At 35.3% G+C, this 72,089-nt stretch overlaps 1 protein-coding gene and 1 non-coding gene across 2 annotated transcripts; one reads left to right on the forward strand and one right to left on the reverse strand.

Moving 5' to 3' along the window:
* The first annotated feature begins 12,724 nt into the window (after positions 1-12,724).
* On the forward strand, positions 12,725-15,270 carry LOC139868311 (uncharacterized). The gene is made up of 5 exons (XM_071856641.1): positions 12,725-12,866; positions 13,162-13,358; positions 13,638-14,034; positions 14,128-14,213; positions 15,004-15,270. The coding sequence occupies exons 1-5, from the start codon at positions 12,725-12,727 to the stop codon at positions 15,268-15,270; spliced, it is 1,089 nt and encodes a 362-aa protein (XP_071712742.1).
* A 53,275-nt stretch (positions 15,271-68,545) lies between these two features.
* On the reverse strand, positions 68,546-68,652 carry LOC139869576 (small nucleolar RNA R71). Its single transcript, XR_011766181.1, has one exon. It is a non-coding gene; the product is annotated as a small nucleolar RNA R71 (small nucleolar RNA).
* Between the last annotated feature and the right edge of the window lie 3,437 nt (positions 68,653-72,089).

The raw sequence follows: 72,089 nt of genomic DNA on the forward strand, positions 1-72,089 counted from the left end.
ACACTTCACCGCACTATCACCATTTCTTTTACACTTGTTGCAAAATTTAGTGCAGAACCCCGAGTGATACTTTTCACACCTTTGGCATAGCTGCTTCTGATTGTTGTTGTTGTTGCGGTTGTTATTGTTGTTGTGATGATTGTTGTAGTTGTTGTTGGGCCGTTTGTTGTAGTTGCGATTGATGTTGCGATTGTTGGGATAATTGTTGCGATTATTATTGAAATTGCTGTTGTTGTTGTATTGGTGATTCTTATCACCGTTTTCCTCCCACTTTCTTTTGACTTTCTTCACATTGGCCTCTTCACCCGTCTGTTCTTTAATTCTTTTCTCAATCTGGTTCACTAGTTTGTGAGCCATTCTACATGCCTGTTGTATAGAGGCGGGCTCGTGTGAACTTATATCTTCTTGGATTCTTTCCGGTAATCCTTTCACAAACGCGTCGATCTTCTCTTCCTCATCTTCGAATGCTCCTGGACACAATAGGCACAATTCTGTGAATCGTCTATCATACGTGGTAATATCAAATCCTTGGGTTCGTAACCCTCTAAGTTCTGTCTTGAGCTTATTGACCTCGGTTCTGGGACGGTATTTCTCGTTCATCAAGTGCTTGAATGCTGACCACGGTAGTGCGTACGCATCGTCTTGTCCCACTTGCTCTAGATAGGTATTCCACCATGTTAACGCAGAACCTGTGAAGGTATGTGTAGCGTACTTCACTTTGTCCTCTTCAGTACACTTACTTATGGCAAACACCGATTCGACCTTCTCGGTCCATCGTTTCAATCCGATCGGTCCTTCGGTTCCATCAAATTCTAAAGGTTTGCAGGCAGTGAATTCTTTGTAGGTGCATCCTACACGATTTCCTGTACTGCTAGATCCAAGGTTATTGTTGGTATGTAGCGCAGCCTGTACTGCGGCTATGTTTGAAGCTAGAAAAGTACGGAATTCCTCTTCATTCATATTCACGGTGTGTTGAGTAGTCGGTGCCATTTCCTTCAAAATAGTCAAATGGAACAAGTTAATCATACAGAATATTAAGAGTAGTTAATAGTATTTCGTAGCATAATATGAACTCATTTATAAAAGCTTTTTCTTCATATTAGCGTTTTATAAGTTTAAATTCGGGTAGTACCTACCCGTTAAGTTCATACTTAGTAGCTAATATACAATTCAACTACTACAATTCTATATGAAAAACTGATTATAATAATATTTCGCGTTCAAACTTTTACACAATATTTTACAAACTTACAATACCGCTTATTTTACATATAGCATGAAATATAGCACACAATAAATTTGATACAAGATGGTTATGAAGATAATTCTAGCTAGTACACAAGTCGTTCAGCAAAGGCAATAAAGACACGTAATTCATACGTCCAGAAACAAGTTATGCATTCTGGTTTTACTAGGATTACTTCCCATCCTTGGTCTTGTGGAACATAACCGTTATGGCCGTTGATAAGACAGCGTGTTGTAACGTCGTCAAAGGACGAGGGTTACGTAATGTCCAACAGTCCCGTAACAATCTAAAAACCTCATTTCTTACCCCAATTACCGACTCCGTCACTTGTGGGAACGTTTTGTTTAATAGTTGTAGCCCGATGTTGTTGTTCTCACTTTGGTGAGAAGCGAACATTACTAATCCATAAGCATAACATGCTTCTTTATGTTGCATGTTAGCCGCTTTTTCTAAATCACGAAGTCCAATATTCGGATATATTGAGTCAAAATAATTTCTTAACCCATTGCGTAAAATAGCATTTCGGTTCCCCGCAATATATGCGTCAAAGTAAACACATCGTAACCTATGGATTTTCCAATGTGATATCCCCCATCTTTCGAACGAAAGCCTTTTATAAACCAAGGCATTCTTGGAACGTTCTTCGAATGTCTTACAAACTGATCTCGCCTTAAATAGTTGTGCCGAAGAGTTCTGACCGACTGTAGACAAGATTTCATCAATCATGTCTCCGGGTAGGTCTCTTAAAATATTGGGTTGTCTATCCATTTTGTGTTTTTATACTGTAAAATAGACAAGAGTTAGATTCATAAAAAAAAAATACTTATTAATACAAGCAATTTTTACATATATCATAAAGCATAAGCACACTATATTACATATATTACACCACACGAATACAACTATCTTATTCCGACTCGCTTGTTTCTTCTTCTTCAGTTTTGGTTCGTTTTGCCACGTTTCTAGGGATATATGATGTTCCCCTAATATGAGCCGTCATTTTCCACATTGGTTTAGAAAAACCTGGTGGTTTAGAGGTTCCCGGGTCATTGTTACAACTTAAGGACTTCGGGGGTTGACGATACATATAAAGTTCATCGGGGTTGGAATTAGATTTCTCTATTTTTATGCCCTTTCCCTTATTATTTTCTTTTGCCTTTTTAAATTCAGTTGGGGTAATTTCTATAACATCATCGGAATTCTCGTCGGAATCCGATTCATCGGAGAATTGGTAATCCTCCCAATATTTTGCTTCTTTGGCGGAAACACCATTGACCATAATTAACCTTGGTCGGTTGGTTGAGGATTTTATTTTACTTAACCGTTTTATTATTTCCCCCACCGGTTCTATTTCTTCATCCGGTTCCGATTCTTCTTCCGGTTCCGATTCTTCTTCCAGTTCCGACTCTTCTTTCGGTTCCTCTTCGGGAACTTGTGAATCAGTCCACGAATCATTCCAATTTACATTTGACTCTTCATTATTATTAGGTGAGTCAATGGGACTTGTTCTAGAGGTAGAAATCTATCACATAATATCAAACGCGTTAAGAGATTAATATATCACATAATATTCACATGTTAAAAATATATAGTTTCCAACAAAATTTGTTAAGCAATCATTTTTCAAGTAAAAACGGTCGAAGTCCAGACTCACTAATGCATCCTAACAAACTCGATAAGACACACTAATGAAAAATTCTAGTTCTCTAAGACCAACGCTCGGATATCAACTGAAATGTCCCGTTCTTATTGATTAAAAACGTTCCATATTAATTGATTTCGTTGCGAGGTTTTGACCTCTATATGAGATGTTTTTCAAAGACTGCATTCATTTTAAAACAAACCATAACCTTTATTTCATAAATAAAGGTTTAAAAAGCTTTACGTAGATTATCAAATAATGATAATCTAAAATATCCTGTTTACACACGACCATTACATAATGGTTTACAATACAAATATGTTACATCGAAATTAGTTTCTTGAATGCAGTTTTTACACAATATCATAAAAACATGGACTCCAAATCTTGTCCTTATTTTAGTATGCAACAGCGGAAGCTCTTAGTATTCACCTGAGAATAAACATGCTTTAAACGTCAACAAAAATGTTGGTGAGTTATAGGTTTAACCTATATATATCAAATCGTAACAATAGACCACAAGATTTCATATTTCAATACACATCCCATACATAGAGATAAAAATCATTCATATGGTGAACACCTGGTAACCGACATTAACAAGATGCATATATAAGAATATCCCCATCATTCCGGGACACCCTTCGGATATGATATAAATTTCGAAGTACTAAAGCATCCGGTACTTTGGATGGGGTTTGTTAGGCCCAATAGATCTATCTTTAGGATTCGCGTCAATTAGGGTGTCTGTTCCCTAATTCTTAGATTACCAGACTATAAAGGGGCATATTCAATTTAATAATCCAACCATAGAATGTAGTTTCATTTACTCGTGTCTATTTTGTAAATCATTTATAAAACCTGCATGTATTCTCATCCCAAAAATATTAGATTTTAAAAGTGGGACTATAACTCACTTTCACAGATTTTTACTTCGTCGGGAAGTAAAACTTGACCACTGGTTGATTCACGAACCTATAACAATATATACATATATATCAAAGTATGTTCAAAATATATTTACAACACTTTTAATATATTTTGATGTTTTAAGTTTATTAAGTCAGCTGTCCTCGTTAGTAACCTACAACTAGTTGTCCACAGTTAGATGTACAGAAATAAATCGATAAATATTATCTTGAATCAATCCACGACCCAGTGTATACGTATCTCAGTATTGATCACAACTCAAACTATATATATTTTGGAATCAACCTCAACCCTGTATAGCTAACTCCAACATTCACATATAGAGTGTCTATGGTTGTTCCGAAATATATATAGATGTGTCGAGATGATAGGTCGAAACATTGTATACATGTCTATGGTATCTCAAGATTACATAATATACAATACAAGTTGATTAAGTTATGGTTGGAATAGATTTGTTACCAATTTTCACGTAGCTAAAATGAGAAAAATTATCCAATCTTGTTTTACCCATAACTTCTTCATTTTAAATCCGTTTTGAGTGAATCAAATTGCTATGGTTTCATATTGAACTCTATTTTATGAATCTAAACAGAAAAATTATAGGTTTATAGTCGGAAAAATAAGTTACAAGTCGTTTTTGTAAAGGTAGTCATTTCAGTCGAAAGAACGACGTCTAGATGACCATTTTAGAAAACATACTTTCACTTTGAGTTTAACCATAATTTTTGGATATAGTTTCATGTCCATAATAAAAATCATTTTCTCAGAATAACAACTTTTAAATCAAAGTTTATCATAGTTTTTAATTAACTAACCCAAAACAGCCCGCGGTGTTACTACGACGGCGTAAATCCGGTTTTACGGTGTTTTTCGTGTTTCCAGGTTTTAAATCATTAAGTTAGCATATCATATAGATATAGAACATGTGTTTAGTTGATTTTAAAAGTCAAGTTAGAAGGATTAACTTTTGTTTGCGAACAAGTTTAGAATTAACTAAACTATGTTCTAGTGATTACAAGTTTAAACCTTCGAATAAGATAGCTTTATATGTATGAATCAAATGATGTTATGAACATCATTACTACCTTAAGTTCCTTGGATTAACCTACTGGAAAATAGAAAAATGGATCTAGCTTCAACGGATCCTTGGATGGCTCGAAGTTCTTGAAGCAGAATCATGACACGAAAACAAGTTCAAGTAAGATCATCACTTGAAATAAGATTGTTATAGTTATAGAAATTGAACCAAAGTTTGAATATGATTATTACCTTATATTAGAATGATAACCTACTGTAAGAAACAAAGATTTCTTGAGGTTGGATGATCACCTTACAAGATTGAAAGTGAGCTAGCAAACTTGAAAGTATTCTTGATTTTATGTAACTAGAACTTGTAGAATATATGAAGAACACTTAGAACTTGAAGATAGAACTTGAGAGAGATCAATTAGATGAATAAAATTGAAGAATGAAAGTGTTTGTAGGTGTTTTTGGTCGTTGGTGTATGGATTAGATATAAAGGATATGTAATTTTGTTTTCATGTAAATAAGTCATGAATGATTACTCATATTTTTGTAATTTTATGAGATATTTCATGCTAGTTGCCAAATGATGGTTCCCACATGTGTTAGGTGACTCACATGGGCTGCTAAGAGCTAATCATTGGAGTGTATATACCAATAGTACATACATCTAAAAGCTGTGTATTGTACGAGTACGAATAAGGGGGCATACGAGTAGAATTATTGATGAAACTGAACGAGGATGTAATTGTAAGCATTTTTGTTAAGTAGAAGTATTTTGATAAGTGTATTGAAGTCTTTCAAAAGTGTATAAATAAATATTAAAACACTACATGTATATACATTTTAACTGAGTCGTTAAGTCATCGTTAGTCGTTACATGTAAGTGTTGTTTTGAAACCTTTAGGTTAACGATCTTGTTAAATGTTGTTAACCCAATGTTTATAATATCAAATGAGATTTTAAATTATTATATTATCATGATATTATCATGTATGAATATCTTTTAATATGATATATATACATTAAATGTCTTTACAACGATAATCGTTACATATATGTCTCGTTTAAAAATCATTAAGTTAGTAGTCTTGTTTTTACATATGTAGTTCATTGTTAATATACTTAATGATATGTTTACTTATCATAGTATCATGTTAACTATATATATATATCCATATATATGTCATCATATAGTTTTTACAAGTTTTAACATTCGTGAATCACCGGTCAACTTGGGTGGTCAATTGTCTATATGAAACATATTTCAATTAATCAAGTCTTAACAAGTTTGATTGCTTAACATGTTGGAAATATTTAATCATGTAAATATAAATCTCAATTAATATATATAAACATGGAAAAGTTCGGGTCACTACAAAACTACATTAGCATAACTTGCTCTGACACTACTTGCTCCGCCATTACTCGTTCCGACACCATTTGTTCCTTTCATTCTGTTAACCCCTGGTCCGTAGACCTCACACTTCGCCGCGCTATGACCATTTCTTTTACACTTGTTGCAAACTTTGGTGCAGAACCCCGAGTGATACTTTTCACACCTTTGGCATAGTTGCTTCTGATTGTTGTTGTTGTTGCGGTTGTTATTGTTGTTGGGATGATTGTTGTAGTTATTGTTGTTGTTGTTGTGCCATTTGTTGTAGTTTCGATTGATGTTGCGATTTTTGGGGTTGTTGTTGTTGTTTTGGTGACTCTTATCACCGTTTTCCTCCCACTTTCTTTTGACTAGCTTCACATTGGCCTCTTCGACCGTCTATCCTTTAATTCTTCCCTCAATCTGGATCACTAGTTTGTGAGCCATTCTACATGCCTTTTGTATGGAGGCAGGCTCGTGTGAACTTATATCTTCTTGGATTCTCTCCGGTAACCCTTTCACAAACGCGTCGATCTTCTCTTTCATACCAAGTAATATCAAATCCCTGTGTTCGTAACCCTCTAAGTTCTGACTTGAGCTTATTGACCTCGGTTCTGGGACGGTACTTCTCGTTCATCAAGTGCTTGAATGCTGACCACGGTAGCGCGTAAGTAGCATCTTTTCCCACTTGCTCTAGATAGGTATTCCACCATGTTAACGCAATACCTGTGAAGGTAAGTGTAGCGTACTTCACTTTGTCTCCTTCAGCACACTTACTTATGGCAAACACCGATTCAACTTTCTCAGTCCACCGTTTCAATCCGATTGGTCCTTCGGTCCCATCAAATTCTGAAGGTTTGCAGGCAGTGAATTCTTTGTAGGAGCATCCTACACGATTTCTTGCGCCGTTAGCTTTATTGCTAGATTCAGAGTTATTGTTGGTATGTAGCGTGGTCTGTACAGTGGCTATGTTTGAAGCAAGAAAGGCACGAAATTCCTCTTCGCTCATATTCAAGGTGTGTCGAGTAGTCGGTGCCATTTCCTTCAAAATAGTCAAATGAAACAAGTTAATCATACAGAATATTAAGAGTAGTCAATAGTATCTCATAGCATAATATGAACTCATTTATAAAAGCTTTTTCTTCATATTAGCATTTTATAAGTTTAAATTCGGGTACTACCTACCCATTAAGTTCATACTTAGTAGCTAATATACCATTCAACTACTACAATTCCATATGAAAAACTGATTATAATAATATATCACATACAAATATTCTTCAAACTTACAACTTCGCTATATTACATATAACATGAAATATAGTACACTATGATACAGGACAGTTTTGAAGATAAATCTAGTTAATACGCAAGTTGTTCAGCAAAGGAAATAAAGACACGTAATTGATAAGTCCAGAAACAAGTCATGCATTCTGGTTTTACTAAGATGACTTCCCATCCTTGGTCTTGTGGAAAATAACCGTTATGACCATTGGCTAGGAAGCATGTTGTAATGTCGTCAAAAGGAAGAGGGTTTCGTAATGTCCAACAGCCCCGTAATAATCTAAAAACCTTGTTTCTCACCCCAACTACTGAATCCGTCACTTGTGGGAAAGTTTTATTTAAAAGCTGCAATCCGATGTTCTTTTTCTCACTTTGGTAAGAAGCGAACATCACTAACCCGTAAGCATAACATGCTTCTTTATGTTGCATGTTAGAAGCTCTTTCTAATTCACGAAATCCTATGTTGGGATATGTTGAGTCAAAATAGGTTCTTAACCCGTAGCGTAAAATTGCATTTGGGTTCCCCGCATTTAATGCTTTAAAGAAAACACGGCTTAACTTAAAGTCTTCCCAATGTGATATACCCTACCTATCAAAGGAAAACCTTTTATAAACTAAGGCATTTCTGGAAAGTCTTTCAAATGTTTGACAAGTTAATTTCGCCATAACTAAATGTGCTGATGAATTCTGACCGACTCTAGACAAGATTTCCTCAATCATATCTTCTGGTAGGTCTTCTAAAATATTCGGCTGTCTACCCTTAACGTCCATTTTGTTTTTATACTGTAAAATAGACAAGGATTAGATTCGTAATAACAAACAATACAAGCAATTTTTACATAGAACATAAAAGTACAAGCACACTACAATACATTTATTACACAACATACTCACACCCCTCTAATCTGAATCACCGGTTTCTTCTTCTTCGGACTTGGTTCTTTTTCCTAATCTTCTAGGGATATATGATGTTCCTCTAATACGAGTCGTCATTTTCCACATTGGTTTAGAAAAACCTGGTGGTTTTGAGGTTCCCGGGTTATTGTCACGATATTGAAAATACGGGTGTTGACGGTACATATAAAGTTCATCGGGGTCGGAATTATATTTCTCTATTTTGATGCCTTTTCCCTTATTATTTTCTTTTGCCTCATTAAATTGGGTCAGGGTAATTTCTATAACATCATCGGAATCCTCATCAGGATCCGATTCATTGGAAAATTGGTAATTTTCCTAATATTTTGCTTCCTTAGCGGAAACAACATTGACCATTATTAACTTTAGTCCATTGGTTGAGGATTTTCTTTTATTTGACCGATTTTCTGTGGTTCCTACTATTCCCCCTCTAGAACCTCTTCTTCTTCCGGTTCCTCTTCTTCTGGTTCCTCTTCTTCCGGTTCCTCTTCTTCTGGTTCTGTTTCCTCTTCTTCCGGTTCTTCGGCTACTTGTGAATCTTGCCATTATATATTCGACTCTTCGTTATTATTAGGTGAGTCAATGGGATTTGTGCTAGAGGTAGACATCTATCACACAATATCAAACATGTTAAGAGATTAATATATCACATAATATTTACATGTTAATAATATATAGTTTCCAACAAAAATGTTAAGCAATCATTTTTAAAGAAAACACGGTCGAAGTCCAGACTCACTAATGCATCCTAACAAACTCGATAAGACACACTAATGCAAATTTTCTAGTTCTCTAAGACCAACGCCCGGATACCAACTGAAATGTCCCGTTCATATTGATTATAAACGTTCCATATTAATTGATTTGGTTGCGAGGTTTTGACCTCTATATGAGATGTTTTTCAAAGACTGCATTCATTTTTAAAACAACCATAACCTTTATTTAATCAATAAAGGTTTTAAAAACATTACGTAGATTATCAAATAATGATAATCTAAAATATATTGTTTACACACGACCATTACATAACGGTTTACAATAGAAATATATTACATCGACATATGTTTCTTGAATGCAGTTTTTACACAATATCATACAAACATGGACTCCAAATCTTGTCCTTATTTTAGTATGCAACAGCGGAAGCTCTTAGTATTCACCTGAGAATAAACATGCTTTAAACGTCAACAAAAATGTTGGTGAGTTATAGGTTTAACCTATATATATCAAATCGTAACAATAGACCACAAGATTTCATATTTCAATACACATACCATACATAGAGATAAAAATCATTCATATGGTGAACACCTGGTAACCGACATTAACAAGATGCATATATAAGAATATCCCCATCATTCCGGGACACCCTTCGGATATGATATAAATTTCGAAGTACTAAAGCATCCGGTACTTTGGATGGGGTTTGTTAGGCCCAATAGATCTATCTTTAGGATTCGCGTCAATTAGGGTGTCTGTTCCCTAATTCTTAGATTACCAGACTTAATAAAAAGGGGCATATTCGATTTCGATAATTCAACCATAGAATGTAGTTTCACGTACTTGAGTCTATTTTGTAAATCATTTATAAAACCTGCATGTATTCTCATCTAAAAAATATTAGATTTTAAAAGTGGGACTATAATTCACTTTCACAGATATTTCCTTCCTCAGAAATAAGACTTGGCCACGGATCGATTCACGAACCTATACAAATATGTACATATATATCAAAGTATGATCAAAATATAATTACAACCATTTTTATTATGTTTTAAAGATTTGAGTGTATTAAGTCAGCTGTCCTCGTTAGTAACCTACTACTAGTTGTCCACAGTTAGATGTACAGAAATAAATCGATATATATATTATCTTGAATCAATCCACGACTCAGTGTATACACATCTCAGGCTAAATCACAACTTAAAGTATATATATTTTTGGAATCAACCTCAACCCTGTATAGCTAACTCCAACATTACTGCATATAGAGTGTCTATGGTTGTTCCAAATAATATATATACATGGGTCGATATGATATGTCAAAACATTTGTATATGTGTCTATGGTATCCCAAGATTACATAATATATTAGAATACATGTATAATACAATATAAGTTAGATAGGATATGATTTGTATAGATTTGTTAAACATTTCCCGTAGCTAAAAAGATCAAAAATATCCAATCTTGTTTTACCCATAACTTCTTCATTTTAAATCCGTTTTGAGTGAATAAAATTGATATGGTTTCATATTGAACTCTAATTTAAGAATCCAAATAGAAAAAGTATAGGTTTATAGTCAGAAATTTAAGTTACATGTCAATTACTAAAGAGATAGTCATTTCCGTCGAAAGAACGACATCTTGATGACCATTTTGAAAAACATACTTTCACTTTGAGTTTAACCAAGATTTTTGGATATAGTTTCATGTTCATATGAAAAATCATTTTCCCAGAAGAACAAATTTTAAATCAAAGTTTATCATAGTTTTTAATTATCCAAACCAAAACAGCCCCCGGTTTCACTACGACGGCGTATATCCGATTTTATAGTGTTCATCGTGTTTTCAGGTTTTAAATCATTAAGTTAGCATATCATATAGATATAGAACATGTGTTTAGTTGATTTTAAAAGTCAAGTTAGAAGGATTAACTTTTGTTTGCGAACAAGTTTAGAATTAACTAAACTATGTTCTAGTGATTACAAGTTTAAACCTTCGAATAAGATAGCTTTATATGTATGAATCGAATGATGTTATGAACATCATTACTACCTCAAGTTTTCTGGATAAAACTACTGAAAATGAGAAAAATGGATCTAGCTTCAAAGGATCCTTGGATGGCTTGAAAGTTCTTGAAGCAGAATCATGACACGAAAACAGTTCAAGTAAGATTTTCACTCGAAATAAGATTGTTATAGTTGTAGAAATTGAATCAAAGTTTGAATACGAATATTACCTTGAATTAGAAAGATAACCTACTATAAATAACAAAGGTTCCTTGATCTTAGATGATTACTTGGAATGGATTAGAAAGCTTGGAAGTAGACTTGCAAACTTGGAAGTATTCTTGATTTTTATGAAACTATACTTATGGAATTTATGAAGAACACTTAGAACTTGAAGATGGAACTTGAGAGAGATCAATTAGATGAAGAAAATTGAAGAATGAAAGTGTTTGTAGGTATTTTTGGTCGTTGGTATATGGATTAGATATAAAGGATATGTAATTTTGTTTTCATGTAAATAAGTCATGAATGATTACTAATATTTTTGTAATTTTATGAGATATTTCATGCTAGTTTCCAAATGATGGTTCCCACATATGTTAGGTGAATCATATGGGCTGCTAAGAGCTGATCATTGGAGTATATATACCAATAGTACATACATCTAAAAGCTGTGTATTGTACGAGTACGAATACAGGTGCATACGAGTAGAATTGTTGATGAAGCTAAACGATGATGTAATTGTAAGCTTTTTTGTTAAGTAGAAGTAATTTGATATGTGTCTTGAAGTCTTTCAAAAGTGTAAGAATACATATCAAAACACAACATGTATATACATTCTAATGGAGTCGTTAAGTCTTCGTTAGTCATTACATGTAAGTGTTGTTTTGAAACCTTTAAGTTAACGATCTCAATTAATGTTGTTAACCCAATGTTTATTATATCAAATGAGATGTTAAATTATTATATTATCATGATATTATGATGTATGCATATCTCTTAATATGATATATACATTAAAATATCATTACAACGATAATCGTTACATATAAGTCTCGTTTCGTAATTCTTGAGTTAGTAGTCTTGTTTTTACATATGTAGTTCATTGTTACACACTTAATGATATATTTAAATATCATTTTATCATGTTAAATATAGTGTATCAATATCTTAATATGATACATATATATTTAGTAGACGTTATCATAACGATAATCGTTATATATATCATTTCGAGTTTCTTAACTTAGTAATCTCATTTCTTATGTATATCACACATTGTTAATATACTTAGTGAGATACTTACTCATCATAATCTCATGTCAACCATATATATATGTCTATATATACCACAACATGTAGTTTTTACAATTTTGTAACGTTCGTGAATCGCCGGTCAACTTGGGTGATCAATTGTCTATATGAAACTTATTTCATTTAATCAAGTCTTAACAAGTTTGATTGCTTAACACATTGGAAATATTTAGTCATGTAAATATCAATCTCAATTAATATATATAAACATGGAAAAGTTCGGGTTACTACATATAAAGTGGTTAAAAAGCTTAAAGATATGAAAAGAAATCTGAAAGATCTTAACTGGCAGAATGGCAACATATTTGAAAAGGCTGTGATGCTCAAAGCTAAACTTGAAACTGCTCAGCAACTTATTGATAAGAATCATCACGATACTAAGTTAAGAGTTGATGCTGCTGGTATTTTGTAGCAATTTGAAGAAGCTAGGAAAGATGAGATTTAAATCTTAAAGCAGAAAGCAAAGATTCAATGGCTTAGTGATGGGGATAAGAATACTAAATTTTTTCATAGTTTGTTGAGAACTAGGAGTCATAAAACTAGAGTAGAAAGTATTTGTTCTAATGGTGGCCAAAGGCATTACGGGGATGAGGTTTTTATTCACGTTGTGGAACATTTCAAACAATTCTTGGGTGCTAGCTATCTAGTAAAGGCTTTAGAGGATCTAGGTGATTTTGTTTACCACAAATTTAACAGATGAAGAAGTTAATAATATGATTTCTGAAGTGTCAGAAGAGGAGTTCAAATCTACTATGTTTGATATTGGCAGTGATAAAGCCTCTTGCCGTGATGGGTATACATCATGTTTCTTTAAAAATTCTTGGAATATTATGGGTAAGGACATATGTGCTGCTGTTAAGGAATTTTTTGATTCTGGGAAGTTGTTAAAAGAGGTGAATGCTACATTAATTGCATTAGTTTCTAAAATTCAGACTCCCAACAAAGTGTCTGACTTTAGACTTATACCATGTTGTAATGTGTTATACAAATGCATTAGTAAAATCCTCACAAACTGAATAAAAGGGTGTTTGGGTATTTTGGTCAATTTCAATCAAAGTGCCTTCATCACAGGAAGACACATTCAAGATAACATTCTCATTACACAAGAGTTGTTAAAGGGTTATAACAGAAGGTCAGGTACCAAAAGATGTGCTTTAAAAATTGACCTTCAGAAAGCATATGATACTATCAGCTGGGAATTCTTAGAGAATGTTTTAAAGAAATTTGGTTTTCATCAGAAAATGGTCAACTGGATTGTTACTTGCATAACTACTTCCCACTTCTCTATTTGTGTTAATGGAGAGATTCATGGATACTTCAAAGGAGGGAGAGGATTGAGACAAGGTGACCCCATCTTTCCTTATCTTTTTAGCTTAGTGATAGAGGTACTTTCTCTTATCATGACCAAACACATTGAGAACAGTAAAGGGTTTAAGTACCACTTTGGGTGTAAAAAGTTAAAGCTTTACCATGTGTGTTTTGCTGTTGATTTGTTAGTGCTTTGTCATGGTGATACTTTTTTTGTAGCAGTGATTAAGAAAGCTCTTGATGAATTCAGTCAAGTATCAGGTCTGTATCCTAACATGAGCAAGAGTACCATATTTTTTGGTAATGCCCCATGTGGAATTAAGCATGCTATTCTGAACATTTTACCTTTTACAGTTGGGAAGTTGCCAATGAGGTACCTCGGTGCGCCCTTGTTAGCAAAAAGACTCAGTGTTGCTGATTGTAAGAGTTTGATTGATAAGGTCAATAAAAAAGTTAATTGCTGGATCAATAGAAACTTGTCTTATGCCGGGTAGATTGCAGTTAATGTAACATCCCGCCTTACCACGACAAAATATTGTGCACCTTGCCCGTAGGCGCACGGCTTTTTCTTGGTGACCACACGAGGATTTCCCAGGAGGTCATCCATATTAGTACTACTCCCATTCGAGCACGCTTAACTACAGAGTTCTAAAGGGATCTGCTGTGCTTGTAGCCCCAAAACGCATTGTGTCTAGTAAAGATAAGAGTTACCTTATAAGGGACTCAAGCTTTCTTACAGAAATTGATGTGGGATAGGTTATTACAAACTATCCTGATGTCCTCGCCAGGTCGAAACAAATTGATAGCCAGGATCTATACCTCAGGAGATGCACAGGCCGAGTGCCCATCACACCTAGAAAGGCTAGTGCTCTGATACCATATGTAACATCCTGCCTTACCACGACACAATATTGTTCGCTTCGACCGTAGGCGCACGGATTTTTCTTGGTGACCACACGAGGATTTCCCAGGAGGTCACCCATCCTAGTAATACTCCCGCTTGAGTACACTTAACTGCAGAATTCTGAAGGGATCTGCTGTACTTGTAGCCCCAAAACGCGTTGTGTCTGGTAAGGATAGGAGTTACCTTATAAGGGACTCAAATTTTCTTACACAAATCAATGTGGGATGGGGTATTACAGTTAATTACCTATGTTCTTTCATCTCTACAAGTTTATTGGGCCTCTGTTTATATGATTCAAAATGACTGTTATCTATAAAATTGAAAAGTTATTGAAGGACTTTTTATGGAATCAAGGTGAAATTGTTAGAGGTAAGTCTAAAGTTGCTTGGAAAAATGTTTGTAAACTTAAAAAGTGTGGTGGGCTGGGTATTAAGTCTCTCAAGCTGTGGAATGAATTAATCTTAAAGCAGCTTTGGAAGATTATTGATAAAAAGAAGTCCTTATGGGTTAACTGGGTTAATGTTGTAAAGTTAAAAGGAAGAAGTATATGCGATATAAAAACTAAAGTGGCTGATAGCTGGGGCTGGAAATAGTTGTTAGGATTGAGAGATTTACTAAAACCTCATATGTTATATGTTCTGGGAAATGGAAAAGGTACTTCTATTCTGTATGACAAATGGAGTACTAATGGCCCAATTTCTCAAAAATCTAAGAGGGACATATATGTATATGGTGCTAATTTAAATGAGGATGCTAAAGTGGCTGAGTTATGGTTGATGGCCACTTATGTTGGCCAGATAACTAGAGTGTTAAATACCCAAGCCTAAACCAAATAAGATAAATTAGATTATATTATGTGGTATGGGTCACTAAAGATAGTAAACACATGCCTTTCTCAAATCAACAGGTGTGAAAAGATTTTTATGGTGATGATGAGGTTGTGAAATAGCATCACTTGGTTTGATTTCCCCAGTACACTCCTTGCCATTCTTTCATTCTTTGGCTGGCTATTTTGGGTAGGTTATGCACCAAGATAAGTTGCATAAATGGCATCCTAGCAAAAGCTTTATATGTCAATTGTGTAACAAGTGCAATGATTCACACCAACATTTCTTTTTTAAATGTGACTATGCAGCTCAAGTCTGGAAGGAAGTGAAAGTGCAACTGGTTTATGGTGGTTTGAATTGGAAGTTGCAAAACATTGTTGATAGACTGGCTATTTTTCCATATTCTAAAAATAAATGGAATATCATTAATAGAGTGGTCCTTGCTGCCATGGTATACTCAATTTGGTAAGAAAGAAATAATCGATTGTTCAAAGGGAAAGTTAGATCTAGAGTAAAGTTGTGAAGAATTGTGTTAGAAGCAAATTTTTGACTATGAAAGTCAAAAGGTCTGATGCAGTGATTAAAGTTGATGCTATGTGGGATCGTAGATGGGATAACATGAAATTTTTTGTTGGTTTAGTAGCTTTTGTTTCGTTTAGCCCTAGAGTGTCATGAAAGATGGGATAGTTTTGGCTTTTCGATTGTGTTGGTTATTTGATAAGTTCTAGATTTGCATGTGGGTGAATGATGTCTCACTTTCGACAGTTGCAAAACTTTATAGTTCCTTTGTTAACCTTTTTGTTAAAATACGTTGACAGATGAACAACTTTATAGTCTTTAACTATAGATGTTAAAGAAATTTATAACCAGGTGATAGAAAATACCTTTAATGATACGCATACCCGATTAGCTCGTGTAGCGCATCAAACATCATCACCATATGAGTCACATAGTGCGCACTAAAAAGAATAGGTGCTCGATTGCGGACCTAGCACGGATTCTGTTATAGCGTCAAGGGTATGTATGCATGTCAGGCGACGCTGTAGCTGGCAGAAGATACATGGCAGCCAAGAATCATGTCCGAAAAAAAACTTTTTACTTTTGTCGGATCAGCTCACACAAGGAGGTACTATTGGCAGGCCATGATCATTTTAGATCTATTATGTGGTAATAGAAGACAAAAAGGTTTACCCTATAAATAAAGGACTCAATCCACAACAGAAGAGGCTGGACACCCATTCGACATTCACACATATACTATTTTTAGTATATAAAACAATAGCGCCTATTAGATAGCGCAATTTTACCCACGCTACCAGACTCACAACATTTCACTAGAGTTCCTCTTGATCTACAGGTAACGTTCTATGAACATAAACCATATAACCCAGCCCGAGCCATCCTAAACCGGGTAACCCGTCGATGTGGGTCTATGTTTAACCACCCCTGCTGAGATCCTCATCTTATAAGGGGTTATTCATGGTACTCCGGGCCAGAGAGTTAAACTCAATCGACCCTTAAATCCCCCTTCATTGATGTCGAGCGTGGACCGAACCCGAACCGTTTATTCTATGCTCGATCATTTGGAGCCATCTGTGGGACACACAAGTTAAAAGATTTTGATTTGTTCTTTTTTCTATATGTTCGCTAACAGCTTGCTTGTTTCTTTTTAATACAGTGAAAGGTATCAAAATGGCAAGCAATCCAGAAGTACTAAAGCCCATACCAGCATGATCTACCTCGCCTACAGGACCAAATCCCGCTGTCAAAGGATGCGCGGGAGCCTCTGATAACGCGCCTCCAAGGAGCGCTCCAACATCTCCTCTCAGCACACCTGCATCTCCCTTCAAAACCCTAGAAGCAATCGGACCGATACCGTGGGTTTCGAACACTACAACCGTGGGATTCAGCGCCGCTTACCCATCGCCTGAAACTGTACGTAATAGCCCCAGCCACGCTGGTAATCCTGTCGGTCCCCCGAGCGAGAGGCATTCTCCCTCACCGTGATGGGACGCTTCTTCAATAACCCCAAGGTCTAGCGCCACTACTTTAGTGCAAGGAACATCGTCTACAGGAAAAGAAGCTCTCTTCGAGTCATCTGCTCGGACGCGCGAGCAGCGCGCTCTCAACCAGGCCAATATGATCTACGTGTTAATGAACACGGTGCCAGACAACATGGTGCATGAATTCGAATAGCCTGGAAAGGCTGAGCTCATGATCAAGAACTTGTACGCATGAATGAAGGGGTACCTGTCAAACCCTCCTTTGAGACTACTCCTACCCGGGGAGAAATTCGCGACCCACATACTGAATCATGTTTCAATGCCACTACCTATTATACCAATCACTTTGGGATATTACGATGGGTTCTCAGACCAATACGATTTTTACAGAAGTACGAGGGGATAGCGCAGAATCAGCACTGAACTGATGAGACAAAATGTATGGAGTTTCCTCCGCTGCTTGAGGGTGTGGCCCGTCAGTGGTTTAATAACCTCCCCACACCTAACCTCAATTGCTTTGATGACCTTCGAACGCGCTTCTTGCTAAATTTTCACAACATGCGCGCAGCTCAGAGGACACACGTGGAATGCAATGACATCAAGCACGAGCACGAAGAATCGTTGGGACAGTTCATAGACAGGTACTGCCATGAGGTCGCCAAGATCCCTGATTTAGCGGAATCACAAAAAGTATCAGGTTTCATACACAGAATTTGCCGAGACCGTCACCTAACGCTGTGGCAAAGGCTTAGGAAGTGTCTTCCTGAAACGCTAGCGGAAGCAATTCGAGAGGCGCATGTAGTAACGTAGCTATTTCCGTTAAGCTTTGTTAACTGTCCGTTAAGTATTTAATGGTGTTTACTTTCGATTCATGTATTTAATTGAATTAAATGCATACTTGAGTTCATGATGAACTAACATATGATAGGTCAGATCATGGTGAGAATAGAAGAAATGATAAGATTGAGTGAGACTCGATATGTAAGAACAGATTCGGTATTAGAGAGATTCGGTAAAATTACATTCCATAGCTTCTTAAACTAGCTTACAATGCAATGCCTATCTAATTAGGACTACTTAGGTTCCTTATATAGTCCTCTTCTAAGGAACCTTCATTTAGGCTTATTTCACATTAACACTACACTACTTTCGGGGTCCTAACAATCTCCCCCTTAGTGTTAAATGTGAAAATTACAATGTAATCCTACTTTGTAATCTTGAGAGGTCCAAACATGAGTTTCCATCGTGTACCATCTGCATTTGAAACTTCAACTTGATTTTCTGAAATTTGCTTAGACGATTTCCAGACACCCCACGCTTTTCTTGGATCTCCCTCATGTAATGGATATTCATCCATTTCTTTGAAATATCTTCTTTTTCTTTGACCACAAAGTATCTCAAATTGTCTAGTTCGAATCCGGAGCTTTAGACGATCTCTGATGTGCTTTATGAACTCTCCAAGACCCATTTTCATGTCGATGTCATCAAACTTGCTTTGACTAATTTTAAGATACTTCAGTGTAGCCTTGAGTGTACCATCTGAATACTTGTTTAAATCTTCAGTGCGGATGAACACTTTTTCTTTCTGAGAATTCACAAACACAAACCCTTCGGGTTCGAATTGCATTTGAAACATTCCTATATCCTCCAGTCCCTCTGTAAATTGATTCGGACAAGTTATTCGAATCTTTTTCCTATTAGCTTCGAGACTAATTTAAAAATCTTCACGTCTCATCAGTTTGATTGTCTCCATCATGTATCATTTCACAGCTTCCAAAGCTTGAGATTTAGTAAAAGGTTGATTGGTGATGATACTGAGGTAGGTGTAGGTGTGAATGATGTCAAGCATGTCTAGATTTTGAAAATCTGCTTCTGTGAACTTGTACTCCTTCTCATCTTCTCTAATAACATGAAACTGACTGATGACATCTCTTTTCTCACTAATTTCTACTCCGACTCGAGTAATATTCAGCACTTCTGATATTCGATATTTCCTTTGTAACCAAAAGTCATCTTCATTCTTGTTGATATGTTTCCTCCACAAAAACTCATACCAGTTTCTTTCATTAGCTGGAAGCAATCGTGAACCTATATAGGTAAACATTTTACTTCTTGACGTTTCATTAATGCGGAAGATCTTATATGCATTTTCTTCGATGAATGTGTTTCGTAGTGTCATGAAATCATGTTCAACTCCTAATAGCAGTCTTTGATCCCGATTCTTAAAGAATATACCGTTGTTGTACTTGAACATGGAATTCACTGTATCACTTGAAGTAGATGTACTAGAAGTTGAACTTTCATTTGCATTAGTTGGATTTGAACTCGATGATGGTGTAGAATTTGATGATTGATCAGTAGGATTTGTCGTACTATCTATTGGAACATTATCATCTTCAATGTGATTAAAGATGTCATCTAAGTTTGGATTAACGTACAGATTATCTCCATCTTCATCAGTAGAATCCATATCGTCATCACTTTCCGTTACTTGATCAGGATTCCTTTCATCAACAATTTCTACATCCTCAGGAATATTAGATACTTCATATAATTTTCTTAGTACGACAAACCCATCATCATCTGTTTCTTCAAGATAAAAATCACTTAAGTTCAATCCTCATCTACTGGTTTACTATCAGCTTCAGAATGATAAATTGGAATGATAACTTGCTCAGGTTCCATATTGTCAATATCATCATAAGTAGAAACCATTTCTAATTCCGTATGAACCTGTTGAGCTTGTGTAGCTGAAGCAGACCTCACACCACCACCCCTAGTGGAATGTTCACCGTTAGAAATTCTCCATCTTCTCCTATCTCCCCCTCATGGCTATTCTGAGGATCAGAATCGTCATGTTCATCATCACGGTGAGGACTTAGAGGAGAAGAGCAGGAAGTAAGTGGATGTCCTAATCGAGCATGAAATATAGCTTGAAGCAAAGTGCGTCGAAGAACATCAAGATTCACTCTAGAAAACATGCGACTAAAATATTCTTTCTCCAAAGCATCATAATAATTTGGTGAATGTGGGGGTGATGGTGGTAAAGTAACAATAGGAACAACAGCAGCATCTGTTGAAGTTGATGTCGGTGGAAGTGTTTGATTTGTCATGAGGGCAGGTAAGGATATACGTACGGTATTATTCTTATATGTAGGGCTATACATACTACTAGTCAGATTCGTGATATCCCCTTCTGATGGAGGTTGGGTAACAATCAGAGTTGTCACTGGCGAAGATTCGATTGAATCACCTGCCTCCATGACTTTAGTCTCATGGGACTCTGACAGAGAACTACCCGTCAATTTAGCTCTCGCCGAGATTATATCCCCGACTCCTGAAATCATTGACATACCATGAGGTGGCACATCTCTTTCAGTTAAAGACTCATCCTCCAGACCCCGAGTTTCAAGATCCGGAAGAGAAGTGGTTTGAACTAATGATTCAATTTCTTGAACCAAAGGAACACTCTGCTAGAAGTCTGATAAAGATCCCGAAGGATTTTCAGGTTGATTCATTTCCATAGGACGCGTCAGATCACCCTCATTAAGATAAGCTGTACCTCCAGGCCCTGTTGTACGTTGAGGCAATACATCATCACGGAGATGAAGTATATCAAGAGGATTTCCAGCCGATACATAGGCTGCCTTTTCAAGGTTTTTCGGCTCCCCTTCGACCGTTCCGGACTTCAATGATTGAGATTCCTCAATCATTGAGTCATTGCAGACTTTACTGTAGAGGAAGACATTACTTACTTTTGAGATGCCGAAGCACCTATCATGGTAGGATTTATTGTTAAGTCCTGATTAGGTTGGATGGGCTGATTGGTCCTTTTACCATCCATGCTTTCAGCTCTCTTGCCTATCGAAGATTGCGCTCCATTTAGTGTAGGGCTTACTGTTATTATTGGATGTGATACGGAGATGGGTGAGGGTGACCTAGTTGGCTCTAAGTCTTGGTCCGTATCACCAGTGGTTGGAGTAACAGTTTGGCGGACGATAGGAGTCGAAGTCCTAGATCTATTTACTCATTGGGTTGGTGGAGTCTGAATCATCTCATCAGGAATATATCGTGTTCTCTTTAGAGAATGTTCTGGAGATGATTCAGTTGCTGATGAATCCGTTTCACTGCTTTCAGGCGTGGTGGATAGGGCAGGTTCAAACCTAAGCAGACTAGGCTCTCTGATCCTCACAAGTTGAGCTTATTGAGTTGCCCTGGGACATTTCAGGTTAATCCTAAGTAGAGGATTGGCTAGTCCAGGTGGTTAAACTACTGGTTCCTCTGCAACCTCTGGGGCTGGAACCTCGGCTGGATCAACTTGTTGTTGTTGTACCGGGTTCGGAAGAGGTATCCCTATTGCCTCAAAATAAGTATGCATTCATGCATCTAAGGGATTAGCTAAATTCACAAACTAGTTTGGAATTGGTGAAGTGTGTCATACCCCCAAATAGGCCCAGGGGTAAATATGACTTCACAATATCACAACACAAGTATTTATAAGCGAGAAAGACTCTAAATGAGACGTTTTATAAAAACAATAATTTTATTGCAGCGAAAACGAAATAATGTTTTACATGATAAAACCCAAATTTAATTAATAATTGTCTAACAAATGCTAAGACATAAGTATGTGGACTTCAATGCATCAGCTAGCAAGGCAACATAGGGCAGCACATAAGCTAATCTTCAACTGAGATAACCATGCTTAAGAATGTCAACACAATGGTTGAGTGAACGTCATAGGTTTATATAATAAATAAGTTTAGACCACAAAATTTAGTTTAAAACATCAAAATATCAATATCTCATGAGTTATAATATCGAGCTAAACATAAACCCTTGACACTGCACGTGTGTCGGTAATCATTATTATGTACCCCCTTGACGATTGGTCAATGTGTAGAGATGTCACTCTCAATAGGCCTACTCACAATAATTAAGCTTGCAACATTTTAATTCCAGCAACTTATGATATTATGGTGGGGATTTGCATGTAAGAATACAAGTTAAAAAAAGTCTAACGAAGTTGCATATCAAAAAGTTTAGGCACTTGTGTCTAAATTGTAAATCATTTAAAAGTAAGCATGTGTCTCACCCCAAGATTTATAAAATACATTAAAATATGTAAAAACGGGGCTATGAAGTTCACCTTAGAATAGCACGGTGAAAGATGAAGATAATTCCACGAACGAAATGAACGAGAGTATATGACCAGGTCTTCAACCTAGAGATATACTGACTTAAATCAAAAATTTGTCCATATGACAAATTAATATCCTATGTGAACTTAAGAGTTGTTTTACAAGTGTTTGTGTGTGTCATACCGCCAAATAGGGCCGGGGGTAAATATGACATTTCAATACCATTGCACAATTATAATAACGAGAACGACTCTAAATGAGACGTTTAATAAAATCCATAATTTAATTTGTAGCGGAAACAAAATTGTTTTACAAGGTAAACCCAAATGTAATAAATGTTTAACAAATGCTAAGATATAAATAATGTGGACTCCAATGTATCAGCAAGCAAAGCAACATAGGGCAGCACATAAGCTATTCTTCACCTGAGACAAACATTCTTAAAAATGTCAACACAATGGTTGAGTGAACATCATAGGTTTATTAATTATTAAGTTTTAGACCACAAGATTTATTTATAAAAACATCAAAATATTCAATATGCCATGAGTTACAATATCGAGCAAAACATTAACCCCTGACACTGTACGGGTGTCGGTAATCATTATTATGTACCCCCTTGACGATCGGTCAATGGGTAGAGACGTCGTTCTCAATGGGCCTACTCACAATAATTAAGCTTGCAACATTTTAATTCCAGCAATTAACGATATTATAGTGGGGATTTGCATGTATAGATACTGTTGAATCCCCAAAATAATTAAGGATTTAATTATGACAAAACTGTAATTTATTTGCACTAAAATGTTATGTGCAGTCAGCACAAGTTTTTTTATGTATAGAACAGTAGATATTACTATGTCGAGTGTTTAGTTTGCTGCTTAGTCTACCAGCACAATGTAGTCAGTGTTCTTCAATCAGCACAGGATGTATACTCAGCAATTCAATAATATCAAGTGACTCAGCAATGAAGAACCAGCATAACTGAAATGCAGCTTACTACACAAGACAGTTATGCTCCATTACAAGCATAGTAGTTTCCTGAGTGTTTTACATCAATTGCACTATTCAACAGAAGTCAAAGAAAAACTTGAACAGGAAAGGACACGCGTCGGCGGCTGACAAGTGACCTTACAAGACCACGTGGGAATGCAGAAGTTTAACGCATGTGCATACATGTGCTATGCTTTGTCAATGCCTAGGGAACACAACATTCTATTTGTTTAAACAAATAGTGATGCCAAACCGAATTAGGGTGTTGTTGCAAATAGCTACCAAAGAGGAAAGAGGAGAGCACGCTCTCTGATACAGTTGTCCCCACAAGTACAGACATCATATGTATCAGTGGACAATGGAACAATTACACGGATAAAAGGACTACTATAAATTGTTGTATCCACTATTGTAACAACTAATGGTGTGGGTTTTAAAAATTAGAGTCCAAAACGTGCAATAGCTTTAAGTTTATCCTCATAGCTATACTTAGGTAAATCTGTATCAACTAACTATCATTCCGCCAAGGATAGTTGTAATTCTTTGTGATTTAATCAATAAAGAATAATAGTTGAAAAATTACCTTTGACTCTATTTAAATTACATGCTTGAATACTAAACTGTGATTAATTGGTAAGTTAATTCAAAGAAATTGTATTCACTCCCCCCCCCCCCCTCTCTACAATACTCCTGTTGTTAATCAAGGGACTAACAACTAGTATCAGAGCTTCAGTCTTGATAATTTAATATCTTAGATCTGAATTCTCTCATGGATGCATACTCAAATACAGCTTATCTTGAAAATGGCTCATCCAATAGACCACCCAAATTTGATGAAGATGAGTATGAAACTTGAAAGGCAAGGTTCATGCTTCACCTGGAGTTTATTAACCCACTTATGCCTGGTATTGCCACTGATGGTCCATTTGTCCCAACTGAAACTATTGATAGCATTCCAGCCACTACTGACACTCCTGCCATTCCTGACAGAGAGGTTGTTCTCAATTCAGAGAAATAGGATGCTGAGGACAAACGTCGTGTTGGACTTGACCCTAAGATCAGAACCCTGTTAGCTATAACTTTACCTAATCACCTGTTCAAACTGATTAAGGGAAAACAGAATGCAAAGCTTATGTTAGACTATCTAGATGTTACTTATGAAGGCATGGATGAGGTTAGGCAGAACAAGATTATTACTTTGAAAAGATAGTATGAAATGTTCTTTGCCTATAAGAATGAGACCCTTAAGCAAACCTTCATTAGGTTTAACTCCTTAGTTGCTGACCTGCTTACTTTGAAAATCACATATACTGATTTTGAACAAGTAAACAAATTCATTGACTCATTGTCTGCCAAATGGAAATCAGTGACTGACCCTCTAAGAACCATCCAGACTTTAAAGAACTTTAACATGTCTTCTCTCTATGGTACACTTTGAAACCATGAGAAGGCAGAAGCTAAACTTGAACTAAACTTGAAAGAAAACTTTAAGTCTGCCGCCACCACTTCAAAATCTTCTAAAACAGATGATACTGCTCTTATGGCTGCTGCTAAAAAGAAAGCTCAAAAGGCTTTACTGGTTCAAAAGTTGACAACAGAAGAAGAGTCAGCTGAAGATGATGTGGATAGTGGTACTGGGTCTGAAGAAAGCAGTGATGACGAAGATGATGTGGAAGGTTTTCTTGAAGGTATGGCTTTACTGGCTAGGTAGTTCAAAAGGTTTAATCGTAACAAAACCAGCAAGTCATACAAAGGGAGTAAGAAACCAAGTGCTAGGTATAGTAGCAAATCAGTCAAGGGTCCTAAATCCGAGTGTTACAATTGTAGGAAGGTTGGACATTTTGCTGCTTAATGCATGTCCAGGAAACCTTCTGTCTCACATGCTAACTCTTTCTCAAAAGCTGACAAGTACAAGAACAAGTACAAAGCTATGAAAGCTCAAATGAAGAAAAGTACAAAGGCTGATAAGAAGGGAAAGAAGCCAGAAAAGGTTCTAGTTGCTGAGCATCATTATTGGGATGAAACCAGCTCTTCTTCATCGTCTGTCAGTGATAATGATGATGATGATGCTGGTTATGCTTCTGATAGAAAGCTGTGTTTGATGGCCAAGGAGGTAGAGGAGTCTGATGAGGATGATAATGGTAGTACGTTTATGGCTGATATGAGGGAAGCTGATCTGAAAAAGGATTCACCTCAATGGAAATCTGAAATGCTGTATAAGGTTGATAATTTTTGAACTTATACTGATGATGAAAAAGCTGAAATGTTTGACTACCTTAGAGTTGATTTATGTAGACGCAGTAAACGTGAAGAAGTTTTAAAATCTGATAACAAATCTCTAAATGTAAAACTTAAAGGCAAAAACGATGAAATTAAAATCTTGAAAGATGAAATTTCAAAACTTGAAAAACAAAATTTTGCTTTAAAGTCTCTTCACGTTGAGGTAGCAGAGGTTAAGAACTAGCTAAACGATCTCAAAAAGATTGTTGCTTCCTGGTGTACATCTGCTTAACGCACAGCAAAATGTGTGAATGAGCAGGTGCCTGCCCAAGTTGAAGCATTCTTTGCTGGTGACTATGCTGCTGCTGCTGCTCTTGCAGAAGTTACTTACATGGACTCCATTCTCGAAACTGATCCTGAAGCTGTCTTGCCAAATGCTTTTGCCAAGATAGTTAAGGGTAAAAAGGTCTTAACAAATAAGTTTGTCAGACCTACAGAGACCCCATCTGAAATCACCCGTTCATATTGATTATAAACGATTCACAATAGTTGATTACATCGCGAGGTTCTGACTTCTATATGATACGTTTTACAAACATTGCATTCATGGCATATTAGTGATAACCCGTCCTAATCCATCTGGACAAAGTCATCAACATTTGGTCCCATTGCGAGGTACAGTCCTAAGTATGCCATGAGCGACTCCATGTAATATCTTTAAAATGAGCAAATGCACTGCGGAAGATTTCTTTCGTACCTGAGGATAAATATGCTTTAAAGTGTCAACCAAAAGGTTGGTGAGTTCATAAGTTTATCATGAACAATAAAATTCATCATTTTGATAGACCACAAGATTTAAATACAGTACACCTATCTCGTGTACAAAACCAATTTTCATAATGCTTAGCAGAGTAGGTTCGTATCCTTTTCTCCCCCGTAGGTTGCCTCGCGATTTTTAAATAACCGAACACATATCTCGTGCACAAAAATAATACACATAACCTGTGTATAAAAATCATTCTCTCGATACATAACATTCAATTCGATTTCATTGCTCAACATGGTGACCGACCTTAACATATAATGCGCATTAATAATATCCCCAAAAACAGAACATCTCTTCTCTATAATATATAAACTTCGAAGTACTAAACACCATGCCTACTAGCTCTTCCGTCTAGTGAACATTCTGGGTGGGGGTGTTAAACCCGGTAGCTACTTTTAGGATTCGCGTGAATTAGGGCCATACCCGTTTCTAATTCTTAGGTTACCAAGCAATAATAATCAGGGGAAAATATTCACAACAATTAGTGTAGTGACCCGAACTTTTCCATGTATATATATATTAATTAAGATTGATATTTACATGATTAAATGTTTTCAACATGTTAAGCAATCAAACTTGTTAAGACTTGATTAATTGAAATATGTTTCATATAGACAATTGACCACCCAAGTTGACCGGTGATTCACGAACGTTAAAACTTGTAAAAACTATATGATGACATATATATGGATATATATATATATATATATATATATATATATATATATATATATATATATATCCATATATATGTCATCAAGAACCGCTACCCACTACCGAGAATAGACGACTTATTTGATCAACTACAAGGCTCGTATGTTTATTCAAAGATTGACTTACGTTCCGGGTATCATCAAATGCGGGTGAAAGAAGATGATACTCCAAAGACTGCTTTTAGAACACGTTACGGTCATTACGAGTTTATGGTCATGCCGTTTGGTTTAACTAATGCACCAGCTGTGTTCATGGATCTTATGAACCGAGTGTGTGGGCCATATCTTGACAAGTTTGTCATTGTTTTCATCGATGACATACTTATTTACTCAAAGAATGATCAAGAGCACGAAGAACATTTGAGAAAAGTGCTAGAAGTATTGAGGAAAGAAAAAATGTACGCTAAGTTTTCAAAGTGTGCATTTTGGTTGGAAGAAGTTCAATTCCTCGGTCACATAGTGAACAAAGAAGGTATCCAGGTGGACCCGGCAAAGATCGAAACCGTTGAAAAGTGGGAAACCCCAAAAACTCCGAAGCATATACGTCAATTTTTAGGACTAGCTGGTTACTACAGAAGGTTCATCCAAGACTTTTCCAGAATAGCAAAACCCTTGACTGCATTAACGCATAAAGGGAAGAAATTTGAATGGAAGGATGAACAAGAGAAAGCATTTCAGTTATTGAAGAAAAAGCTAACTACGGCACCTATATTGTCATTGCCTGAAGGGAATGATGATTTTGTGATTTATTGTGACGCATCAAAGCAAGGTCTCGGTTGTGTATTAATGCAACGAACGAAGGTGATTGCTTATGCCTCTAGACAATTGAAGATTCACGAGCAAAATTATACGACACATGATTTGGAATTAGGCGCGGTTGTTTTTGCATTAAAGACTTGGAGGCACTACTTATATGGGGTCAAAAGTATTATATATACCGACCACAAAAGTCTTAACACATATTTAATCAGAAACAACTGAATATGAGGCAGCGTAGGTGGATTGAATTGTTGAATGATTACGACTTTGAGATTCGTTACCACCCGGGAAAGGCAAATGTGGTAGCCGACGCCTTAAGCAGAAAGGACAGAGAACCCATTCGAGTAAAATCTATGAATATAATGATTCACACTAACCTTACTACTCAAATAAAGGAGGCGCAACAAGGAGTTTTAAAAGAGGGAAATTTAAAGGATGAAATACCCAAAGGATCGGAGAAGCATCTTAATATTCGAGAAGACGGAACCCGGTATAGGGCTGAAAGAATTTGGGTACCAAAATTTGGAGATATGAGAGAAATGGTACTTAGAGAAGCTCATAAAACTAGATACTCAATACATCCTGGAACGGGGAAGATGTACAAGGATCTTAAGAAACATTTTTGGTGGCCAGGTATGAAAGCCGATATTGCTAATTATGTAGGAGAATGTTTGACGTGTTCTAAGGTCAAAGCTGAACATCAGAAACCATCAGGTCTACTACAACAACCTGAAATCCCGGAATGGAAATGGGAAAACATTACAATGGATTTCATCACTAAATTGCCAAGGACTGCAAGTGGTTTTGATACTATTTGGGTAATAGTTGATCGTCTCACCAAATCAGCACACTTCCTGCCAATAAGAGAAGATGATAAGATGGAGAAGTTAGCACGACTGTATTTGAAGGAAGTCGTCTCCAGACATGGAATACCAATCTCTATTATCTCTGATAGGGATGGCAGATTTATTTCAAGATTCTGGCAGACATTACAGCAAGCATTAGGAACTCGTCTAGACATAAGTACTGCCTATCATCCACAAACTGATGGGCAGAGCGAAAGGACGATACAAACGCTTGAAGACATGCTACGAGCATATGTTATTGATTTTGGAAACAGTTGGGATCGACATCTACCGTTAGCAGAATTTTCCTACAACAACAGCTACCATTTAAGCATTGAGATGGCGCCGTTTGAAGCACTTTATGGTAGAAAGTGCAGGTCTCCGATTTGTTGGAGTGAAGTGGGGGATAGATAGATTACGGGTCCGGAGATTATACAAGAAACTACCGAGAAGATCATCCAAATTCAACAACGGTTGAAAACCGCCCAAAGTCGACAAAAGAGCTACGCTGACATTAAAAGAAAAGATATAGAATTTGAAATTGGAGAGATGGTCATGCTTAAAGTTGCACCTTGGAAAGGCGTTGTTCGATTTGGTAAACGAGGGAAATTAAATCCAAGGTATATTGGACCATTCAAGATTATTGATCGTGTCGGACCAGTAGCTTACCGACTTGAGTTACCTCAACAACTCGCAGCTGTACATAACACTTTTCACGTCTCAAATTTGAAGAAATGTTTTGCTAAAGAAGATCTCACTATTCCGTTAGATGAAATCCAAATCAACGAAAAACTTCAATTCATCGAAGAACCCGTCGAAATAATGGATCGTGAGGTTAAAAGACTTAAGCAAAACAAGATACCAATTGTTAAGGTTCGATGGAATGCTTGTAGAGGACCCGAGTTCACCTGGGAGCGTGAAGATCAGATGAAGAAGAAATACCCGCATCTATTTCCAGAAGATTCGTCAACACCTTCAACAGCTTAAAATTTCGGGACGAAATTTATTTAACGGGTAGGTACTGTAGTGACCCGAACTTTTCCATATATATATATATTAATTAAGATTGATATTTACATGATTAAATGTTTTCAACATGTTAAGCAATCAAACTTGTTAAGACTTGATTAATTGAAATATGTTTCATATAGACAATTGACCACCTAAGTTGACCGGTGATTCACGAACGTTAAAACTTGTAAAAACTATATGATGACATATATATATATATATATATATATATATATATATATATATATATATATATATATATATATATATATATATATATATATATATATATATATATATATATATATATATAGTTAACATGATACTATGATAAGTAAACATATCATTAAGTATATTAACAATGAACTAATATGTAAAAACAAGACTACTAACTTAATGATTTTTAAACGAGACATATATGTAACGATTATCGTTGTAAATACATTTAATGTATATATATCATATTAAGAGATATTCATACATGATAATATCATGATAATATAATAATTTAAAATCTCATTTGATATTATAAACATTGGGTTAACAACATTTAACAAGATCGTTAACCTAAAGGTTTCAAAACAACACTTACATGTAACGACTAACGATGACTTAACGACTCAGTTAAAATGTATATACATGTAGTGTTTTAATATGTATTTATACACTTTTGAAAGACTTTAATACACTTATCAAAATACTTCTACTTAACAAAAATGCTTACAATTACATCCTCGTTCAGTTTCATCAACAATTCTACTCGTATGCACCCGTATTCGTACTCATACAATACACAGCTTTTAGATGTATGTACTATTAGTATATACACTTCAATGATCAGCTCTTAGCAGCCCATGTGAGTCACCTAACACATGTGGGAACCATCATTTGGCAACTAGCATGAAATATCTCATAAAATTACAAAAATATGAGTAATCATTCATGACTTATTTACATGAAAACAAAATTACATATCCTTTATATCTAATCCATACACCAACGACCAAAAACACCTACAAACACTTTCATTCTTCAATTTTCTTCATCTAATTGATCTCTCTCAAGTTCTATCTTCAAGTTCTAAGTGTTCTTCATAAATTCTAAAAGTTCTAGTTTCATAAAATCAAGAATATACTTTCAAGTTAGCTAGCTCACTTCCAATCTTGTAAGGTGATCATCCAACCTCAAGAAATCTTTGTTTCTTACAGTAGGTTATCATTCTAATACAAGGTAATAATCATATTCAAACTTTGGTTCAATTTCTATAACTATAACAATCTAATTTCAAGTGATGATCTTACTTGAACTTGTTTTCGTGTCATGATTCTGTTTCAAGAACTTCGAGCCATCCAAGGATCCGTTGAAGCTAAATCCATTTTTCTCTTTTCCAGTAGGTTTATCCAAGGAACTTAAGGTAGTAATGATGTTCATAACATCATTCGATTCATACATATAAAGCTATCTTATTCGAAGGTTTAAACTTGTAATCACTAGAACATAGTTTAGTTAATTCTAAACTTGTTCGCAAACAAAAGTTAATCCTTCTAACATGACTTTTAAAATCAAATAAACACATGTTCTATATCTATATGATATTCTAACTTAATGATTTAAAACCTGGAAACACGAAAAACACCGTAAAACCGGATTTACGCCGTCGTAGTAACACCGCGGGCTGTTTTGGGTTAGTTAATTAAAAACTATGATAAACTTTGATTTAAAAGTTGTTATTCTGAGAAAATGATTTTTATTATGAACATGAAACTATATCCAAAAATTATGGTTAAACTCAAAGTGGAAGTATGTTTTCTAAAATGGTAATCTAGACGTCGTTCTTTCGACTGAAATGACTACCTTTACAAAAATGACTTGTAACTTATTTTTCCGTCTATAAACCTATACTTTTTCTATTTAGATTCATAAAATAGAGTTCAATATTAAACCATAGCAATTTGATTCACTCAAAACGGATTTAAAATGAAGAAGTTATGGGTAAAACAAGATTGGATAATTTTTCTCATTTTAGCTACGTGAAAATTGGTAACAAATCTATTCCAACCATAACTTAATCAACTTGTATTGTATATTATGTAATCTTGAGATACCATAGACACGTATACAATGTTTCGACCTATCATGTCGACACATCTATATATATTTCGGAACAACCATAGACACTCTATATGTGAATGTTGGAGTTAGCTATACAGGGTTGAGGTTGATTCCAAAATATATATAGTTTGAGTTGTGATCAATACTGAGATACGTATACACTGGGTCGTGGATTGATTCAAGATAATATTTATCGATTTATTTCTGTACATCTAACTGTGGACAACTAGTTGTAGGTTACTAACGAGGACAGCTGACTTAATAAACTTAAAACATCAAAATATATTAAAAGTGTTGTAAATATATTTTGAACATACTTTGATATATATGTATATATTGTTATAGGTTCGTAAATCAACCAGTGGCCAAGTCTTACTTCCCGACGAAGTAAAAATCTGTGAAAGTGAGTTATAGTCCCACTTTTAAAATCTAATATTTTTGGGATGAGAATACATGCAGGTTTTATAAATGATTTACAAAATAGACACAAGTACGTGAAACTACATTCTATGGTTGAATTATCGAAATCGAATATGCCCCTTTTTATTAAGTCTGGTAATCTAAGAATTAGGGAACAGACACCCTAATTGACGCGAATCCTAAAGATAGATCTATTGGGCTTAACAAACCCCATCCAAAATACCGGATGCTTTAGTACTTCGAAATTTATATCATATCCGAAGGGTGTCCCGGAATGATGGGGATATTCTTATATATGCATCTTGTTAATGTCGGTTACCAGGTGTTCACCATATGAATGATTTTTATCTCTATGTATGGGATGTGTATTGAAATATGAAATCTTGTGGTCTATTGTTACGATTTGATATATATAGGTTAAACCTATAACTCACCAACATTTTTGTTGACGTTTTAAGCATGTTTATTCTCAGGTGATTATTAAGAGCTTCCGCTGTCTCATACTTAAATAAGGACGAGATTTGGAGTCCATGCTTGTATGATATTGTGTAAAAACTGCATTCAAGAAACTTATTTTGTTGTAACATATTTGTATTGTAAACCATTATGTAATGGTCGTGTGTAAACAGGATATTTTAGATTATCATTATTTGATAATCTACGTAAAAGCTTTTTAAACCTTTATTGATGAAATAAAGGTTATGGTTTGTTTTAAAATGAATGCAGTCTTTGAAAAACGTCTCATATAGAGGTCAAAACCTCGCAACGAAATCAATTAATATGGAACGTTTTTAATCAATAAGAACGGGACATTTCAGTTGGTATCCGAGCGTTGGTCTTAGAGAACCAGAATTTTGCATTAGTGTGTCTTATCGAGTTTGTTAGGATGCATTAGTGAGTCTGGACTTCGACCATGTTTACTTGAAAAATGATTGCTTAACAAATTTTGTTGGAAACTTTATATTTTTAACATGTGAATATTATGTGATATATTAATCTCTTAACGCGTTTGATATTATGTGATAGATGTCTACCTCTAGAACAAGTCCCATTGACTCACCTAATAATAATGAAGAGTCAAATGTAAATTGGAATGATTCGTGGACTGATTCTCAAATTCCCGAAGAGGAACCGGAAGAAGAGTCGGAACCGGAAGAAGAATCAGAACCGGAAGAGGAGGAACCGGATGAAGAAATAGAACCGGTGGGGGAAATAATAAAACGGTTAAGTAAAAGAAAATCCTCAACCAACCGACCAAGGTTAATTATGGTCAATGGTGTTTCCGCCAAGGAAGCAAAATATTAGGAGGATTACCAATTCTCCGATGAATCGGATTCCGACGAGAATTCCGATGATGTTATAGAAATTACCCCAACTGAATTTAAAAAGGCAAAAGAAAATAATAAGGGAAAGGGCATAAAAATAGAGAAATCTAATTCCAACCCCGATTAACTTTATATGTATCGTCAACCCCCGAAGTCCTTAAGTTGTAACAATGACCCGGGAACCTCTAAACCACCAGGTTTTTCTAAACCAATGTGGATAATGACGGCTCGTATTAGGGGAACATCATATATCCCTAGAAACTTGGCAAAACGAACCAAAACTGAAGAAGAAGAAACGAGCGAGTCGGAATAAGATAGTTGTATTCGTGTGGTGTAATATATGTAATATAGTGTGCTTATGCTTTATGATATATGTAAAAATTGCTTGTATTAATAAGTATTTTTTTATGAATCTAACTATTGTCTATTTTACAGTTTAAAAACACAAAATGGATAGACAACCCAATATTTTAAGAGACCTACCCGGAGACATGATTGATGAAATCTTGTCTAGAGTCGGTCAGAATTCCTCGGCACAACTATTTAAGGCGAGATCAGTTTGTAAGACATTCGAAGAACGTTCCAAGAATGTCTTGGTTTATAAGAGACTTTCGTTTGAAAGATGGGGGATATCACATTGGCAAACCCATAAGTTACGATGTGTTTACTTTGACGCATATATTGCGGGGAACCCAAATGCTATTTTACGCAACGGGTTAAGAAATTATTTTGACTCAATATATCCGAATATTGGACTTCGTGATTTAGAAAAAGCGGCTAACATGCAACATAAAGAAGCATGTTATGCTTACGGATTAGTAATGTTCGCTTCTCACCAAAGTGAGAACAAGAACATCGGGCTACAACTATTAAACAAAACGTTTCCACAAGTGACAGAGTCGGTAATTGGGGTAAGAAATGAGGTTTTTAGATTATTACGGGACTGTTGGACATTACGTAACCCTCGTCCCTTTGACGACGTTACAACACGCTGTCTTATCAACGGCCATAACGGTTATGTTCCACAAGACCAAGGATGGGAAGTAGTCCTAGTAAAACCAGAATGCATGACTTGTTTCTGGACGTATGAATTACGTGTCTTTATTGCCTTTGCTGAACGACTTGTGTACTAGCTAGAATTATCTTCACAACTATCTTGTATCAAAGTTATTGTGTGTTATATTTCATGCTTTATGTAAAATAAGCGGTATTGTAAGTTTGTAAAATATTGTATAAAAGTTTGAATGCGAAATATTATTATAATCAGTTTTTCATATAGAATTGTAGTAGTTGAATTGTATATTAGCTACTAAGTATGAACTTAACGGGTAGGTACTACCCGAATTTAAAATTATAAAACGCTAATATGAAGAAAAAGCTTTTATAAATGAGTTCATATTATGCTACGAAATACTATTAACTACTCTTAATATTCTGTATGATTAACTTGTTCCATTTGACTATTTTGAAGGAAATGGCACCGACTACTCGACACACCGTGAATATGAATGAAGAGGAATTCCGTACTTTTCTAGCTTCAAACATAGCCGCAGTACAGGCTGCGCTACATACCAACAATAACCTTGGATCTAGCAGTACAGGAAATCGTGTAGGATGCACCTACAAAGAATTCACTGCCTGCAAACCTTTGGAATTTGATGGAACCGAAGGACCGATCGGATTGAAACGGTGGACCGAGAAGGTCGAATCGGTGTTTGCCATAAGTAAGTGTACTGAAGAGGACAAAGTGAAGTACGCTATGCATACCTTCACAGGTTCTGCGTTAACATGATGGAATACCTATGTAGAGCAAGTGGGACAAGATGATGCGTACGCACTACCGTGGTCAGCATTCAAGCACTTGATGAACGAGAAGTACCGTCCCAGAACCGAGGTCAATAAGCTCAAGACAGAACTTAGAGGGTTACGAACCCAAGGATTTGATATTACCACATACGAAAGACGATTCACAGAATTGTGCCTATTGTGTCCGGGAGCATTCGAAGATGAGGAAGAGAAGATCGGCGCGTTTGTGAAAGGATTACCGGAAAGAATCCAAGAAGATATAAGTTCACACGAGCCCGCCTCCATACAACAGGCATGTAGAATGGCTTACAAACTAGTGAACCAGATTGAAGAAAGAATTAAAGAACAGACTGCTGAAGAGGCCAATGTGAAGCAAGTCAAAAGAAAGTGGGAGGAAAACGGTGATAAGAATCACCAATACAACAACAACAGCAATTACAACAATAATCGCAACAATTATCCCAACAATCGCAACATCAATCGCAACTACAACAAACGGCCCAACAACAACAACAACAACAACAACAACAACAACAACAACAACAACAACAGCAACTACAACAATCATCCCAACAACAGTAATAACCGCAACAACAACAACAATCAGAAGCAGCTATGCCAAAGGTGTGAAAAGTATCACTCGGGGTTCTGCACTAAATTTTTCAACAAGTGTAAAAGAAATGGTCATAGCGCGGCGAAGTGTGAGGTCTATGGACCAGGGGTTAATAGAACGAAAGGAACAAATGGTGTCGGAACGAGTAATGGCGGAGCAAGTAGTGTCGGAGCAAGTTATGCCAATGTAGTTTGTTATAAACCGGGCCACATTATTAGAAATTGCCCGAACCAGGAGAACACGAATGGACAAGGCCGCGGAAGAGTTTTCAATATTAATGCAGCAGAGGCACAGGAAGACCCGGAGCTTGTTACGGGTACGTTTCTTATTGACAATAAATCTGCTTACGTTTTATTTGATTCGGGTGCGGATAGAAGCTATATGAGTAGAGATTTTTGTGCTAAATTAAGTTGTCCATTGACGCCTTTGGATAGTAAATTTTTACTCGAATTAGCAAATGGTAAATTAATTTCAGCAGATAATATATGTCGGAATCGAGAAATTAAACTGGTTAGCGAAACATTTAAGATTGATTTGATACCAGTAGAGTTAGGGAGTTTTGATGTGATAATCGGTATGGACTGGTTGAAAGAAGTGAAAGCAGAGATCGTTTGTTACAAAAATGCAATTCGCATTATACGAGAAAAAGGAAAACCCTTAATGGTGTACGGGGAAAAGGGCAACACGAAGCTACATCTTATTAGTAATTTGAAGGCACAAAAACTAATAAGAAAAGGTTGCTATGCTGTTCTAGCACACGTCGAGAAAGTACAAACTGAAGAAAAGAGCATCAATGATGTTCCCGTCGCAAAAGAATTTCCCGATGTATTTCCGAAAGAATTACCGGGACTACCTCCACATCGATCTGTTGAATTTCAAATAGATCTTGTACCAGGAGCTGCACCAATAGCTCGTGCTCCTTATAGACTCGCACCCAGCGAGATGAAAGAACTGCAAAGCCAACTGCAAGAACTATTAGAACGTGGTTTCATTCGACCAAGCACATCACCGTGGGGAGCTCCTGTTTTGTTTGTCAAGAAGAAATATGGTACATTCAGGTTGTGTATCGACTACCGAGAGTTGAACAAAATTACCATCAAGAACCGCTACCCACTACCGAGAATCGACGACTTATTTGATCAACTACAAGGCTCGTCTGTTTATTCAAAGATTGACTTACGTTCCGGGTATCATCAAATGCGGGTGAAAGAAGATGATATTCCAAAGACTACTTTTAGAACACGTTACGGTCATTACGAGTTTATGGTCATGCCGTTTGGTTTAACTAATGCACCAGCTGTGTTCATGGACCTTATGAACCGAGTGTGTGGGCCATATCTTGACAAGTTTGTCATTGTTTTCATCGATGACATACTTATTTACTCAAAGAATGATCAAGAGCACGAAGAACATTTGAGAAAAGTGCTAGAAGTATTGAGGAAAGAAAAACTGTACGCTAAGTTTTCAAAGTGTGCATTTTGGTTGGAAGAAGTTCAATTTCTCGGTCACATAGTGAACAAAGAAGGTATCCAGGTGGACCCGGCAAAGATCGAAACCGTTGAAAAGTGGGAAACCCCAAAAACTACGAAGCATATACGTCAATTTTTAGGACTAGCTGGTTACTACAGAAGGTTTATCCAAGACTTTTCCAGAATAGCAAAACCCTTGACTGCATTAACGCATAAAGGGAAGAAATTTGAATGGAAGGATGAACAAGAGAAAGCATTTCAGTTATTGAAGAAAAAGCTAACTACGGCACCTATATTGTCATTGCCTGAAGGGAATGATGATTTTGTGATTTATTGTGACGCATCAAAGCAAGGTCTCGGTTGTGTATTAATGCAACGAACGAAGGTGATTGCTTATGCCTCTAGACAATTGAAGATTCACGAGCAAAATTATACGACACATGATTTGGAATTAGGCGCGGTTGTTTTTGCATTAAAGACTTGGAGGCACTACTTATATGGGGTCAAAAGTATTATATATACCGACCACAAAAGTCTTCAACACATATTTAATCAGAAACAACTGAATATGAGGCAGCGTAGGTGGATTGAATTGTTGAATGATTACGACTTTGAGATTCGTTACCACCCGGGAAAGGCAAATGTGGTAGCCGACGCCTTAAGCAGAAAGGACAGAGAACCCATTCGAGTAAAATCTATGAATATAATGATTTACACTAACCTTACTACTCAAATAAAGGAGGCGCAACAAGGAGTTTTAAAAGAGGGAAATTTAAAGGATGAAATACCCAAAGGATCAGAGAAGCATCTTAATATTCGAGAAGACGGAACCCGGTATAGGGCTAAAAGAATTTGGGTACCAAAATTTGGAGATATGAGAGAAATGGTACTTAGAGAAGCTCATAAAACTAGATACTCAATACATCCTGGAACGGGGAAGATGTACAAGGATCTTAAGAAACATTTTTGGTGGCCAGGTATGAAAGCCGATATTGCTAAATATGTAGGAGAATGTTTGACGTGTTCTAAGGTCAAAGCTGAACATCAGAAACCATCAGGTCTACTACAACAACCTGAAATCCCGGAATGGAAATGGGAAAACATTACAATGGATTTCATCACTAAATTGCCAAGGACTGCAAGTGGTTTTGATACTATTTGGGTAATAGTTGATCGTCTCACCAAATCAGCACACTTCCTGCCAATAAGAGAAGATGATAAGATGGAGAAGTTAGCACGACTGTATTTGAAGGAAGTCGTCTCCAGACATGGAATACCAATCTCTATTATCTCTGATAGGGATGGCAGATTTATTTCAAGATTCTGGCAGACATTACAGCAAGCATTAGGAACTCGTCTAGACATAAGTACTGCCTATCATCCACAAACTGATGGGCAGAGCGAAAGGACGATACAAACGCTTGAAGACATGCTACGAGCATGTGTTATTGATTTTGGAAACAGTTGGGATCGACATCTACCATTAGCAGAATTTTCCTACAACAACAGCTACCATTCAAGCATTGAGATGGCGCCGTTTGAAGCACTTTATGGTAGAAAGTGCAGGTCTCCGATTTTTTGGAGTGAAGTGGGGGATAGACAGATTACGGGTCCAGAGATTATACAAGAAACTACCGAGAAGATCATCCAAATTCAACAACGGTTGAAAACTGCCCAAAGTCGACAAAAGAGTTACGCTGACATTAAAAGAAAAGATATAGAATTTGAAATTTGAGAGATGGTCATGCTTAAAGTTGCACCTTGGAAAGGCGTTGTTCGATTTGGTAAACGAGGGAAATTAAATCCAAGGTATATTGGACCATTCAAGATTATTGATCGTGTCGGACCAGTAGCTTACCGACTTGAGTTACCTCAACAACTCGCAGCTGTACATAACACTTTTCACGTCTCAAATTTGAAGAAATGTTTTGCTAAAGAAGATCTCACTATTCCGTTAGATGAAATCCAAATCAACGAAAAACTTCAATTCATCGAAGAACCCGTCGAAATAATGGATCGTGAGGTTAAAAGACTTAAGCAAAACAAGATACCAATTGTTAAGGTTCGATGGAATGCTTGTAGAGGACCCGAGTTCACCTGGGAGCGTGAAGATCAGATGAAGAAGAAATACCCGCATCTATTTCCAGAAGATTCATCAACACCTTCAACAGCTTAAAATTTCGGGACGAAATTTATTTAACGGGTAGGTACTGTAGTGACCCGAACTTTTCCATGTATATATATATTAATTAAGATTGATATTTACATGATTAAATGTTTTCAACATGTTAAGCAATCATACTTGTTAAGAATTGATTAATTAAAATATGTTTCATATAGACAATTGACCACCCAAGTTGACCGGTGATTCATGAACGTTAAAACTTGTAAAAACTATATGATGACATATATATGGATATATATATATATATATATATATATATATATATATATATATATATATATATATATATATATATATATATATATATATATATATATATATATATAGTTAACATGATACTATGATAAGTAAACATATCATTAAGTATATTAACAATGAACTACATATGTAAAAACAAGACTACTAACTTAATGATTTTTAAACGAGACATATATGTAACGATTATCGTTGTAAATACATTTAATGTATATATATCATATTAAGAGATATTCATACATGATAATATCATGATAATATAATAATTTAAAATCTCATTTGATATTATAAACATCGGGTTAACAACATTTAACAAGATCGTTAACCTAAAGGTTTCAAAACAACACTTACATGTAACGACTAACGATGACTTAACGACTCAGTTAAAATGTATATACATGTAGTGTTTTAATATGTATTTATACACTTTTGAAAGACTTTAATACACTTATCAAAATACTTCTACTTAACAAAAATGCTTACAATTACATCCTCGTTCAGTTTCATCAACAATTCTACTCGTATGCACCCGTATTCGTACTCGTACAATACACAGCTTTTAGATGTATGTACTATTAGTATATACACTTCAATGATCAGCTCTTAGCAGCCCATGTGAGTCACCTAACACATGTGGGAACCATCATTTGGCAACTAGCATGAAATATCTCATAAAATTACAAAAATATGAGTAATCATTCATGACTTATTTACATGAAAACAAAATTACATATCCTTTATATCTAATCCATACACCAACGACCAAAAACACCTACAAACACTTTCATTCTTCAATTTTCTTCATCTAATTGATCTCTCTCAAGTTCTATCTTCAAGTTCTAAGTGTTCTTCATATATTCTACAAGTTCTAGTTACATAAAATCAAGAATACTTTCAAGTTTGCTAGCTCACTTCCAATCTTGTAAGGTGATCATCCAACCTAAAGAAATCTTTGTTTCTTACAGTAGGTTATCATTCTAATACAAGGTAATAATCATATTCAAACTTTGGTTCAACTTCTATAACTATAACAATCTTATTTCAAGTGATGATCTTACTTGAACTTGTTTTCGTGTCATGATTCTGCTTCAAGAACTTCGAGCCATACAAGGATCCGTTAAAGCTAGATCCATTTTTCTCTTTTCCAGTAGGTTTATCCAAGGAACTTAAGGTAGTAATGATTTTAATAACATTATTCGATTCGTACATATAAAGCTATCTTATTCGAAGGTTTAAACTTGTAATCACTAGAACATAGTTTAGTTAATTCTAAACTTGTTCGCAAACAAAAGTTAATCCTTCTAACTTGACTTTTAAAATCAACTAAACATATGTTCTATATCTATATGATATGCTAACTTAATGATTTAAAACCTGGAAACACAAAAAACACCGTAAAACCGGATTTACGCCGTCGTAGTAACACCGCGGGCTGTTTTGGGTTAGTTAATTAAAAACTATGATAAACTTTGATTTAAAAGTTGTTATTCTGAGAAAATGATTTTTATTATTAACATAAAACTATATCCAAAAATTATGGTTAAACTCAAAGTGGAAGTATGTTTTCTAAAATGGTCATCTAGACGTCGTTCTTTCGACTGAAATGACTACCTTTACAAAAACGACTTGTAACTTATTTTTCCGACTATAAACCTATACTTTTTCTGTTTAGATTCATAAAATAGAGTTCAATATGAAACCATAGCAATTTGATTCACTCAAAACGGATTTAAATTGAAGAAGTTATGGGTAAAACAAGATTGGATAATTTTTCTCATTTTAGCTACGTGAAAATTGGTAACAAATCTATTCCAACCATAACTTAATCAACTTGTATTGTATATTATGTAATCTTGAGATATCATAGACACGTATACAATGTTTCGACCTATCATGTCGACACATCTATATATATTTCGGAACAACCATAGACACTCTATATGTGAATGTTGGAGTTAGCTATACAGGGTTGAGGTTGATTCCAAAATATATATAGTTTGAGTTGTGATCAATACTGAGATACGTATACACTGGGTCGTGGATTGATTCAAGATAATATTTATCGATTTATTTCTGTACATCTAACTGTGGACAACTAGTTGTAGGTTACTAACGAGGACAGCTGACTTAATAAACTTAAAACATCAAAATATATTAAAAGTGTTGTAAATATATTTTGAACATACTTTGATATATATGTATATATTGTTATAGGTTCGTGAATCAACCAGTGGCCAAGTCTTACTTCCCGACGAAGTAAAAATCTGTGAAAGTGAGTTATAGTCCCACTTTTAAAATCTAATATTTTTGGGATGAGAATACATGCAGGTTTTATAAATGATTTACAAAATAGACACAAGTACGTGAAACTACATTCTATGGTTGAATTATCGAAATCGAATATGCCCCTTTTTATTAAGTCTGGTAATCTAAGAATTAGGGAATAGACACCCTAATTGACCCGAATCCTAAAGATAGATCTATTGGGCTTAACAAACCCCATCCAAAGTACCGGATGCTTTAGTACTTCGAAATTTATATCATATCCGAAGGGTGTCCCGGAATGATGGGGATATTCTTATATATGCATCTTGTTAATGTCGGTTACCAGGTGTTCACCATATGAATGATTTTTATCTCTATGTATGGGATGTGTATTGAAATATGAAATCTTGTTGTCTATTGTTACGATTTGATATATATAGGTTAAACCTATAACTCACCAACATTTTTGTTGACGTTTTAAGCATGTTTATTCTCAGGTGATTATTAAGAGCTTCCGCTGTCTCATACTTAAATAAGGACGAGATTTGGAGTCCATGCTTGTATGATATTGTGTAAAAACTGCATTCAAGAAACTTATTTTGTTGTAACATATTTGTATTGTAAACCATTATGTAATGGTCGTGTGTAAACAGGATATTTTAGATTATCATTATTTGATAATCTACGTAAAAGCTTTTTAAACCTTTATTGATGAAATAAAGGTTATGGTTTGTTTTAAAATGAATGCAGTCTTTGAAAAACGTCTCATATAGAGGTCAAAACCTCGCAACGAAATCAATTAATATGGAACGTTTTTAATCAATAAGAACGGGACATTTCAGTTGGTATCCGAGCGTTGGTCTTAGAGAACCAGAATTTTGCATTAGTGTGTCTTATCGAGTTTGTTAGGATGCATTAGTGAGTCTGGACTTCGACCGTGTTTACTTGAAAAATGATTGCTTAACAAATTTTGTTGGAAACTATATATTTTTAACATGTGAATATTATGTGATATATTAATCTCTTAACGCGTTTGATATTATGTGATAGATGTCTACCTCTAGAACAAGTCCCATTGACTCACCTAATAATAATGAAGAGTCAAATGTAAATTGGAATGATTCGTGGACTGATTCTCAAATTCCCGAAGAGGAACCGGAAGAAGAGTCGGAACCGGAAGAAGAATCAGAACCGGAAGAGGAGGAACCGGATGAAGAAATAGAACCGGTGGGGGAAATAATAAAACGGTTAAGTAAAAGAAAATCCTCAACCAACCGACCAAGGTTAATTATGGTCAATGGTGTTTCCGCCAAGGAAGCAAAATATTGGGAGGATTACCAATTCTCCGATGAATCGGATTCCGACGAGAATTCCGATGATGTTATAGAAATTACCCCAACTGAATTTAAAAAGGCAAAAGAAAATAATAAGGGAAAGGGCATAAAAATAGAGAAATCTAATTCCAACCCCGATTAACTTTATATGTATCGTCAACCCCCGAAGTCCTTAAGTTGTAACAATGACCCGGGAACCTCTAAACCACCAGGTTTTTCTAAACCAATGTGGATAACGACGGCTCGTATTAGGGGAACATCATATATCCCTAGAAACTTGGCAAAACGAACCAAAACTGAAGAAGAAGAAACGAGCGAGTCGGAATAAGATAGTTGTATTCGTGTGGTGTAATATATGTAATATAGTGTGCTTATGCTTTATGATATATGTAAAAATTGCTTGTATTAATAAGTATTTTTTTATGAATCTAACTATTGTCTATTTTACAGTTTAAAAACACAAAATGGATAGACAACCCAATATTTTAAGAGACCTACCCGGAGACATGATTGATGAAATCTTGTCTAGAGTCGGTCAGAATTCCTCGGCACAACTATTTAAGGCGAGATCAGTTTGTAAGACATTCGAAGAATGTTCCAAGAATGTCTTGGTTTATAAGAGACTTTCGTTTGAAAGATGGGGGATATCACATTGGCAAACCCATAAGTTACGATGTGTTTACTTTGACGCATATATTGCGGGGAACCCAAATGCTATTTTACGCAACGGGTTAAGAAATTATTTTGACTCAATATATCCGAATATTGGACTTCGTGATTTAGAAAAAGCGGCTAACATGCAACATAAAGAAGCATGTTATGCTTACGGATTAGTAATGTTCGCTTCTCACCAAAGTGAGAACAAGAACATCGGGCTACAACTATTAAACAAAACGTTTCCACAAGTGACGGAGTCGGTAATTGGGGTAAGAAATGAGGTTTTTAGATTATTACGGGACTGTTGGACATTACGTAACCCTCGTCCCTTTGACGACGTTACAACACGCTGTCTTATCAACGGCCATAACGGTTATGTTCCACAAGACCAAGGATGGGAAGTAGTCCTAGTAAAACCAGAATGCATGACTTGTTTCTGGACGTATGAATTACGTGTCTTTATTGCCTTTGCTGAACGACTTGTGTACTAGCTAGAATTATCTTCACAACTATCTTGTATCAAAGTTATTGTGTGTTATATTTCATGCTTTATGTAAAATAAGCGGTATTGTAAGTTTGTAAAATATTGTATAAAAGTTTGAATGCGAAATATTATTATAATCAGTTTTTCATATAGAATTGTAGTAGTTGAATTGTATATTAGCTACTAAGTATGAACTTAACGGGTAGGTACTACCCGAATTTAAAATTATAAAACGCTAATATGAAGAAAAAGCTTTTATAAATGAGTTCATATTATGCTACGAAATACTATTAACTACTCTTAATATTCTGTATGATTAACTTGTTCCATTTGACTATTTTGAAGGAAATGGCACCGACTACTCGACACACCGTGAATATGAATGAAGAGGAATTCCGTACTTTTCTAGCTTCAAACATAGCCGCAGTACAGGCTGCGCTACATACCAACAATAACCTTGGATCTAGCAGTACAGGAAATCGTGTAGGATGCACCTACAAAGAATTCACTGCCTGCAAACCTTTGGAATTTGATGGAACCGAAGGACCGATCGGATTGAAACGGTGGACTGAGAAGGTCGAATCGGTGTTTGCCATAAGTAAGTGTACTGAAGAGGACAAAGTGAAGTAAGCTATGCATACCTTCACAGGTTCTGCGTTAACATGGTGGAATACCTATCTAGAGCAAGTGGGACAAGATGATGCGTACGCACTACCGTGGTCAGCATTCAAGCACTTGATGAACGAGAAGTACCGTCCCAGAACCGAGGTCAATAAGCTCAAGACAGAACTTAGAGGGTTACGAACCCAAGGATTTGATATTACCACATACGAAAGACGATTCACAGAATTGTGCCTATTGTGTCCGGGAGCATTCGAAGATGAGGAAGAGAAGATCGACGCGTTTGTGAAAGGATTACCGGAAAGAATCCAAGAAGATATAAGTTCACACGAGCCCGCCTCCATACAACAGGCATGTAGAATGGCTTACAAACTAGTGAACCAGATTGAAGAAAGAATTAAAGAACAGACTGCTGAAGAGGCCAATGTGAAGCAAGTCAAAAGAAAGTGGGAGGAAAACGGTGATAAGAATCACCAATACAACAACAACAGCAATTACAACAATAATCGCAACAATTATCCCAACAATCGCAACATCAATCGCAACTACAACAAACGGCCCAACAACAACAACAACAATAACAACAACAACAACAACAAAAACAACAGCAACTACAACAATCATCCCAACAACAGTAATAACCGCAACAACAACAACAATCAGAAGCAGCTATGCCAAAGGTGTGAAAAGTATCACTCGGGGTTCTGCACCAAATTTTGCAACAAGTGTAAAAGAAATGGTCATAGCGCGGCGAAGTGTGAGGTCTATGGACCAGGGGTTAATAGAACGAAAGGAACAAATGGTGTCGGAACGAGTAATGGCGGAGCAAGTAGTGTCGGAGCAAGTTATGCCAATGTAGTTTGTTATAAATGTGGAAAACCGGGCCAAATTATTAGAAATTGCCCGAACCAGGAGAACACGAATGGACAAGGCCGCGGAAGAGTTTTCAATATTAATGCAGCAGAGGCACAGGAAGACCCGGAGCTTGTTACGGGTACGTTTCTTATTGACAATAAATCTGCTTACGTTTTATTTGATTCGGGTGCGGATAGAAGCTATATGAGTAGAGATTTTTGTGCTAAATTAAGTTGTCCATTGACGCCTTTGGATAGTAAATTTTTACTCGAATTAGCAAATGGTAAATTAATTTCAGCAGATAATATATGTCGGAATCGAGAAATTAAACTGGTTAGCGAAACATTTAAGATTGATTTGATACCAGTAGAGTTAGGGAGTTTTGATGTGATAATCGGTATGGACTGGTTGAAAGAAGTGAAAGCAGAGATCGTTTGTTACAAAAATGCAATTCGCATTATACGAGAAAAAGGAAAACCCTTAATGGTGTACGGGGAAAAGGGCAACACGAAGCTACATCTTATTAGTAATTTGAAGGCACAAAAACTAATAAGAAAAGGTTGCTATGCTGTTCTAGCACACGTCGAGAAAGTACAAACTGAAGAAAAGAGCATCAATGATGTTCCCGTCGCAAAAGAATTTCCCGATGTATTTCCGAAAGAATTACCGGGACTACCTCCACATCGACCTGTTGAATTTCAAATAGATCTTGTACCAGGAGCTGCACCAATAGCTCGTGCTCCTTATAGACTCGCACCCAGCGAGATGAAAGAACTGCAAAGCCAACTGCAAGAACTATTAGAACGTGGTTTCATTCGACCAAGCACATCACCGTGGGGAGCTCCTGTTTTGTTTTTCAAGAAGAAATATGGTACATTCAGGTTGTGTATCGACTACCGAGAGTTTAACAAAATTACCATCAAGAACCGCTACCCACTACCGAGAATCGACGACTTATTTGATCAACTACAAGGCTCGTATGTTTATTCAAAGATTGACTTACGTTCCGGGTATCATCAAATGCGGATGAAATAAGATGATATTCCAAAGACTGCTTTTAGAACACGTTACGGTCATTACGAGTTTATGGTCATGCCGTTTGGTTTAACTAATGCACCAGCTGTGTTCATGGACCTTATGAACCGAGTGTGTGGGCCATATCTTGACAAGTTTGTCATTGTTTTCATCGATGACATACTTATTTACTCAAAGAATGATCAAGAGCACGAAGAACATTTGAGAAAAGTGCTAGAAGTATTGAGGAAAGAAAAACTGTACGCTAAGTTTTCAAAGTGTGCATTTTGGTTGGAAGAAGTTCAATTCCTCGGTCACATAGTGAACAAATAAGGTATCCAGGTGGACCCGGCAAAGATCAAAACCGTTGAAAAGTGGGAAACCCCAAAAACTACGAAGCATATACGTCAATTTTTAGGACTAGCTGGTTACTACAGAAGGTTTATCCAAGACTTTTCCAGAATAGCAAAACCCTTGACTGCATTAACGCATAAAGGGAAGAAATTTGAATGGAAGGATGAACAAGAGAAAGCATTTCAGTTATTGAAGAAAAAGCTAACTACGGCACCTATATTGTCATTGCCTGAAGGGAATGATGATTTTGTGATTTATTGTGACGCATCAAAGCAAGGTCTCGGTTGTGTATTAATGCAACGAACGAAGGTGATTGCTTATGCCTCTAGACAATTGAAGATTCACGAGCAAAATTATACGACACATGATTTGGAATTAGGCGCGGTTGTTTTTGCATTAAAGACTTGGAGGCACTACTTATATGGGGTCAAAAGTATTATATATACCGACCACAAAAGTCTTCAACACATATTTAATCAGAAACAACTGAATATGAGGCAGCGTAGGTGGATTGAATTGTTGAATGATTACGACTTTGAGATTCGTTACCACCCGGGAAGGGCAAATGTGGTAGCCGACGCCTTAAGCAGAAAGGACAGAGAACCCATTCGAGTTAAATCTATGAATATAATGATTCACACTAACCTTACTACTCAAATAAAGGAGGCGCAACAAGGAGTTTTAAAAGAGGGAAATTTAAAGGATGAAATACCCAAAGGATCGGAGAAGCATCTTAATATTCGAGAAGACGGAACCCGGTATAGGGCTGAAAGAATTTGGGTACCAAAATTTGGAGATATGAGAGAAATGGTACTTAGAGAAGCTCATAAAACTAGATACTCAATACATCCTGGAACGGGGAAGATGTACAAGGATCTTAAGAAACATTTTTGGTGGCCAGGTATGAAAGCCGATATTGCTAAATATGTAGGAGAATGTTTGACGTGTTCTAAGGTCAAAGCTGAACATCAGAAACCATCAGGTCTACTACAACAACCTGAAATCCCGGAATGGAAATGGGAAAACATTACAATGGATTTCATCACTAAATTGCCAAGGACTGCAAGTGGTTTTGATACTATTTGGGTAATAGTTGATCGTCTCACCAAATCAGCATACTTCCTGCCAATAAGAGAAGATGATAAGATGGAGAAGTTAGCACGACTATATTTGAAGGAAGTCGTCTCCAGACATGGAATACCAATCTTTATTATCTCTGATAGGGATGGCAGATTTATTTCAAGATTCTGGCAGACATTACAGCAAGCATTAGGAACTCGTCTAGACATAAGTACTGCCTATCATCCACAAACTGATGGGCAGAGCGAAAGGACGATACAAACGCTTGAAGACATGCTACGAGCATGTGTTATTGATTTTGGAAACAGTTGGGATCGACATCTACCATTAGCAGAATTTTCCTACAACAACAGCTACCATTCAAGCAGTGAGATGGCGCCGTTTGAAGCACTTTATGGTAGAAAGTGCAGGTCTCCGATTTGTTGGAGTGAAGTGGGGGATAGACAGATTACGGGTCCGGAGATTATACAAGAAACTACCGAGAAGATCATCCAAATTCAACAACGGTTGAAAACCGCCCAAAGTCAACAAAAGAGCTACGCTGACATTAAAAGAAAAGATATAGAATTTGAAATTGGAGAGATGGTCATGCTTAAAGTTGCACCTTGGAAAGGCGTTGTTCGATTTGGTAAACGAGGGAAATTAAATCCAAGGTATATTGGACCATTCAAGATTATTGATCGTGTCAGACCAGTAGCTTACCGACTTGAGTTACCTCAACAACTCGCAGCTATACATAACACTTTTCACGTCTCAAATTTGAAGAAATGTTTTGCTAAAGAAGATCTCACTATTCCGTTAGATGAAATCTAAATCAACGAAAAACTTCAATTCATCGAAGAACCCGTCGAAATAATGGATCGTGAGGTTAAAAGACTTAAGCAAAACAAGATACCAATTGTTAAGGTTCGATGGAATGCTTGTAGAGGACCTGAGTTCACCTGGGAGCGTGAAGATCAGATGAAGAAGAAATACCCGCATCTATTTCCAGAAGATTCATCAACACCTTCAAGAGCTTAAAATTTCGGGACGAAATTTATTTAACGGGTAGGTACTGTAGTGACCCGAACTTTTCCATGTATATATATATTAATTAAGATTGATATTTACATGATTAAATGTTTTCAACATGTTAAGCAATCAAACTTGTTAAGACTTGATTAATTGAAATATGTTTCATATAGACAATTGACCACCCAAGTTGACCGGTGATTCACGAACGTTAAAACTTGTAAAAACTATATGATGACATATATATGGATATATATATATATATATATATATATATATATATATATAGTTAACATGATACTATGATAAGTAAACATATCATTAAGTATATTAACAATGAACTACATATGTAAAAACAAGACTACTAACTTAATGATTTTTAAACGAGACATATATGTAACGATTATCGTTGTAAATACATTTAATGTATATATATCATATTAAGAGATATTCATACATGATAATATCATGATAATATAATAATTTAAAATCTCATTTGATATTATAAACATCGGGTTAACAACATTTAACAAGATCGTTAACCTAAAGGTTTCAAAACAACACTTACATGTAACGACTAACGATGACTTAACGACTCAGTTAAAATGTATATACATGTAGTGTTTTAATATGTATTTATACACTTTTGAAAGACTTTAATACACTTATCAAAATACTTCTACTTAACAAAAATGCTTACAATTACATCCTCGTTCAGTTTCATCAACAATTCTACTCGTATGCACCCGTATTAGTACTCGTACAATACACAGCTTTTAGATGTATGTACTATTAGTATATACACTTCAATGATCAGCTCTTAGCAGCCCATGTGAGTCACCTAACATATGTGGGAACCATCATTTGGCAACTAGCATGAAATATCTCATAAAATTACAAAAATATGAGTAATCATTCATGACTTATTTACATGAAAACAAAATTACATATCCTTTATATCTAATCCATACACCAACGACCAAAAACACCTACAAACACTTTCATTCTTCAATTTTCTTCATCTAATTGATCTCTCTCAAGTTCTATCTTCAAGTTCTAAGTGTTCTTCATATATTCTACAAGTTCTAGTTACATAAAATCAAGAATACTTTCAAGTTTGCTAGCTCACTTCCAATCTTGTAAGGTGATCATCCAACCTCAAGAAATCTTTGTTTCTTACAGTAGGTTATCATTCTAATACAAGGTAATACTCTTATTCAAACTTTGGTTCAACTTCTATAACTATAACAATCTTATTTCAAGTGATGATCTTACTTGAACTTGTTTTCGTGTCATGATTCTGCTTCAAGAACTTCGAGCCATACAAGGATCCGTTAAAGCTAGATCCATTTTTCTCTTTTCCAGTAGGTTTATCCAAGGAACTTAAGGTAGTAATGATGTTAATAACATTATTTGATTCGTACATATAAAGCTATCTTATTCGAAGGTTTAAACTTGTAATCACTAGAACATAGTTTAGTTAATTCTAAACTTGTTCGCAAACAAAAGTTAATCCTTCTAACTTGACTTTTAAAATCAACTAAACACATGTTCTATATCTATATGATATGCTAACTTAATGATTTAAAACCTGGAAACACAAAAAACACCGTAAAACCGGATTTACGCCGTCGTAGTAACACCGCGGGCTGTTTTGGGTTAGTTAATTAAAAACTATGATAAACTTTGATTTAAAAGTTGTTATTCTGAGAAAATGATTTTTATTATGAACATAAAGCTATATCCAAAAATTATGGTTAAACTCAAAGTGGAAGTATGTTTTCTAAAATGGTCATCTAGACGTCGTTCTTTCGACTGAAATGACTACCTTTACAAAAACGACTTGTAACTTATTTTTCCGACTATAAACCTATATTTTTTCTGTTTAGATTCATAAAATAGAGTTCAATATGAAACCATAGCAATTTGATTCACTCAAAACGGATTTAAAATGAAGAAGTTATGGGTAAAACAAGATTGGATAATTTTTCTCATTTTAGCTACGTGAAAATTGGTAACAAATCTATTCCAACCATAACTTAATCAACTTGTATTGTATATTATGTAATCTTGAGATACCATAGACACGTATACAATGTTTCGACCTATCATGTCGACACATCTATATATATTTCGGAACAACCATAGACACTCTATATGTGAATGTTGGAGTTAGCTATACAGGGTTGAGGTTGATTCCAAAATATATATAGTTTGAGTTGTGATCAATACTGAGATACGTATACACTGGGTCGTGGATTGATTCAAGATAATATTTATCGATTTATTTCTGTACATCTAACTGTGGACAACTAGTTGTAGGTTACTAACGAGGACAGCTGACTTAATAAACTTAAAACATCAAAATATATTAAAAGTGTTGTAAATATATTTTGAACATACTTTGATATATATGTATATATTGTTATAGGTTCGTGAATCAACCAGTGGCCAAGTCTTACTTCCCGACGAAGTAAAAATCTGTGAAAGTGAGTTATAGTCCCACTTTTAAAATCTAATATTTTTGGGATGAGAATGCATGCAGGTTTTATAAATGATTTACAAAATAGACACAAGTACGTGAAACTACATTCTATTGTTGAATTATCGAAATCGAATATGCCCCTTTTTATTAAGTCTGGTAATCTAAGAATTAGGGAACAGACACCCTAATTGACGCGAATCCTAAAGTTAGATCTATTAGGCTTAACAAACCCCATCCAAAGTACCGGATGCTTTAGTACTTCGAAATTTATATCATATCCGAAGGGTGTCCCGGAATGATGGGGATATTCTTATATATGCATCTTGTTAATGTCGGTTACCAGGTGTTCACCATATGAATGATTTTTATCTCTATGTATGGGATGTGTATTGAAATATGAAATCTTGTGGTCTATTGTTACGATTTGATATATATAGGTTAAACCTATAACTCACCAACATTTTAGTTGACGTTTTAAGCATGTTTATTCTCAGGTGATTATTAAGAGCTTCCGCTGTCTCATACTTAAATAAGGACGAGATTTGGAGTCCATGCTTGTATGATATTGTGTAAAAACTGCATTCAAGAAACTTATTTTGTTGTAACATATTTGTATTGTAAACCATTATGTAATGGTCGTGTGTAAACAGGATATTTTAGATTATCATTATTTGATAATCTACGTAAAAGCTTTTTAAACCTTTATTGATGAAATAAAGGTTATGGTTTGTTTTAAAATGAATGCAGTCTTTGAAAAACGTCTCATATAGAGGTCAAAACCTCGCAACGAAATCAATTAATATGGAACGTTTTTAATCAATAAGAACGGGACATTTCAATTAGTGGCAATTATAATGTCCAACTAATTCAATAATAATCCACAGGACTTCTGCCTGCATAATAATTCATTCGAGGAATGTTTTGCTTGTGTCTATCTTGTCAAACATTTATAAAAGCATCTCAGTCCAAAAATAAAGATTTCAAAGGCATTTAATAAAACAGTTGTAAAAATAACGCATGTATTCTCAGTCCCAAAAATGTAAAGAGTAAAAGGGATCAAATGAACTCACGATATTATATTTTGTAGTAAAAATACATATGACGACATTGAACAAGTGTAGGGTTGGCCTCGGATTCACGAACCTATATCATTGGTATATTTATTAATATACATAATTGTAATCGAACAAATATATATATAAATTTATTAGTTATATCCTTTTTATATTAATAATATATATATGTTTCATATATTAATTTTGTATATCAAAATATTAATTTTTGTTTTGTTATATGTATTAAATATATCATTTGTATATTAATAACAGTAGTTATAACAATACCAAAATAATATTAATAGAGGTAAAAATGTTTATAACACATAATATTATTAATTAGATAATAATATTAATAGTTCTATTAATAATAATAATAATGATATTAATGATAGTAGATGTTAAAATATTAATTTTATTGTTATTGCTAATCATGATAATGATTTTAGTAACTACATAATAATTCTCATGATAACATAAATAATAATACTTATAACGATAATAATAATAATAATAACTATGGTACTTATAATGATAATTATAATACTAATAATAATTATAATACTATTAGTGATAATAATAATAATAATACTATTAATTATAACATGATACAAGTACTAATTTTAATGAAACTAATATTAATACTTATATTAATATTAGTGGTAATAATAATAACAACCTTAATAGTAATATTTATGGTGATAATAATAATTATAGTTATGATAATAATACTTATTTAAATGATAGTAATATGTAATTGCTTTATTAACTTAACCATAATATTAATAATTATAATTGTGGTTATACTTATGAATATAACAATATTTGCTAGTTAATACCATTATTAGTAATAATTATTAGTAGTTATAATACTAATAATAACAACACTAATAATAACAATAATAATAATCATAATAATAATGTTAATAATAATAATAATAATACTTATCATAACAATAACAATCATAATAGTAATAATTAGTATTAACAACAATAATAATAATAATAATAATAATAATAATAATAATAATAATAATAATAATAATAATAATAATAATAATAATAATAATAATAATAATAATAATAATAATAATAATAATAATAATTATAATAATAATGGAAATGGGAAAAAAATGTATACCCTCCTAAAAAGAAATGCTCCATACGGGGTTCAAACCCGAGAGGTCTCGCTCACCCGCAAACATTCTAAACCAACACGCTGTTTTCGTTTTTCTGATATTCTACTAGCTTATAATAAATATATATCCCGTTTCTATTTTTTATCTCCTTCCTCATCATAATTATATCGACCAGTGAACCAATCAAATTTATAACAGCTAAATACTTCGTTTGGTTTATGACTCGAATTAAAACAGAAACAAAAATCAATTATCGTTGAACTGGTAAAAAATTTTTTTTATAAAGATGCAGTAGCAGCGTTTTGAAGAACACAAGAACTGTAATCGTGATATTGAAATCTAGACACTTTTAGGTAGAAATTACAATATGAAATAGATAGTAAATCGTTACTGGAAACTTTTTGAAGCATCAATTGAACTTGAAACATATACATGAACTCGAATTCGATCGTGGAACAAAAGTTGACCTTTTAATTTAAAACTTTGACTCTCAAATTCAACATCAATTCAAGAAATTGGATCCTGAAACCTTCCAGATAGTTTGAGTAAAAGATTCTTAACAACTCTACATTTTTAGATTTTGAAATTAAATTCGAATTCAAGTTTTTCAAAAAAATAAAACGTAAACAGAGTTCAACCTGTGTTCTTCATTTTTTTCTATTTATATTCAATTAAAAATTTGCTGTAATTTTGTAATTGATAAGGATAATGAAAGAACTATATGAGGTGACTAACATTACTAACAATGCAATTGATTTTATAGCCCACATGGTCGATTGTCATATTCAATCAGGAATTAAATTGAATAAAAAATTAAAAGCAGATTCTTAAATCCAATTGATTTGTACTGAGTTTTGTTTGCTCTTGACTAATTGGATTCGTTTTGTACTGATTACAGACAAATTGAAATATAGTTGATAGTTATGTGAAACTGAATTGATTCCAAAAATCGTACTAGTGATTTTATATAATTTTTTTTATTAATAATTATAATTATATTAATAATAATCTAAATACAAATAATAATAATAATAATAATAATAATAATAATAATAATAATAATAATAAAAGTAATAATAATAATAAAATGTTAATGAAATTGATAATAAAAATATTATTAATGATAATTTTAATAATAATACTAATTATATTAGTATTGATAATAATATTAGTAATAATATTATATATATATATATATATATATATATATATATATATATATATATATATATATATATATATATATATATATATATATATATATATATATATCAAATTTCATATCTATATATCTATATATTATATTTAAAAAAAACAAGAATATTAATAACACTAGTATTGATATTAATATTAATAGTAATAATAATATTATTATAACAACTATATCTAATATATTAGTATTACATGTTATAGATTATATTATATAACTACATAATACATATTATATAATAATGAGTATTAAATTTTTATATATTTTAATAATAAAAATATCTAATAATAATGAAGATATAGCAAGTTACATGTTATACAACTATTGTGAATCGTTTATAATCGATATGAACGGGTCATTTCACCATCACCGTCCATGAAAGAAATCTTGGAGGATGAAGCAAAAGCCAAGGAAACCAGTACTTCAATTGATGAAACTACTGATCCCTCAAGCATTAATACATGAGTCCTAAGGAAAGACGCATTAAAAGAGAAATCACTAAAAACAACCAAAGAAAGTCAAAAATAATTGATTCCCCTTCATGTTCAAATTCCACCAATGCTGAGCCAGCTGATGAAAATTGTACTGGTCAACCAGTAGCTGCTGACAAGCCAGCTAAACGCAATACTGGAAAGTCGAAGGCAACAATCAAGATTCATACGAATCGTCCGATATCAGCTGACGGGTCAGTAACTTCCCACACTGGCTCGTCGAACAACAAAGGCAAGGCAGTATACCATGATTATGGTACTGGTTCAAAAAGGAAAGCTGCCCTTAAGGGAAAAGCAAAAGTGAACCAAATTGTGGAATATCTATCACTAAGATAATGACTGTCAAGCTTGACCAGCTCATAGCTGCGATATATGAAAGTAGACCCGATCTTACTGCACCCATTTACTAAGTGTATGACCAGTCACCGATACTAAATGTGAGAAAATGCTACAAGTGTGGCAGTAAGTTTCACTTAGCCAACCGGTGTACTCTAGGCCTAACCCCATCTGCTGCTGCCTCTTTAAGCAAGCCAGCAGACAGGAAGAGATCATCAAAGATGACCCTTCCAGAACCCATCCTTGGATGGGTTCCAAAAAAGAACTAATCTCTTAGCTATTGTGCATGGCATTCAAAACAAGCAAATCTGGTATCTCGATAGTCATTGTTTGAGACATATGACTGGATGTAAGTCCCTGCTGATGGACTATCAAGAAATGGATGGTCCAGTTGTATCATATGGAGATAATTCTTTGGGTTACACAAAGGGTTTTGGTACTTTAACAAATGGGAATGTTATATTTTCAAATGTAGCATATGTCGTTGGGCTTAAACATAATCTACTCAGCATAAGCCAACTGACAAGCAAAAGTAAGATAGTCCAGTTCAGAAGGAAGATTGGCACTATTTTTGATAAGACAGGGAAGCCACTGCTGACAGCAAAAAGACATGAGAACATGTATCAAATTGACATGAACACAGCAGTCACAACAACTGATACTTGTTTTTATTCAAAGGCAGTAGACAGCCTTAAGTGGTTATGGCACAAGAGACTCTCACATCTCAACTTCAAAGATATTCATAAGTTATCTAGTAAAAGTTTGTGTCTGGGCTACCCACAATGTCTTATGTGAAGGACAGATTGTGTCCTGGATGTGAAAAAGGGAAGCATCACCATGCATCATTCAAGTCAAAGCAGATTTCATCTGTTGAGAAACCATTTCACCTACTTCATATGGATCTTTTTGGTCCTGTTAATATAGCCAGCTGTAGTGGGAAGAAGTATACACTGGTGATTGTTGATGAATATTCCAGATACACTTGGGTATTCTTTTTGAAGCAAAAGAGTGAAGCTGCTGATCAAATTATCAATTTTATCAAACAAATGGAACTACTAAATGGGCAACTGGTGAAGCAGCTTAGAAGTGATCATGGTACAGAATTCAGAAATGCTACTTTGGAAGAATTTTGTGCTGACAAAGGTATTTCACAGAATTTTTCTGCTGTGAGAACACCTAAACATAATGGTTTTACAGAAAGAAGAAACAGAACTCTCATTGAAGCAGCAAGATCAATGTTGGCTGAGTCTGGGCTGAACAATTCATATTGGGCAGAAGCTGTGAACACTGCATGTTTTACCCAGAATAGATCTTTAATAGTGAAAAGACATCAGAAAACTGCTTATGAAGTTCTAAAAGGCAGAAGACCCTCAATTTCATTTCTTCATGTATTTGGCACTCCCTGTTTCATTCTAAATAATAGGGATCAGCTAGGCAAGTTTGATGCTAAGGCTGATGAAGGTATATTTCTTGGATATTCCAACATGTTAAAGGTATATAGGGTTTTCAATAAAAGAAGGGGTTGTTTTGAAGAATCTATTAATGTTAAATTTGATGAAACTGCCCTGACTTCATCCTCTGGTCAAGAAGATGAGGAGTTACTGTTTGAAGAGCCAACTCAGCAAGCTCTAGATGATGATGAAGAACCAGCAGCAAATCCCTCACTAATCCATGTTGCTGGGTTCTCTGATGATGAGATGGAATACTCTGTTCCATCTGTGTCTAAACTAGGTGGACCTACTGGCTCTACAGAAGTTTTACAACTTGAGCATAGGTCTACTGGTTCTGAAGGATCTCCAGCTGGTACTGGTTACACTCATAATGAACAGCTGTCTCCCACTGATGCTCATTCCTCTGAGCCAGCTGATGATCAAGATGCTGTGTGTTCCACAACAAGCTCACCTGTTCATAACACTAGATGGACAAAGGAGCATCCAATTGAACAAGTTATTGGTAATCTGGCAAGTGGTGTTAAAATAAGAAGACATGCAACCATCAACTTTTGTATGCATGTGAACTTTGTATCTACCATTGAACCTACATGTCCTGAAGAAGCAATCAAAGATCCTAGCCGGGCAGGAGCTATGCAAGAAGAGATCTCCCAGTTTGATAGGAATAAGATTTGGACTTGGTACCTCAACCTGATGATGAAACTAAAAAGATCATTGGTACTAAGTGGGTTTTCAAGAATAAGATGGATGAAGATGGGATTGTGATCAGAAACAAAGCTAGATTGGTAGCTCATGGCTTCAAACAGGAAGAAGGATTGGATTATGAAGAGACATATGCACCAATGGCTAGGATAGAAGCTATTAGATTGTTCTTAGCATATGCTGCTAAGATGAACTTTAGGATATTCCAGATGGATGTTAAGTCTGCATTTCTAAATAGGAAGCTGCAAGATAGAAGTCTATGTCAAACAGCCTCCTGGTTTTGTAAGCAGTAATTATCCAAACCATGTTTACAAGTTAGACAAAGCTCTATATGGCCTAAAACAGACACTAAGAGCATGGTATGAGACACTTCATGTGTATCTCACTGGTATAGGTTTTAAAGTTAGAACAATTGATACCACTCTATTCTCAAAGGAGATAGATGGTGATCTCTTGCTGGTACATATATATATATGGATGATATTATTTATGGTTCTAAAAATGAGAAACATTGTCAAGATTTTTCAAAACTTATGTCAAAGGCATATGAAATGAGGTTACAAAGAGATTTGCAATACTTTTTAGGATTGCAAATTAAACAACTTGATGATGGAATTTTTATAAGTCAAGATAAATATATCAAAGATATGTTAAAGAAATTTGGTCTGACATGTTTAAAAGATATAGGGACTCTAATGGCAGCATCTATCAAAATTGATGCTGATCCCAATGGTGAACCAGTCAATATCACTGAATACAGAGGTATGATTGAGTCCCTACTTTATCTCACAGCCACCCGACCAGATATTATGTTTGCCACTTATCTCTGTGTCAGATATCAAGCTGATCCTAAAGAGTCACATTTGCTAGTAGTAAAAAGGATATTTAGGTATCTGAAAGGTACTGCTAAATGTGGTCTTTGGTATCCCAAAGACCAGGATTTTGAGCTAATTGGGTATTCAGATGCTGACTTTGTAGGGTGTAAGATAGACATGAAAAGTACTAATGGTGGTTTCCAGTTACTGGGTGGTAGTCTAGTCAGCTAGAGGAGCAAAAAGCAAAATACTGTGTCCACATCCACTGCTGAGGCAGAATATGTTTCTGCTGGTAGCTGTACTGCTCAAGTACTATGGATGCAAAGCCAGCTGAAGGACTATGGTGTTCATGTTACAAAAACTCCAATCTACTGTGACAACACAAGTGCTATTGCTATTACCAACAATCCTGTAATGCATTCTAGAACGAAGCACATTGACGTTCGATATCATTTCATAAGGGAACATGTTCAAAAAGGAGATGTGGAGCTACATTTTATTTCAACAGACCAGCAGTTAGCAGATCTTTTCACAAAGCCCTTAGATGAGAAACGTTTTAACTATCTCATATCTGAGCTGGGTATGCTTGAACTCTAAAATCAAAGACAACTTTGTTGGTGTGCTGGTTCTACAACATGTAGGACAAACCAGTAAGTTACAAGTTTCACCTACTGCCTACATGTCAAACAGTCAGCACAACAAGGTCTTTATATCATGGTTATTCAATGTTCAAAACGAAATAATAAATAGCTCGCAATACTTAAATGATACCTTAAATCTGAAACTCATTTACTCCAAATGATTTAAAATTAAATTCATAACATATTAAATGTCACAAAGAATTTTTGTATTTAATACAAAATTTATCTTATGGTTTTTAACTTCATTTTTGAATTGAAAACTGCTGCATTTAATGCTTAATGGGAGGTATGAGTGCTCAGGCCGATTAAACGTCATGTCAACAGTCTGTGTCCCCTCGAAAACGTGCCAGTCTGTCACATCTGCCCACACGCCTGCAGATGACAGTTGCCATTTTCTCTCTCCTGCACTTTTTCCACCAATCCGAAAGGTTAAATAAGGTGATCCATTCCACATAATAACCTTCGGTTATTAACTCTTTGATTTACCTTTCAAACACACACACTTTTCTCTCTAAATTCCCAAATCTTCAAATCTTTCAAACTCTCATATTCAACAAGTTCATCAATGGCAGACCAACAACAACAACAATCACCACCCATAGAAAACCAACCAGAGGAACAACAATCACAGCAACAACAACCAGAACAGCAACCTCCACCAGTCAATGAGGAACAAGTTGTACAGGATCCACTGTTCAATATTCATCTTAATCTGGTCAGGGATGCTAATGCACCAGATCACACTCTTATTCACCTATCGAGAGGCAATGATGCTCATGCCCTGTCCATTTCCAAATCCAAAGCCAACATGGGCTATGAAATGTTAATCGATTATATACGGCAATCACCTCTGGCTCGAGCAATTACAGGTGTACCTTCACGTCTTTATCCAGCCTGCTTGGCTAGATTCTGGTATACTGCTACCATGGCCACCACTTCACAGAACGTTCCATGTATTCGTGGCATGGTTACTGAAACCCTACCCTGCTCAATCTCCGTTGATGCCATCTGACAAGCTCTTCATCTACCAAGTGGACCTTTTGTTACTTCACCTACCAGTGATGAGTTTAGAAGGGAGGTACTGGAAATTATAGGGTTCAATCGACCAGTGGCTCATACGCCCTTAAGGAAGCCTATGCCACCTCTATGGTATTATTTCTTTAAATTGCTGACTCAATGCATCAGCCAGAAGTCAGGGAGTTTTGACCAGTGCTCAGATTTTGAGCTGAAGATTGGTCACGGGTTGCTGTTTAACCGCAATATTGATTATGCCGGTGAAATTTTCTTGCGGCTAAGGGAAATGGTGCTTGCACCCAAACGAACACACTTAATCCCCTTTCCAAGGTTCTTGAGCCTTGTTTTTGAAAATGAGTTGGGTGAAGCTTACCAGCAGATTGCTGATGAATCATTCGACCTACCTCCAAAGTAAGGGGGGATGTCAAAAGATGCTCCTACTGCTCCATATACAGGTTTAACACCAGGAATGCTCGAGTATCTTGCTGCTCGGGGTGGAGTTCACCAAACGACTGCCTCTGGTGTTGCACCAGCTGAGGGGGAGGGACCTCAGCGCAAGCCAGCTGTAAAAAGGAAGAAGCCAACTACCTCAACTAGTACAACCACCGTCTCACATACTGGTAAAGCAGTAGTTGTATTAGAATCTAGTGCTCTCTGATAATAAAGATCAGCCCTAGTCTTATATACTGACTACCCACTTTCTAGTATTAGAATCCGTTGCTTAACTATTTCTTGGTAACATGCAAATTCAAATGAGCTAAAGCTGGCTCCAAGAAAACCACGGGAGGGATTGCCCAGTCTCAACAGCTGCTTCTGAAAAGAAAGCTGCTATAGAACCTGGTGCGTCTCTAGACCAAACAGCAGAAATCTCTAACTTAATTAAAAATATTTTAACTGCTGACTTGAAAAATGCAAGTGGAATTAAAGGCACAACCTTAGCTCTCAAGCTGACTGGTTTTAAAACTAGTGTTAAGAAGAGTAGCAACCCATACTCTTCTAACCAAGCACTTCCACATTTTTCAAAATTATACTTCATGAAATATCCTCTGCTGACAGTACAACCAGCAGAGAACATAACTGACCCCCAAAGCAGACTTGAGCTGGCTCCTCATCATGATATGTTAGCTCAGGATACTGCACATCCCATTTGTTACTTAGATCATGATAAGAGTCACACTCCTACATCATTACCAGCCAGAATTCTTACATTATCTGGGTCAACATGTGTTACCAATGAGTCAGCAGAGTCACAGCTGCACTTACAGACACCTAACTCTATCTCAATCGAAGGGCTGACTAAATCACCAGTCTGTCCCCAGAGACCAACAATAGATGCAATTATTGAGTCAAATTTATTTGGTTCTACAGTTGTTAACATAAAATGTTCTCTTATTTCAGTTCTTAGCAGGGTAAATGAACAGGCAGAGGGGGAGCAAGAAAAGGCTGTTATTGTTTCTACTGATGAGCTCTCTGTTTTTGCTACTGGTGTGGGTGCTACTGATTTGTCTACTGGTGGTACTGATACTAGTGATGTTGCTTCTACTGCTGCTGGCTCTACTGGAGACATTGTGGATGCTGGTTTCACAGATCTTACTGTTCATGAGGAGCTAGTGATAATGCTAAAAATGAACATATATTTCATAGCATTATTCCTCAAGAAAGACAAGCTTTTAGTTGCAATTGTTCTATTTACAAGTGATATTCGTTTAAATAATAAAAGGTGAAGACAAAAGGCAGATTCGACGAAATGAAGACGCAAATGACCTAAAAGCTCAAAAGTACAAAATACAATCAAAGAGGTTCCAATTATTGATAAGAAACGTCTCGAAATTACAAGAGTACAAGATTCAAAACACAAAGTACAAGATATTAAATTATTCGCAAGGACGTTCGAAAATCCGGAGCCGGGACCAGAGTCAACCCTCAACGCTCGACGCAACGGACTAAAAATTACAAGTTAACTATGTATATAAATATAATATAATATATAATTAATTATATAAATTATATATATATTATATTTATATAATAAAACTGTCGGTAAACAAAGAGCCAAAGCTGGGTGAGCTGTAATTGCAAACTCCGCGACTCGCGGAGTTTGAAGAGCAAAAAGGGCGCGAGTCGCGGAGCTCACCTGGACTCAAATCCCTATAAAAGCAAACGCAGTTTGATCACAAAAATATTAAAAAAAAAATCAATCTCTCTCTATATATGTATACGTAAATATTTATATTTTAATTTTAATTTTAATTTTAATTTTAAATCCTAATAATAAGGGTATGTTAGCGAATGTTGTAAGGGTGTAAGTCGAAATTCTGTCCGTGTAACGCTACGCTATTTTTAATCATTGTAAGTTATGTTTATATTATTTTCATTAATATCTCGTAGCTAAGTTATTATTATGCTTATTTAATACCAAAGTAATCATGATGTTGGGCTAATTACTAAAATTGGGTAATTGGGCTTTGTACCATAATTGGGGTTTGGATAAAAGAACGACACTTGTGGAAATTAGACTATGGGCTATTAATGGGTTTTATATTAACTAAACAATACCTTGTTAATTTAATATACAAACTTATAATTCGACGTGTTTATATATAACCACATACTCTTGACTGGGTACGGTGGGCGGGATATCTATAAATACCAATAATTATTCATTTTACCGGACACGGAACTGGATTAATAGTTAATAGACTTGTTGAAACAGAGGTGAATTACATTTAAGGGTAATTGGTGTAATTGTTAACAAAGTAGTAAAACCTTGGTTTACACGCAGTCGATAACCTGGTGTATTCATTAAACAAAGTATTAAAACCTTGTTACAATTCGAATCCCCAATTAGTTGGAATATTTGACTTCGGGAATAAGAATAATTTGATGAAGGCTTTCGCTCTCTATATTTATGACTGATGGACTATTATGGACAAATCCAGACGAACATATTAAATAATCCAGGACAAAGGACAATTAACCCATGGGCATAAAACTAAAATCAACACGTCAAACATCATGATTACGGAAGTTTAAATAAGCATAATTCTTTTATTTCATATTTAATTTCCTTTATTTTATATTTAATTGCACTTCTAATTATAGCACTTTTATTTATTGTTATTATATTTAATTGCACTTTTAATTATCGCAAGTTTATTTTATAGCACTTTTATTATTCGCAATTTCATTATCGTTATTTACTTTACGCTTTAAATTAAGTCTTTTATTTATTTAATATTTTACATTTGGTTTTAACTGCGACTAAAGTTTTAAAATCGACAAACCGGTCATTAAATGGTAAAAATCCCCCTTTATAATAATAATATTACTTATATATATATTTGTATTTTTATAAATTAAACTAATATAGCGTTAAGCTTTGATTAAAAGATTTTCCCTGTGGAACGAACCGGACTTACTAAAAACTACACTACTGTACGATTAGGTACACTGCCTATAAGTGTTGTAGCAAGGTTTAAGTATATCCATTCAATAAATAAATAAATATCTTGTATAAAATTGTATCGTATTTAATAGTATTTCCTGCTAAAATTTAAGCTATTTTATATACACCTCGCATAACATCAGCTAGCTACTGCTGATGTTTCTGCTGCTCCTCCTACAGTCACCTGTATTGCTACTTCAACCACTGATTCTGAAGTGGTTGATGAGATAATAATGGAATCTCCTCCTGCACTTGAAAAGGTTATTGATAATATTGATAAGGAGGTTCTTGATTTTGATGTTGCTGGCACTACCATTGTTACTCTTCCCACTGCTTCAACTAAGGAAATTACCACAGGTGGTGACCAGGGTGACGTGGTGCTAACTGATGAGCTTATCGCAGCAAATGCTACCTATTCTGCACATGTCACTGGTTCTACGGAACTTACTTTGGATGCTGGTACCTCCACTGCTATCACTACTGATTCTTCTCAGGCTACTGCTTCTGCTGAGAAGAAACCATATGTGTGCCAGGTACCAGATCCTGATGAAGTTGTACCTAACTTCATTTATAGGGGAGCATCTATCACTTCTAGAATTGCCTTGCTGGTTGCTCAGATGACTATTGATCCTCAAAGTGCCTTATTGTCAGCCAGCAGATTACCTAGAGAAGAGCTGGTTGAACTACTGTCTCAGCTTGATCGACCATCAAGAGAAGAAGTATATGAGAGGTTGGCTACTCTACAACAAGTTAATGACCAGCCATACTACCACTACTTTGGTATGGCTCCAGCTTCTTCTCCATGGCCTGGTACTTGGAGGCCTCTCAAGTTCATCATCGATCCTGTCACTAAGAAGTGTGTGATGCAGAATGTCCCTGATTCGCCAGTACAATCTGATTCTTCAGCTTCTTCCTCACCATCTTCTTCATCTGATGGTGATGCTAATAAAGGTGCTGGTAAGGGCGAGCCAGTCACTCATGCTAATGTGACTGGTTCCAAAGACACACTAGTGGATCTCACTAATGATACTGATAATGATGCTGACAAGGATACCAGTGGTTCTAAACCTTCAGGTGAAGGTAAAAATGATGGTGATCATGGTGATGAGTTAGATTCTGACCTTCCACCCCCACCACCCCACAGAGGTAATCCTATTGTCACTGCTAGTAATTGCCCCTCAACCAGTAGTTTTGATCCTACTGAGGTGGCTGCTATTTCTACACTGGCTGTTTATCGTACAGTAGCTAGAATCACACCAGATCTACAAAGAACCATCCACACTACTCTTGTTGATCGAATGACTGAAGCCATACGCAGAGCTGGGGATGTTACAACTTCCACTATTGAAGCCCAGCTAAAACAAGTATGTGCTTTTGCTGATCTTGCAGTGGATGCCATTGTCCAATACCATGAAGAAGAGGAGGACCTAAAAAGGCAAATCATCTCTCACAATGAATACACTGATCATATTGCCCGTCTTCAAGCTGAACTTGATGCTGCTAATAGAAGGATTCTCTTTCTAAATGAGGAGAATAGGGTTTTAGAAGAGAGATTGGATTCGCAGGAACAACAAATGGCCACAATGGTCCTGCCTCTGCTTATGTTCAAATGGTGGAGACTATGCAACGAATGGCTGCCCTATAAGCTGATGTTAGGGCCACTGTTGATCAAATGGCCATGGGTGTTGCAAGGAATGAAGTCAGAACTTCAAACCTATGTCTCAGGCAATATGGTGTAGATCATGGTGCCCATCTATCTCCTGCTGATGCTGACTGGAACAACTTTGCCTATTCAGTTCCTGAATCAGATAGTGACCTTGATGCACAGGTCTCCCCTGCTCATCCTTCTGCCCCTGCTGATGACAAAAATGGGGAGAAGAAGTCTAAAAAGAGAAAACAATCTGAAGGGGAGCATGAGCATGAAAAGGCTCCAAAACATCAAAGGAGGGATGGTGATGATGGTGGTGATGGTACTGGTCAAGGTTCTGGCACTAAGCCCAGCAACGCTCATACTGAAGTAGGTATCCAGGCAGCTGGTGAATCTCAACCCAGTGTTTCTGCCACATCTATTGATGATATTGGTTCTGGCAGTAAGCCCAGTGATGTGTCTGAACTGGCTTTAGCTGAATCTTTTGCTGTCTCTCAAACTATTAAACGAAAAATGAAAAGAAAACTAGAGAGGCGTCAGAAGAGACAGCAGGAACTAGATGCATCATTACGGTGTAATTATTATTATTATTATTTTAATTAAAACCCTAATTAGTTTTTTAGTTTTTAATTACTTAATTTAAGTTATTATTATTTTGTATATTTAGTTTAATTAATTTAAATAAATTATAAAATTAACACTTTTATAAAATAAATAATATAAAAATAATATTTTTTATAAAAATTGTACTTTTTACAACTTTTAGTATATTTTTATATTTTGTCCCTTTTTAATTGTTTTAGCTTAATTTTTGTATTTTTCGCTCATTTTTAGTTTTAAGTTATAGTTTTTGCCATAGTTATTTTTACTTCTAGATTTTTAGGCTTTGCCGTAAAATTCCTTAAGTGCTTTTTCTTTAGACTAAGATTTAGGTGCTTTAGAATTTTGCGACGCCTTTTTAAGTTTTAATACCTTTTTAAGATATTGCCATTTGGGATATAGTTTTACTTGTAAGCTTTAATATTTTTCGACGCCTTTTACCTATGTATCAATTATCATTCCAATTAGTAATCTCAATTTGCGATTATAATTTTAAGTTAGTGGTAGTAATAAGGTTGGGTTAGGCGAGTGTTTTAAAGTTTTATAAGTCACTCTTTTTCTTTCTTATTTTTCGACGCCTTTTATTTTTCAATTCTTTTCTTTTTCGACCTTTTTCGACGCAATCTTTTTCTTTCTTATTTCTCGCTATTCTAGTTTTAGGACATAGATTTTTTTTTTCTACTTCTTATCTAAATTTCTTAAAATTACGAAAATTTATTTTAAGTGGTTAAATTGATAGACATCAAAATTTTCTGGTTCGTAGTAATAGTTGGATTTGTACGTGGACCGGGTTATTGGAGCCAACAGTCCTCAATTATATTGAGACCAAACGAATCCTGCCCCTCTGCTGCATCTTTTGGCTATTCGAAACGTGGGCAAAATCAGAAAAGTCTATTAATTGGATAACTTATATAATTTTTCTTTCCTTTTAAAAACTAATAGGATATTCAGTGAATGCACCGAGCAAGACGTTCACCACCTGTAACTAGATCAAGACATCTAGCAAATATTACCGCTGTTGATTTTCCTTTAGAATCGTCATCCAGTCGACCAAGTACTCCAATTCAAATTTTTGATAATCCATTTTTTGAACCCGACCTCACAATTGAGAATCCGGAGAATATTCAGGGACGATTCATAGATCCTGAACCACTAAACTTTCCTCCGGAACCACCAATCATTCAAACAGAGATTGTTGAGGAACGAACCATTAAATCAGAATCTTCTAGTGATTCAGATTCAACAAATTCAATTATGGAGAATCTGGAACCTTTAAGTATGGAAGACCGAATGAGAGCTAAACGCACTGGCCAAGGTCACGCAATTACTTATCCAGACATTAATGCGCCAGATTATGAAATCAAAGGACAAATTCTACACATGGTGACTAATCAATGCCAATTTAGTGGTGCGCCGAAGGAAGATCCAAATGAACATCTTCGTACCTTTAATAGGATCTGCACTCTATTTAAAATAAGAGAAGTTGAGGATGAACATATATATCTCATGTTATTTCCCTGGACTTTAAAGGGAGAAGCCAAAGATTGGTTGGAATCGTTACCTGAAGGGGTGATTGATACATGGGACGTTTTAGTTGAAAAATTTCTTAAACAATTCTTTCCGGCATCTAAAGCCGTAAGACTTCAAGGAGAAATTGTTACGTTCACACAGAAACCAAATGAAACTCTATATGAGGCATGGACAAGATTTGGAAAATTATTGAGAGGATGTCCGCAACATGGTTTAGACACCTATCAAATAGTACAAATATTCTACCAAGGATGCGACATCACTACAAGAAAAGACATCGATATAGCAGCTGGTGGTTCTATTATGAAGAAAACCGAAACTGATGCTTATAAAATTATTGATAACACTGCTTCCCACTCACATGAGTGGCACCAAGAAAAAGATATCGTTAGATCATCTAAAGCAGCTAGAGCCGATTCTAGCCATGACTTAGATTCCATTTCTGCAAAGATAGATGCTGTCGAGAGACGAATGGAAAAGATGACTAAAGATATCCACTCAATACGAATTAGTTGTGAGCAGTGTGGAGGACCACATTTGACAAAAGATTGTCTTAGTATTGAACTAACAATGGAACAAAGAGAGAATATTTCATACATAAACCAAAGGCCTGGTAATTATCAGAATAATTATCAACCGCCAAGACCGATTTACAATCAAAATCAGAATTATAACCGAAATATTCCATACAACAACCAACAAGGTCCTAGCAATCAACAAGTATCTAACAATACTTACAACCAGCAAAGACCTAATTTTCAAAACAAACCACCACAAACCGATGATAAAAAGCTGAATTTATAAGATATGATGACGAAGCTAGTTGAAACTCAAACGCAGTTTTTCACATCTCAAAAACAAACTAATGAACAAAATGCTCAAGCATTTAGAAATCAACAAGCTTCTATTCAAAACTTGGAACAAGAAGTAAGTAATCTAGCAAGGTTAATAGGTGAAAGAAAACCGGAAAGTTTACCTAGTGATACAAATACTAACCCCCAGAATGAAACAGCTAAAGCCATTACCACAAGAAGTGGTACAAAACTTAAACCACCTGAAATACCTGTAACTTCTGATGAAGCTATTCCTACTCTACAAGAACCACAACCTGATCAAGATAAGGAAAAAGAACCGGTAGTAGAAAAAGTTAATGAAGATAACACAGTTAAGGCTAAACCTTATGTTAAACCATACCAACCACCACTTCCTTACCCGAGTAAAATGAAGAAAGAGAAACTTGAAGCCGAGCAATCCAAATTCTTGGATATGTTTAAACAGATAAATGTAAATCTTCCTTTCATTGATGTGATTTCAGGAATGCCTAGATATGCTAAATTCTTGAAAGATCTGATCACGAATAGAAAGAAAATGGAAGAACTCTCGGCTGTTACTATGAACGCTAATTGTTCAGCAGTGCTGTTGAATAAGATACCAGAAAAATTATCTGATCCAGGAAGTTTCACAATTCCATGTTTTTTGGGTAGTCTTAGTTCAATAGAAGCATTGGCAGACTTAGGTGCTAGTATAAATTTAATGCCGTATTCACTATATGCTAAACTAGACCTTGGAGAATTGAAACCAACAAGAATAAGCATACAACTAGCCGACCGATCAATAAAATATCCTAGAGGGATAATGGAGAACATGCTAGTTAAAGTTGGTACTTTAGTATTTCCAGTAGATTTTGTTATTCTGGACATGGAAGAAGATTCTCAAGTTCCTCTTATATTAGGAAGACCATTCTTAAACACGGCTAAAGCAATGATAGACGTGTTCGGTAAGAAATTGACCCTAAGTATAGAGGACGAGAGTGTTACCTTTTCAGTTGATAGAGCAATGCAACAACCGCAATCTACAGGTGATACATGTTATTATATTCAAACTATAGATTCACATGCAGAATTGTTAGAAGAATTTCCAGAATTACAAGGAACAGGAGAATGTTCTTTAGGAGAAGGAACTGAACCAATTGATGAAGCTGAAATGTTAGCTACACTAATAGCTAATGGATATGAACCAACAATAGAAGAAATTCATATGCTAAAAGAAGAAGACAGATATCGATATAAATCATCGATAGAAGAACCACCGACATTAGAATTAAAGCCACTTCCAAACCATTTGGAATACGCTTATTTACATGGTGAATCTGAATTACCTGTAATAATATCGTCTTCTCTTACTGAAAATGAGAAATCACAACTCATTTCTGTGTTGAAAGCTCATAAACCAGCCATTGCATGGAAGATTCATGATATTAAAGGAATAAGTCCTTCGTATTGCACACATAAAATCCTTATGGAAGAAGGTCATAAAACGTATGTGCAACGCCAACGAAGACTAAATCCTAATATGCAAGATGTAGTTAAAAAAGAAATTATTAAACTGCTAGACACAGGTCTAATTTATCCAATCTCTGATAGTCCATGGGTAAGCCCAGTTCAATGCGTGCCTAAGAAGGGTGGCATGACTGTCATTACAAATGATAAAAATGAGCTTATTCCTACTAGCACTGTAATAGGATGGCGTGTATGTATTGATTATAGAAAATTAAATGACGCCACCAGAAAAGATCACTTTCCCTTACCTTTTATTGATCAAATGTTGGAAAGATTAGCCGAAAATAGTTATTATTGTTTTCTTGATGGATTTTTCGGATATTTTCAAATTCCAATAGCACCCGAAGATCAAGAGAAAACCACGTTCACGTGCCCTTATGGTACTTTTGCTTACAAACGCATGCCATTTTGACTTTGCAACGCCCCTGCAACCTTTCAAAGGTGTATGATGGCGATTTTTCACGACATGATAGAAGAATGCATGGAAGTTTTCATGGATGACTTTTCAGTCTTCGGTGATACATTTGAATCATGTCTAGCTAATCTTGAACGAATGCTGATTAGATGCGAACAATCAAATCTAGTACTTAATTGGGAGAAATGCCATTTCATGGTTAAAGAAGGCATCGTTCTTGGACATAAAATTTCAAAAGAAGGAATTGAAGTGGATAGAGCTAAAGTAAATGTAATTGCTAAACTTCCACATCCCACCAATGTTAGAGGAGTTAGGAGTTTTCTAGGGCATGCCGGTTTTTACCGACGTTTCATAAAAGACTTTTCTAAAATTGCCACTCCTATGAATAAACTCCTAGAAAAGGATGCTCCATTCATCTTTTCAGATGATTGTATCAAATCTTTTAATATTCTTAAAGAGAAACTCACTAATGCGCCGATCATGATAACACCAAATTGGAATCTACCGTTTGAACTAATGTGCGATGCAAGTGATTTTGCAATGGGAGCCGTTTTAGGACAAAGGATTGAAAAACGATTTCAACCTATATATTATGCTAGTAAGACATTACAAGGAGCACAAACAAATTATACAACTACTAAAAAAGAACTCCTTGCTATTGTCTTTGCTTTTGACAAATTTCGATCATATCTCGTTCTAGCAAAAACAGTGGTCTATACCGACCATTCTGCTCTTAGATACCTATTTTCAAAACAAGATGCTAAACCAAGATTAATCCGTTAGATCTTACTCTTACAAGAGTTCGATATTGAAATCTGAGATAAAAGAGGAGCAGAAAATCTCGCCGCTGATCATCTTTCTCGTCTTGAAAATCCCGAATTAGAAGTTCTAAATGAAT

This window comes from Rutidosis leptorrhynchoides, chromosome 9 (assembly GCF_046630445.1).
Source record: "Rutidosis leptorrhynchoides isolate AG116_Rl617_1_P2 chromosome 9, CSIRO_AGI_Rlap_v1, whole genome shotgun sequence".
In the NCBI taxonomy this organism is placed as follows: Eukaryota; Viridiplantae; Streptophyta; class Magnoliopsida; order Asterales; family Asteraceae; genus Rutidosis; species Rutidosis leptorrhynchoides.

What these genes read in the sequence shown, in the direction of transcription:
- LOC139868311 (XM_071856641.1), top strand. Translation starts at nt 12,725, where the DNA reads ATGAAAAGAAATCTGAAAGATCTTAACTGGCAGAATGGCAACATATTT. An exon ending in GTTAAGAGTTGATGCTGCTG is followed by an intron (nt 12,867 to 13,161) that starts GTATTTTGTAGC and finishes CAAATTTAACAG; the next exon opens with ATGAAGAAGTTAATAATATG. An exon ending in CTGGGAAGTTGTTAAAAGAG is followed by an intron (nt 13,359 to 13,637) that starts GTGAATGCTACA and finishes ATTGACCTTCAG; the next exon opens with AAAGCATATGATACTATCAG.